General features: G+C 31.7%; 9 protein-coding genes, 1 long non-coding RNA gene and 1 pseudogene across 11 annotated transcripts; 7 read left to right on the top strand and 4 right to left on the bottom strand.

The window, feature by feature from the left end:
• Positions 1-7,583: 7,583 nt before the first annotated feature.
• Positions 7,584-12,295, top strand: LOC108821605 (transcription factor MYB39-like; annotated as a pseudogene).
• A 3,433-nt stretch (positions 12,296-15,728) lies between these two features.
• LOC108820851 (homeobox-leucine zipper protein HDG4) lies at positions 15,729-19,028 on the top strand. Its single transcript, XM_018593872.2, has 10 exons — positions 15,729-15,935; positions 16,018-16,181; positions 16,263-16,380; positions 16,484-16,645; positions 16,725-17,081; positions 17,156-17,254; positions 17,429-17,819; positions 17,898-18,142; positions 18,223-18,318; positions 18,388-19,028. Exons 1-10 carry the CDS (start codon positions 15,765-15,767, stop codon positions 18,787-18,789), a joined length of 2,205 nt encoding a protein of 734 aa, XP_018449374.1. The 5' UTR covers positions 15,729-15,764; the 3' UTR covers positions 18,790-19,028.
• A 2,342-nt stretch (positions 19,029-21,370) lies between these two features.
• Positions 21,371-25,648, top strand: LOC108819528 (probable transcription factor KAN3). 2 transcript variants are annotated; one of them, XM_018592583.2, is made up of 7 exons: positions 21,371-22,089; positions 22,242-22,318; positions 23,025-23,067; positions 23,149-23,236; positions 23,461-23,486; positions 24,982-25,013; positions 25,375-25,648. In XM_018592583.2, exons 1-7 carry the CDS (start codon positions 21,597-21,599, stop codon positions 25,504-25,506), a joined length of 891 nt encoding a protein of 296 aa, XP_018448085.1. In that variant the 5' UTR covers positions 21,371-21,596; the 3' UTR covers positions 25,507-25,648. The 2 variants fall into 2 exon arrangements, with proteins under 2 accessions (XP_018448085.1, XP_018448086.1); XM_018592584.2 differs by lacking the exons at positions 23,461-23,486; positions 24,982-25,013.
• A 2,534-nt stretch (positions 25,649-28,182) lies between these two features.
• LOC108820893 (probable serine/threonine-protein kinase PBL20) lies at positions 28,183-31,399 on the bottom strand. Its single transcript, XM_018593919.2, has 4 exons — positions 29,415-31,399; positions 29,093-29,332; positions 28,860-28,982; positions 28,183-28,752 (listed from the first exon to the last, which is right to left on the bottom strand). The coding sequence occupies exons 1-4, from the start codon at positions 29,826-29,828 to the stop codon at positions 28,339-28,341; spliced, it is 1,191 nt and encodes a 396-aa protein (XP_018449421.1). The 5' UTR covers positions 29,829-31,399; the 3' UTR covers positions 28,183-28,338.
• A 9,876-nt stretch (positions 31,400-41,275) lies between these two features.
• LOC108818849 (GATA transcription factor 26) lies at positions 41,276-44,472 on the top strand. The gene is made up of 6 exons (XM_018591796.2): positions 41,276-41,865; positions 42,258-43,075; positions 43,139-43,242; positions 43,323-43,512; positions 43,588-43,708; positions 43,781-44,472. The coding sequence occupies exons 1-6, from the start codon at positions 41,826-41,828 to the stop codon at positions 44,029-44,031; spliced, it is 1,524 nt and encodes a 507-aa protein (XP_018447298.1). The 5' UTR covers positions 41,276-41,825; the 3' UTR covers positions 44,032-44,472.
• A 473-nt stretch (positions 44,473-44,945) lies between these two features.
• On the bottom strand, positions 44,946-46,462 carry LOC108820675 (50S ribosomal protein L19-1, chloroplastic). Its single transcript, XM_018593676.2, has 5 exons — positions 46,348-46,462; positions 45,983-46,273; positions 45,803-45,889; positions 45,559-45,692; positions 44,946-45,286 (listed from the first exon to the last, which is right to left on the bottom strand). Exons 1-5 carry the CDS (start codon positions 46,378-46,380, stop codon positions 45,178-45,180), a joined length of 654 nt encoding a protein of 217 aa, XP_018449178.1. The 5' UTR covers positions 46,381-46,462; the 3' UTR covers positions 44,946-45,177.
• Positions 46,463-46,968: 506 nt separating this feature from the next.
• On the top strand, positions 46,969-49,388 carry LOC108823058 (putative glycerol-3-phosphate transporter 4). The gene is made up of 3 exons (XM_018596286.2): positions 46,969-48,427; positions 48,599-49,117; positions 49,197-49,388. Exons 1-3 carry the CDS (start codon positions 47,377-47,379, stop codon positions 49,229-49,231), a joined length of 1,605 nt encoding a protein of 534 aa, XP_018451788.2. The 5' UTR covers positions 46,969-47,376; the 3' UTR covers positions 49,232-49,388.
• A 731-nt stretch (positions 49,389-50,119) lies between these two features.
• LOC130498353 (uncharacterized) lies at positions 50,120-50,627 on the top strand. Its single transcript, XR_008937246.1, has 2 exons — positions 50,120-50,207; positions 50,481-50,627. It is a non-coding gene; the product is annotated as an uncharacterized LOC130498353 (long non-coding RNA).
• A 2,041-nt stretch (positions 50,628-52,668) lies between these two features.
• On the top strand, positions 52,669-54,669 carry LOC108822587 (ras-related protein RABD2b). The gene is made up of 8 exons (XM_018595703.2): positions 52,669-52,827; positions 53,229-53,301; positions 53,559-53,606; positions 53,687-53,734; positions 53,805-53,876; positions 53,957-54,112; positions 54,192-54,295; positions 54,390-54,669. The coding sequence occupies exons 1-8, from the start codon at positions 52,814-52,816 to the stop codon at positions 54,481-54,483; spliced, it is 609 nt and encodes a 202-aa protein (XP_018451205.1). The 5' UTR covers positions 52,669-52,813; the 3' UTR covers positions 54,484-54,669.
• A 39-nt stretch (positions 54,670-54,708) lies between these two features.
• LOC108822586 (RGG repeats nuclear RNA binding protein B) lies at positions 54,709-56,876 on the bottom strand. The gene is made up of 8 exons (XM_018595702.2): positions 56,819-56,876; positions 56,503-56,704; positions 56,016-56,316; positions 55,858-55,923; positions 55,654-55,774; positions 55,423-55,581; positions 55,293-55,343; positions 54,709-55,193 (listed from the first exon to the last, which is right to left on the bottom strand). The coding sequence occupies exons 2-8, from the start codon at positions 56,648-56,650 to the stop codon at positions 54,906-54,908; spliced, it is 1,134 nt and encodes a 377-aa protein (XP_018451204.1). The 5' UTR covers positions 56,651-56,704; positions 56,819-56,876; the 3' UTR covers positions 54,709-54,905.
• Positions 56,877-63,989: 7,113 nt separating this feature from the next.
• On the bottom strand, positions 63,990-64,966 carry LOC108821818 (ethylene-responsive transcription factor 1A). The gene has a single exon (XM_018594811.2). The coding sequence runs from the start codon at positions 64,893-64,895 to the stop codon at positions 64,122-64,124; it is 774 nt and encodes a 257-aa protein (XP_018450313.2). The 5' UTR covers positions 64,896-64,966; the 3' UTR covers positions 63,990-64,121.
• Between the last annotated feature and the right edge of the window lie 5,373 nt (positions 64,967-70,339).

Raw genomic sequence — 70,339 nt, forward strand, 5'->3', positions numbered from 1 at the left:
CAACGATTTCATGGTTAAATAATTAACTGATCCTATGAAATTAATATCAACGTGCACTTTTATAATGATTTCTACAAAATCATTGTCTTCCATATAATACATTCGTAGTTTTTGAACCCACCCAAATGTCTGTGACCTTTCATGAGTTGATTCTATGAAATAGATATCGACGTCCACTTCTCGCAAGTAGATAAAATCATTGTCTTCCATATAATTCATTCGTATAATATTTCTCATATATATAACATATATAACATACTTAGTGTAATTATATATAACATAATTAATCATATTAATCATATTAATGGTCCAACCATTACATTTATTTAATTTCTTAATATTTCTCTTATAACCAACATAATTATTATTAAATATATACTATACCTAACCAATTATTTTAATATTTTCAAAACAAGATCTTTAAAAATATATTCTTAAGTATCTTTTACTAAGATTACATCTTCATAATATCTTTTAATATATTTTATTTAAAATGTAAATACACATTTCTTTTTAATATTTACTTTTAAATCATAAAAGTCATAATTAATAACTAACTGTAGTTAAAATGATTTTTAATTCATTTCTTATTCATATACTAAGAAATAAAATTCTATAGTATGCATATATATATAATTTATATTCATAATTAAATTCCCACATCAAGTAATAATATAAAGTAACTTAATCCATCTATTAACTATTTTCTAAATTATAAAATAACATAATAAAATAAATGCATGAGTTTTACAACATATTTCAACTTATTAAAACAAATATTAAAGTACGATATATAAAATAATAAATAATTTCATAAGTTAATATATATATGTATATATTAAATATTTGTAAAATTTTAATTTATTTATCAAGTATAAGGCGGATTGAATGACAATAGTTAATTTTTTTTAATAATGCTAACCAAAAATTATAATAATAAAATAAATTTTATCAGTATAAAAGATTACAACAAAATTGCGGGTTTAATAGAATTTTTAAATAGAGTTTAACTAGATTACATATAGAGTCATCGATGTTATCGGTTTAACTGCGGGTCGAGACCGGGTTATAGAATATTGAATCTAACACTTCATATGTAACATTTAAAAAGTATGTACGCAATCAAAATTGCGGGTTTAATAGAACTTCTAAATATAGTTTAACCAGACTACATATAGAGTCATGGATGTTATCAGTTTAACTGCGGATCCGGACCGGGTTACAAAACACTTCATGTGTAACATTTAAAAGTATGTACGCAATCAAAAAAAAAATATCACTCGAAAACAATCCCGCCCTTTTAAAGGCGGGTCAAAATCATCAAATTGCAAAATTTTAAGATTGATAATAATCTTAAACATTTAACAAACGCAAAAGATCAATTCATAGGATGATGAAAAAAAAAATCTTGCCCGCCCTATAAAAGGACGGGTCAAACTCTAGTCTATACTATTAAAATAGAAGTCATGACTTTTTTCACGTGTGATTTTTTTATTTGGACCATCTCTAAAAAATTTATTAAATGTTACATAATTTAGTTATAATATCTCTTAATATCTTTATTTTATTTGAAATACTAATAAATATCTTAAATAAATTTCTAAAAAAATCTTCCAAATATCTTTTAGAATCTTTTTAAAATATATTTTCGAAAATAGTTAATTAAAATTTTAATTATCACAAAGTATAATTAGAAAATAAATTTTAGTTTAGTTTTGATTGTAAACACAAATTAATAACTACAAAAAGTATTTTTAATAATACTTTAATGATAAGAAAAATTTAAATTGATTTCATTTTCAAAATTAAATTAAGAAATATTTTATAAGATATATTTAAAAATAAATAGTCATTTATATTTCTATTTTTGGTTAAATGTTTTATTTCTAATTTAAAATAAAATATCTTATCTATTTAGCACAAAATTTATTACTTATTTCATATTGATTTTTTAAATTAGACCACTTATAAGTCATACCTTTAAATGGGTTTATCATGTAATACAATTAATTTACACCTCTAGATGAAACATTTGATTTTTATTCATATCTTTATTAACATATGTATATTTCTGGAGTTAAAAATCAATTCAATTTATTATTTAAACATATATACTAAATTGGTTTAACTAATCACTATATACCAAATTATCTATTATATAGGTTCAAGTTAATTTTTTTTCCACATATATATCAAATTAATAAAACAAAAATATTTAAATCAGTATTGTTTCACAATAATGTTTTCAAAATAAATTTTGGTACAAAAATACAAAATTAGTTAAAAACCAATTTAGTTTATTATTTAAAAATATGTAATAAATTGGTTTAATTAATAATTATATACCAAATTCTCTATTATGTAGGTTCAACTTAATTTAACTTCTAAATATATTTCAAATTTAGAAATAAAACAAAAATTTTGTAAATCAGTATTGTTATATAATAATGTTTTCAAAATAAATTTTATTACAAAAATACAAAATTTATAATTTTATAGGAATAAAATTATAAGCTACACAAATATTATTATAAAATTAAATAATATATAACACCAAATTGTATTAATTTATTGATATATTTTATTGTAACCTTAGATATTTTACAATTAAATAAATCCCGCACGGTCATGCGGGTCGAGATCTAGTACATATCTAAAACAGCAGAAAGTGAGACAACATATATATACAAAAATACGGTTCCAATTACATTTTTACGTAACCAATATTTATAAAAAAAAAACAAAAAGTTATATATTATGATTATTCCATTGGTCATCTTAACTGAAGTCAAAAGAATCAACCTTTGGTGAATGTACTTTTATTTGCGTAGATGATTAAAGTTTATAGAAATCAATTTAAATTAAAGTGCAAAATCCCAAATCATGCATAGAAGCCCGGAATGTTTCGGTTTGGAGAATTAGAAGAACAGTATTCTTTTGAATTCAAATAAAGGAGGAAAAAGAGAAAGAGTAGGCTTTGATTAACCATGAGAAATGAAGCAGGTAGAGACTTCTTTGAATGCGGTGGAAGCAATCACATATTGGTAAATACAAAATTCCAATTTTGATGAAGATTGCAATGAGAACATTATTTAGCATAAATGAATTAAATATTATTTTTTTGACATCAGCAAAAGACAGGTTCAATTTAAACTCTGCAACCAAACTGGTAACTCTACATCTATATAAATGACATGAGACGATTGTCTGATTCCACGTGCCAAATTGTCTGCCCTTGTATTATGTACTCAAGGTATATGAATAATCTTCGAGTGATTAAACTTCCTTTCAATATCCTAATATCTTCCAAGTAACTTTCAAATGCATGACATTCTTCTGGTTCCAAAACCATCTTCACCAATTGAGAACAATCTGTCGCAAACGTGACATGAAACTACCTTAAATTCCTCATACATTCCATAGCCCAAATGAATGCTTCGGTCTCTGAATGCAGTGGTTATAAACTTGCCCTTGTAAATATTACCTATATCTACTATTCAATAAAAAAATTAACAATGTAATTTATTAGTATGAATTTATGCAGAGTTTTCATTAGAGTATCTCCAAAAAACACTCTAAATGTGAGGCATCAGTTTCACATCTAGATGTGATTTATATCCAGCGCAGACAAGATGGTACTCCTAAAAGCAGTATTAGCGACAATGTCGAACTATGATATGTCATGCTTCAAATTATCTAAGCTTTTGTAAATAAATCTAGTTGGTCGTCATCCGCTTCTGGTGGGATGCGAAACATGAGCTGAAGAAGCTTTGTTGGATATCTTGGGATAAATTAATCCTCCCAAAGTCTGTGGGAGATCTTAGGTTCAGGGATAGTGGTCTTTAATAACTCCATACTAGCTAAAACCTAATAGAGACTCCTGAAAGAACTCCACTCTTTTATTGGGCAGGACTCTGCTGGATAAATATTGTAGACACATGCACATTCTTATTCGGTTGTTCTGCCCCAGAAAGTGCAATCATGGGTGGAGAGGCATTTTGGCTGGACAAGAGATCCTATGCAAACATCTTTGCCCATCATTCTATGTCAATACATGATGTAACTAATCATTAAAACAACGTTTTCATATTTTTGATTTTAAAAAAAAAAATATATGGGATACCTCTACGAAAATATTGAGTTTTTGTTAAATTTTCTATATATTGAATCTTATACTCTTACATGTTATTTAAACAATTTGTAACCTTATCCTACATTTATATTAATGAATGCTAAACTTTATTTCATGGTACAAAGGGCATCAATTCTAATCTTCTAATAATTAATTTAATAAAACTTCATATACCTCCTAAATCTTTGGACTAACAACTGAAATCTATATTCTCTTGAGAAACAAAGACAATAAAGGTTCTAAACATCTTTGACCAACATTCTATATCATTGCATGATGTAACTATGCATTAAAACAATATTGTCATATTTTTGATTTTTTTTGCAAAATCAATGAGATACTAAGAAAATATTGAGTTTTTAGGTAATTTTCATGTATATTGAAGTTTATACTCTTTAGTGTTATTTTAAAGGTTCTAATCTCATTCTACATTTTTATTAATGTATCATAAACATTCTTTCATTGTAAATATACATCATTCTAATTTTTTAACAATTTCTTTAATAAAATTTCATATACTGCCTAAATCATTGGACTAGCGACAAAGGTTTCAATCTTCTTTGACCATCATCATACGTCAATACTAGATGCAAATATTGATGTGTCTAGGATGGGTGGTGTGTGGAGTTAACCAACTCAATATATGAATGAGGCATGGCTGTCCACGATCCAACCACTTAAACATATGTGACCTTGCTCTTCCACAAAACATAACCTCTTTGTCAGTGAACTGATCGACCAAACAACTAGAGAATGTATGATGTATGCTGTGAAATTTAATTTACCTCAGTAAGAGATTCATATTTTAAAGCTGGGTTTGAGATCCAAAGAGACATATATGATGAGTTTGAATCAAGGATTTATTCCACCAAGATTGGTTATGCCCTTGCCAAGTTGAACTTTATAGACCAAACAGTGGATAAATTCAACTAGAAACAATGTATTTGGCAAGTTAAATGCTTTCCCAAATTGCAGTACTTCATGTGAAAGCAAAAAGTAAGGCACTCTGAGTTGGTGAGACTCTGCACTCATCAACACACTGTCAAAAAGTTTCTCGGATGCGGCATGGAATATCTCCACCTTCAGATGCCAAATGTGTTGGATTTTTCAGAATAATGCATGCATAATTATTAAGCAATGATCATCTCAACACCCCATTAGTAGCTTCTGCCTTGCTACGCAAGAATGGAACTTGAAAGTTGTTGTTACTTATGCACTAATCTCAAGTTTTAAAGACATGGTATGCAAGTTAGATTATGGTTACTCTTTTTTTTTTTTGTTAGAATTCAGTCAAATGCATTTTCAATGACATTCTAGATCTTTTTCCCCACAAATTGTAATGTTGTTCATGAAGCTAAGATAGCTTTGTTTGTATCTTCTTTCTCGTGTTGAGTAGATCTTTTACCTATCTCCTTCAATTTTATCTCACAAGTTGAAATTTTGTTGATGATGGTTTAGCAAAGACAGCTTTTTGTTTGTATCTTCTTTCTCTCTGAGTATGAGTAACTCTATATGCTTTTGAATTTAAAGTAATGAAAGGTTTAACAAAAAGAAAAAAAAATATATGGGAAAGATTCAAAAGTATCAGATGTATTTAATTTTGAAAATGTAAATCTAATGTCAATAAGATCAGCCGGATTAAGATTATGAAATTATACTGTAGTTTGTTGTATAGTAAATCTAGAAGTAAACATATGTAACAAATTCAGCTAGAGTTCATTTTGTTTTTTGAACTTTCAGCTAGAGTTCTTTTAACGAACTATATGCATTTTCTTTTCGAGGAACGCTAGGGAAAATATTTTATACTAGGTGGTTTTCCCGTGTTCATACATGAATATATATTTATAAAGTAAATACATTATAATAATTTATTAACTTTTTGTTTTTAATTTTTAAATGTTATGTTATTTGTACTGTAATCAATATGCATGGTTTATTTTAAATAACATTATGTTATTTTAATTAGACATATGATTTTGGATATATAATATTTCAAAATTTTGATTATTATTTGGATATATCAGATAACAATTAGTTTTTCGATTCAACTATAATATTTTTGTTCTACAGATTTATACTTTTATTAATTTTGTTATTTTCATGTAATTAGATTCTTGTCTTAGATTTGTAAATGTATTTTAGTAAGATTATGTATAGTTTAATATATGTTATTTTGAGAATCAAATAGTAAAACTAAATTAAATTTTTGATCAATTCAAAGTTACATATATAAATATAACAGTGATAGTCTTTTGATTTTTTATTACAATTTTGGATTGGTCTAGTTAATCATTTTGTGGGTATATCATGTTACATATAATCCGTCAAGTTAAAGTATAACTATTTATAATCTGATTCAACCAAATCAAATTAATTGATTTCATTGTGAAGTTTGATTCTTCATCTTAGATTTTTTTGAAATAAATTTGGTATATATTAATTTACAAAAAAAAATTGTAAAAATAAAGTTATGATAGGTATGAAATTGCATAAAACCATAACCGATAAATTTTGAAAAGAAAGATTATTTCTCTACTCTAATATCAAGACTGCTTTTCTAAACTTTCCTTTTTATGAAATCACATTATATATATAAAATATTTTCGATTTAAAATGAATAAATATTTTATTTATTATATATGTTATTTGAAAAATATAAAAAGGAACGTAAATAAAAAATTAAATTTTATTTATCAAAGATATCTTATTTTATGTTATTTAAGTTATTTTGTAAAATTTTAGAAATAGTTGATTTAAATAAATGTTTTAACAATTTTGATATACATATTAAAATGTTATTTTTTGAAAATCAAGATTAATTTTTTGAACTTTCCTTTTTATGAATCACATTATATATCAAGGATATGTTTCTTTTTAAAAATTTATAAATTTTATTTAGAAAAATAAAAAATGAAACCTCAATAAAAAAGAAACAATAATTTTTTTAATAATGATAATTATATATATTTGATTCACGAAGGTACCGTTGTAATTAATTGTTTCAAGAATTAATATGAGCGTGACACATAAGAAAATAAATATTATAGAGATATCAAATCCAATAACGAAATCCATTAACAACTATATATATATATTGTTTCTTAAACAAGGGTTAACAAGTATATAGTGTTCTTATTCTTTTATATGCAAATTCTTTCTTTAAATATCATTGCCACAATTACTCTGCGAACGCCATGACACATCATATTATCATTAGCTAATCTTGATTTTGGTACAATTAAATATATTGCTTATTTAACTTATTTGTTGAATGACTCATATATTGTAGACTAATAGACTTGTCACACACTGTGAGAAATAATATTTACATAATAATATTTACATGAATTGTGACGAATGCATAAAACTTTAGTTTTATCATGGCTCCTTTGCCCACATGTATATATACACATACAATAGACCGTAGATAGCTACGAAAGAAAGAATCAAATCTTCAATAACTGTTGATAAAAGTAGGGTTCTTAACAAAAAAAATGGGAAGATCACCGTGTTGCGATCAAGAAAAAGGCGTGAAAAAAGGACCCTGGATGCCCGAAGAAGATGATAAGCTCAGGGCTTATATAAATAAGAAGGGTTATGGGAATTGGCGGTCGCTTCCAAAGCTCGCTGGACTTAACCGCTGCGGTAAGAGCTGTCGTCTCCGGTGGATGAATTATCTCCGGCCTAATATCCGGCGTGGGGAGTTCTCTAACGAGGAAGAGAGTAATATCGTTAGACTCCATGCCATTCTTGGCAACAAGTAAGACCTTTTTGTGAATTAGTCTTTTCTTTTCTTTTATGGAACTCTTTAGCATCGACTAATGATTTACGTCTCTATTTCTTTTTCAAAAACGATGTATATCTTTTTCCATTTGCATGTTTTCATAATTTTGAAAGATAAAACATTTTCCATTTTTTTCCATAAAATATGTACGTGAAATGCATATTAGACGTTTTAACGTCGTTAAATCGTTTGCACATACAGATAATTAACAACTAAGTTAAGATCCGCGCTTTGCGCTTTGAACGGAATGAATATTATATATAAATTATTTTTACCACATTCTTTTACATACTATAGAATAATAAATATATTGAATAACTAAAAGTTCAGTAACTATTGCATATATAATTAAATTGGTGCAAACACTTTAATAAATTTTATTAATCAACACAAACCCTATTTCTATTTTATATGTTAAATAATTAAATTTAGATGATATTAACATATATATATAGTATATTTTTAATATTGATATCTATTAAATAATGTTTTTACTCATATTGTTTTCTGATCATTTTGTATTTTTTATAACAAAAATTTTAAATCACTAATAAGAAAATTTTCATTGTGGAACGTCTAATAAATTTTAGTAATTTTTTTTAAAAAATCAATGCAAAATTTAAAATTCAAATATTATGTTGTCAATATTTCTTCAAAGCTTGTATAAAAAAACAAATTAATTGTTCAAAGTTCCGAAATTAAAATATTCATGTAATTTGTATGGTATATAGTTTAATTAAATGATATATATATATATAAACTTTAATTTTATTAAATGAAACTTCCTACTTATATGATCTTGTAATCATTTGTATCTTGTTGTAACATAAAATTTAAACCATTGATCAAAAGAATTTCAGTGTGAGATTTTTAGCTATTTTAGTAATTTATAATCGTTTTCTATCATATAATTTTATATCAAATATTTATTATTCAAAATATTAATTGTCGTATATACTTTAGGCACATTAGGCAATTCCGTAATTTTATTTTAGAAAATAATGAATAACATTGATAATTAATTTATGGTTAGTTTAATAAAAAGTTTATTATATATTTATATGAAACAACATATTTCTTTAAGGAGTCTAAGAATCATAGTGGTGATGATACATGACTACCAAAAATAGTGTAATACTTCTCTTTTAATATATACTAGGTGTTTGTCCGCGATTTCGCGGGAAATAATATTATATTGAGTAATATATATTATGTTTATAATATTACAATCACTAAAAACTAACAAAAGATATTAAAATTTAAATTTTTAACTTTGAAATTGTTTGATTATCAAAATTTTCGACATATATTTTTAGAAGATCTTAGATAGTTCAACAATATAAATATAAGTCACTAAAAATCTTTCTATGAAAATCATATTATAATGGTTCTCTTACTCTGTCTTTCATAAAGGAAGAAAAGATTTTTTTTTGGTAGTTCGAAGATGATGGTCAGATGTTTCTGTAGCTCCAACATCAGAATTGATGTTTTGTTTTACTTATATCTTTTATTTGTTTGATTATCTTTAATTTTTTTAAATTTAATAATATTAATTTTTCTTTTCTATTTTTTTCCAAAATATTTGTCAAAAACAAAGTTTTAAATATGATTAAAATTAATAACATTTTAGTTTAAATATGAACAAGGTATTCAAAACTAAAAATGGCAGATAATTAATTGTATAATTACTTTTTTGGGCAAATAATTGTATAATTACTTTTTAATTTACATATATAAATGAAATAAATTTAAATTCTAAAATTCATCTATGAATGACAGACGATGAATTCTATATGATGATTTAATTAAATAAATTTAAATTCCAACAAACAATCAAATTAAGAGAATTAAAACTAAACTTCACCTATAAGTGATATATAAGCAGAATTCACTATAGGAAAACCGAGCATTGATGACATAATCTCCTAAAATACATATTTGTTAAAGTAATTTTTGTTAAGTATGATTTATTTGGCTATTGATATAAGATTATTCTTTATTTAGTTTTTTTAGAACTGAATTAAATAAATAAAAAATAAAAAACTTTCGACCAATCAAATTAAAATGATTAATTAGAGACCTCTCCTATGAGTGACACATAATAAAAATCACCAAAATGACTTTTCAATTAATATATATATATATATATCCTTTAAATTAAACTATATGCCATATATATTGATATAATTAATCATTTTACAATATTAGTTTGATCCAATCATTAAAATATATTTTGCATATAGTTGCTTTTATTAAAGCAAATTCTAAAATCACATATTTATTTATAATATTTTATAAAATTTCACTATGTGCAAGGCGTACATTATTAAAGAATATTAATATTTTAAGAACGGCTTGACACTGCGCAAGGCACGTATTTTTACCTAATATATATATTTGTATTACACTATAAATATGTTATTCATAGTTTTATAATCATATATTAAACATATGAATAAAATATATTTGTATACAAATTATATTTCAAAATTTATTCTAAACTTAGTTATAATATGTAATACTGTTTGAAATGTTTTTTTAATATAATCTTCTTATAACTTACCAAATGCTACAATGCTAATTAGATATAACTGGAAATATTACATGTAGAAACCGAGCATTGATGACAAGATTTTCTAATATATTATTTGTTAAAACCATTTTTGTTAAGTACTCCCTCCGTTTCAAATTATATGTCGTTTTGGAGCAAAATTTTCGTTTCAAAATAAGTGTCGTTTTATGATTTCAATGCAAAATTTATTGAATTTTTAATCTAATCTATTTTTCTATTGGTTGAAATCTAATTAGGTGTATTGGTAATGATGTTTTTATCTAGTAAATATACAAAATTAAATGTTTTATTAATTTGTGTGCCGAAGTCTAGAACGACAAATAAATTGAAACGGAGGGAGTATGATTTTTTTGGCTAATGATATAAGATTATTCTTGATTCAGTTCTTTAAATCAAAAATAAAAAACTTTTGACCAATCAAATTAAAATGATTAATTAGAGAGCTCTCATATGAGTGACACATAAGCAAAATTACTAAAGTGTCTTCTCAATTAATATATATGAGGATATATATATATATATATATATATATATTAAAATGCTTAATTAGAAAGTGAGCCGTTTTGTATTTCTTTTGCTATTATAGGATTTATTACAAGTCTAGTCCTCAATTTAACATCTCTTACCATAAAAAATGTTAACCTTTGGTTTTCGTTGTAATGATTGTGAAGTTTATTCTACAGATGGTCGAAGATTGCGAGTCATCTACCAGGAAGAACCGATAACGAAATAAAAAACTATTGGAACACTCATATGAGGAAGAAGATGTTGCAAATGGGGATTGATCCAACCACACACGAGCCAAGAACCAGCGATCTTAGCCCCATACTTGACGTTTCCCATAATAGCATTCAGTAACGGGCAATTTGTTAACAGCAACCTCTTCAAAGACAAAACTGCTTTGGAAGATCTTCTCAAACTCCAGTTGATCCATAAAATGATTCAAATCATAACCCCTAAAGCCATGCCAAACATCAATAGCTTCAGTACCAACTCATTTTTTCCTAAACCGGAGCCAGTAGTCAAATATTTCAATACAAATTCAGTGAATCCTAAACCGGAGCTGGGAGGTGGACAGCTGAATGCTATTAATCTGCAGGTTTTCATAAACCAAAGTGAAAATGAAGATTTCATGCCATCTTTTGGAGATGATTGGGATAGTTTTAAAGATAACCAGCTTCCCGGTTTGGTTACGGTTTCTCAGGAGAAATTGAATTCAGCTAAACCGGCTACTAGTACTACCACTGAGGTAAATTATTTAACCAAACCGGGTATGATGCCGGGTTATTATGGTAATCAATTACGTAACATCCCATCCAATGGTTCGTTATCAGTTTCTCCTGAAACATCCGGCTTGGATTATCCCGGTAAGACGCAACACTCACCCGCTTCAAATGTCCTAGAGGACTGGGAGAAGTTCCTTGATGATGAAACAAGAGACTCTTGTTGGAAAAGTTTCGTAGAGTAAGGTTTTTTTCTCCATATTATTTTAATATAGGCTATTTAGTATCTATATATGGAAACACAGTATACTTTCTTAAATTCAAATATATATTAACAGGGTATTGCTATCTAATATGCAGCTTAACATCGCCCATATCGTCACCCGGCCCGTGGTAGAAGACTAAAAGTGGATATTCGTATACTCACTCGGTCACTCCTGGTTTTAAAGAAAATTCGTCCACAAAACATCCAGTTAATATTATTAATTTTGGTAACAAAATTATTGATTTATATGTTTGTATTCCTTTTCTTTTAAAGGAATGTTTGTATTGTATTTATTCTCTTTGTTTTGTTTATTGTCTAAAGAAACAGGCTGTAATCACATTTCTATATTTAATCAAATTTCGGAGTAATATATATTGATCGGAAAACAAACCGGAGCTCCGGGAGCTTAGGCCGGGAAAAGTACAAGTCGGTAAAAAAGAAGAGTAAAAACCCTAACTCTATCCGTCAAGTGAGTGTCTCTGTCTTCCGATTCTTTTCTTGTTGCTTTCCCCTCTCCTTAAATAGTCCGAGCTCAACCCGCCTTCGGTCGCCTTGACCTAATGGGCTTTTAGTCGCCAGTCCGATAGTCGGGCCGGGAGATTGTTCTCTGAGCCGAGCAGTCGGCTCCCGATCGAGCCATCCGAGCCACGGCGCCTAGACCCCGCTGCTTGCTAGTTTCCAAACCAAGCTGTGGATCGTGGGCCAACTTACCGGGATGAATTCTAAAGTTCTCAGGCCTTATTGATGGATGTAATCCGGTCCATACAAAGAAGAGCACACAAAGCTCGATGCTATGCATCATCATATTTTTGCAAAAATATCGTGCTAGTAAAATGGATCAGGGATATATATCTTTTTGACTAGTTATCACACTGACCAGAATTTCAAATGTTTTCTGACTAATGTTAGGTAGTTGGATCGTATGTTACTAGACTACTAGGTAAATTACTCGGACCAAAACATAATCTAAGACTTCCCACATAACTATGACTTTGTTTTACGGGAGACGCGAACCCCAAAGGAATGTTGTAGCATATTACCAGATCCATCTAGCGCTTGACCACAAACATTCAGGCAACTAGAACATATTCAAATTTGATTGAATTTTGGAATTCTTTCTTGAGTGGACTTGTCTGTATATATTCTCTTCATTAGGGGATCATGATATGTCACTTTTGTAGTAGTTAGACTTTGGAAAACATATAGTTAAAAGATCAAAAATGATCTTTATCATTTTTGTGTTTAGCCAGCTTTGGCAATATAAAAATGACTATGGTCGATTATTGTTATTCTTATTTTCTTCCATATTAAAAGATCTTAGTGCTTTGTGTAAAGCCTCTTCGTTCGCCAACAAAATATTCCAACTCGTGACATATTAATTGTCCTCATTCCCTTCTTGCACTTTACGGTAAAATTGGATAATTCTTCCAAGACATCTTCATCACCATACGGTAACAATATAGCATGGCCATATAAGTTGATATTACCATGTATGCTTGATCTTGCCACACAAGCTTGATCGTCTATAAATCTCTTGCCATCTTCATCTTGAATCTGGCCTTCTTCTTTTTTTCTGAATCTGGCCTTCACCATCATGAACATCGAATATTTTATCTCTCACAATTTCTTTGTAAACGGTTACTTCAGTTCCATTAAAAATTCTTTATTATTCCAGAGTCGAGTTTTGATTAAAAAACCAAAACACTAACTCTGATATCACTTGACATAATAAAACGACCAATAATGTAAAAATAATATTGAATTCTGAGAATGCTTGTTAACTCAGCATTCTTAAAATATGTTGAATTCTCAAACAATGCTCAGAACGAAAAATTCAAAAATTGTCTTGCAAACACAATAGAAGCTCCATATATATATAGATAGCCTCACAAACGAGACATATCATTTAGCAAAAAAAACGAGACATATCCTTTTACAAATATGAAAATAACTAAAGCGAACAAAAAAGGACATTAAGTAAAATGGAACTTAACACAAAGGCCAAATAGAAGCAGGAGATCGCGTACTCAATATAAAAAACAACATGGCTCTAATACTACATGATGTGACAGAGAAATTTATAACACATAGATTTTATTTAATCTAAGAATACCTAAGAATCAATGTCTTCTTCAATTCGTTGAGATCCATAGATCTACTGGAACAAGAGTGAAAATACTCTTTTCAATAGTTTATTCATAGATCAACATTTTGCTTTTAAAAGATAAATATGATAAATATATAAATTATATATTCCATAAGAAAAATAGAAGTTATATATATATATACATATATTATTAAATGTATAAAAATGAATAAACTCATGAGTTAACTCATTTTTATTAAAGATCGTTCATATAACTCCTATTTTTTTAAGTTCGATCAATAAACTCATTTATTAAATGAGTCTAAAATATAGAGATCATACTCATAAAAAAATGAGCTGAACTGAAATAGTTCATGAGTTATATCTCATTTTGACACCCCTAATGATTAATCAATGGCCGGATTAAAACACCAAAATATTATATAAAACATCACATTTAACAAACTGACACCATCTGTAAACATATGATAACACAAATCAATTTTATGTAAAAAAATTATATTGAAATAGTATATAACACAAATGTAATCTACAAATTGGAAAACTATATAATATAAACTGAATAAGTATCGTGGTAAAAGTGAAAAAACAAGCGTGAGATCTTCTCTACTTAGTTTTTAAGAGAAAGAGAATAGAGAGTGATAGGAAGAGAAAATATGAGAAAGAATGAGATTTTGGTTATTTGTAATTTTTTTTTGAGCAAACTAAAGCAATTTTTTTGAGAGAATGAGATTTACCAAAGTAAACTTTTTTACTTTGTAAACTTTGTAAATTTTGTTTTTGTCTTAGCTACTAGGTGTAATTTCTGTACTTAATTCAGGTCTTGTTAATTAATGTAATAAAATGTACTCTACTTTTCTTCCGTTTCTTCATTCCCAACTTTTTGTTTTCACCATTTTTTACCCGTTTCCTCTATTTTATTCTAATATACTAATATCAATCACACTCAGAACATTTTTTTGGAAGAAAGTTTTAGGATAAGAGCATATATAGTTTAGTATTAATCTTTCTGACCAAGAAAGAAATATGGTTTATTAATTTTATAGTAAAATAATGTCAGATTTAAATTTTGTTTTACTGTCAGTCAAATAATTTGTTAAGCTGGTGTTTTTTGTAAAACGTTTTATATAAAGAAGATTTTTTCTTTCAAATCCTCGGCAATTTCTGTTTAGACAAAGTGAAATGATGTATCGAAACAACAACTAGCAGGTCAACAAAATTAAAGAAATACAAGATGTTATGAATTATGATGCTGAGATTTTATCACGAGGGATGTATTAACGTTTATGGAAAATGAAACGAGTATTTGGATTGTTTGTGAATAACGAGGTTGTATTACACGCAGTATAAACAAAAAGCGCAAATGGAAGAAAGTTTGACTGAGAGAAGCCAAAGTTTTGACTTTTGTGGCTACTGTCTACTGTCAAAAGATTTGATTTGACGCTCTGCTTGCTTCGAGGGAAAGTAAGAGTGGTGGACAAGCCTCTTTGGCTTCTGTATCCCGTCAAGCAGAAACAGACGCCGTTAGCTCTTCCTGGTACCGCCGTTAAGAGGAATAAAACAAACAAAAAGAATAAAATAAATAAAATAAAACCTCTTTATTCTTCTTTTTAAAACACACACACTGATTCTTCATTTTCTTTTGTTAATTCCTCCTGATTCTGAAAGGAAACAAAAAAAAATGTACGAAGATCATCAAACGACGAAATCAAGCGAAGAAGAAGGACACGTGGTTACTAATTTCTCCGACAACATGTTCGGTTCGGCGTCTTCGTCTCCGACCGGAACTGTCAAAACCCCTGATTTCAAACTTAGCACCTTCCTAAACCCTAACTTCTCCTACATTATCCCGGTTTGTTCTCACTTCCAAAACCCTAACTTCTCCAAATTTTTCTTTTTTTTTTTGCATCTTAAAAAGCTTATGGGTTTTTCAGAAAGAAGAGTATGGGATGGTGAGCATGACGGAGATGTCAGGTTGGTCAACCGGGTCGGGTAATAACCCGGTTGAGGATAGCGCAATCGAACAACAGCTTCCTCCGGCTAAGAAGAAACGGTTATATAATAGACACAGTGCTCATCAGATTCAAGAAATGGAAGCGTACGTCTTTTGCCCTTAAACAAAGTAATTGTTAAATTATATGTTGATTAATTACCGTTAATTACTTGGTGTTTATTGTAGATTCTTCGAAGTAAATCCTCATCCCAATGACAGTGACAAAACGAGATTAAGTGAAGAACTTGGTCTCACGCCTCTACAAGTCAAGTTTTGGTTTCAAAATCGACGCAACCAAATAAAGGTTACTCTTTTTTTTTTTTTTTTTTAATTTTGCTTTGGATAAGACTGTGTAACAAACCGGTTTAAATTCGGTTTTCTTTGGCTCAAACCGTTGTGATTAACAGATAGAACAAGAGAGAAGAGATAATGTGATGCTAAAAGCAGAGAACGAGAATCTCAAGACAGAGAACCGTCAGCTTCAGTTCGATCTAGGACGCCTCTCTTGCTCTTCTTGTGGCGGCTCTAGAGACAAACTCCACCTCGAAAACTCCCGCCTCCGCCAAGAGGTAACAGAATCAATAACAGCTGTTGATGTTTTGTCTAAACTAATTTAAATCACAAACGGCTAATTACATGAATATGCAGCTTGATCGATTACACAGCTTCGCCTCATTGATGAATCCTTATCTTCCTCCACCAGAAACAGCCCGTCTTTTTGCAGACGCAAACAACTTGTTGATTACTGAAGAAGATAAGGCGGTGGCAATGGATCTTGCGGTTTCTTGCGTTCAAGAGTTGGCAAAGATGTGCGCCACAGATGAGCCGTTGTGGAGCAAGAAGAGATCAGACGACGAGAGAATCTCTTTGAATGAGGAAGAGTACAAGAAGATGTTCCGTTGGCCTTCTTCAGTGGATGATAATCATTTTCGTAGAGAAGCGTCAAGAGGTAACACTGTTGTCATCATGAACAGCATAAACTTAGTCAACGCATTCCTTGACGCTGTAAGTAAAACAAGTTTAAGCTGTTTCTTTAATTATACTTACTATTAACATTAATGTGTTAATAATATTGGAAGGATAAATGGTCGGAGATGTTTTGCTCGATGGTGTCAAGAGCCAAAACGATTCAGATCGTTTCTTCAGGAGTTTCTGGAGCTAGTGGCTCTCTTCTTCTGGTGAGTAACATATAGAAGACCAGATCTGAAGTTTAGTGGGCCATAAACATTTTTAGATTAATTTTGACAAATTAGATTAAACTAATTGATTTGATTTTTTCGTCATTTTTTTATAATCAATTAATTTTCGTGTAATAATGAAAATGTTTTTTTTTTCTGTTGATTCAAAAAAAGATGTATGCAGAGTTACAAGTACTATCTCCATTAGTACCAACAAGAGAAGGTTACTTTCTACGTTATGTGAAGCAAAACGCTGAAGCCCGAAAATGGATGATTGTAGATTTTCCGGTTAACGGTTTGATCAAACCGGCTTCGTCTAATACTACTACTGATCAGTACCGGAGAATGCCTTCGGGTTGCATCATTAAGGACATGTCTAACGGATACTCACAGATCACGTGGGTTGAGCACGTGGAAGTGGAAGAGAAGCACGTGCACCACGAGATGGTTAGAGAGTATGTAAAGAGCGGTGTAGCCTTTGGTGCTGAAAGATGGCTAGCTGTGTTGCGGACACAGTGTGAGAGGATGGCTAGTCTCATGGCTACAAACATCACTGACCTTGGAGGTATTATAACTTGTTCCACAAGTAAAACCTAAAACTTACACAACTAACGTGACTTCGTTTTATGATTTCTCTTTTCAGTGATACCGTCTGTAGAAGCAAAGAGGATGCTGATGAAGCTGTCGCAGAGTATGGTGAGAACTTTCTGTCTGACGGTAAGCAATTCGTACGGACAAGCACTGTCTGAATCACCAAAAGAGACGGCGAGAATCACAACCAGGAAAGTCTGTGGTGGTGTTGTTCTGTGTGCCGTCTCCACCACGTTACTTCCTTATTCTCATCATCAAGTCTTTGATCTTCTCCGAAATGATCATCGTCGCTCTCAGGTAAAGATTTAAAACCAAAAAGAGCTTCCTCCATTGTTTCTTGCGATCCAAGATTCTGAAACTTTTGTTTCTTACTGAAGATGGAGATGCTGTTCAATGAGAATCCGTTTCAAGAAGTTGCTCATATTGCAAATGGATCACATCCAGGAAACTGCATTTCTCTTCTTCACTTCCATGTTAGTGTTTTTTTTTTCTCTAAACTAAATATTTTAATTTTAAAAATATTTTAATCATAATCATTACAGGGGCCGAGTAGTTCATCGAATAATGTAGAGTGGATGCTTCAAGAAACATGCACTGATAGCTCCGGCAGTCTCGTGGTTTACTCCACCGTCGACGCCAGCGCCGTTCACCTCGCTATGAACGGCGAGGATCCTTCTAGAATTCCTCTTTTGCCCCTAGGGTTCTCTGTTGTTCCTGTGAATCAACCCCATGTGTTTGAGGGCATTTCCGTCAATTTGGCTTCTTGTTTGCTCACCGTTGCGGTACAAGTCTTGGTGAGCGACGTCACCACCGCAAGACTCAACGTTTCCACTGCAGCCATCAAGAACCGCATTTGCTCAACTGTCAGCCGTATCTCATCCGCGCTTGGAAGTCCTCTGCTGCCGGAGATTCCGTCGAGCTTTAAACAAGAAATGAGCAACTAAAGAGAAAGATTTCGAGGTTATTTTGGTAGATAAAGCGCAGCTAAAGACTTATTAGGCTTGTTTTGTAGATCCCACGAGAAGGGTTAAACACTAATTTTTTGGGGGAAGTCAAGAACGCACCAAGGCATGATTGAATTTTTTTTCTGAACCGGGGTTTGAAACATGCTTGACTGGTTCGGAAATTGACTTCCAATTTGGATAAACCGAAAAGTTGAATATAATGGCTAATTATTTTGCAACTTTTAAGCAAATTTTGTTAAATCTGTTTATGGCGTTTCATGTTGAATCTTTTGAAAATAATTAATAAGAGGAGAAATGAAGGTAAGGAGTAAGGTCATCTCCAACCCCACTCCATAATTTATTTCAAATTGAGAAATGAAGTTGAAAATAGAGTAGAAAATGGAGTGATGACCAAAAAATAAAAGCATCACTCCATAAATAGAGTAATACTTTTATTTTTTGGTCATCACTCCATTTTCCACTCCATTTCTCAATTTGGAGTAAATTATGGAGTAGATTTTGAGTTCCAATTTTGTTACAAATTAAGTTGTCAGTTGGTTGGTCAGGTAAAATAAAACTTTGTTTATGCATTAACTAAAAAAATTCAGGATTTGATTATTCGTGGATATCTCCTGAAAAATTATTTAAACATCAGTCCATACACTCACATTTATCAGAAAAAAAACATTATCTGTCTATGTATGGGCTAGTTTCGGGGACATGAATTATTAAAGGGTATGTTGGGGATGAAATCTTACTGTCCATCGGTGGCATTGGGCCAAAACTTTTATTATTGTCGTATGATATATATCATGTTGATAAAATGGAGTTAATGCTTACAACAATAGAAAAAACTTCAATTATAACTTAATAAATTATCTAATAAACAATACATATGCATTTGTAAAAAAAAAATTGTGAATCACTTATATAATCGAAATTATAAATATTTCATTGCATATGTATATGTATTGTTTATATGGGTCTCAATTAGAACTGGACATTTTTCCGTTAAATTTGATTCGATTTATTATTTCTTTCGATTCGATTTGAATTAGTAGACACTTCAATAATATAAGCACATGATGTTACTAAACAAAAAAATATATGGGTCTTAATTAGGGCTGAGCATTTTATCCGTTAAATTTGGTTCCATTCGTTATTTGTTTCGATTTGATCCGAAAATTTGGATATCCGTAAACTTTCGAAGCAAAGCAAATACTAAAAATCAATATCCGTTAAAATCGAAGGAAATCACAAATATTAAAATTTTGGGAAGCGGATATCTGGTCATATCCGGTAATATATAAATACATGTATATCTTGATTATATTTAAAATTTTAAATGTATAAAATTATATAATTATTATTCTAACATATGATTTGACAAATTCTATTCCTATTATTACTTATATAAAATATTACATAAAAGGAAGAGAAACAATTTATGACAATTATAATTTTTTTCTTAAGTGTTGTGCTATTATAATTGTTAACTAATTTAAAAAATACAAAATATGTAGATTCACTACTTCTCTTAATTTTTATCTTATATACCATGCAAAAACAAATTTACAAAATAAATTAGTATCAAATTTTTAAGATTGTTTTAATTAATCAAAATAGATGAGATATCCGTAAATATTCATAAATATCCTCAAATATCTATTTATTTTCCGGATATCCGTTTTTCCGAATATCCGTATTTTTCTAAATCAAAGCAAAAATTAGTATCCGTAACATACAAAGCAAATCGCAAATACCATCAAAAACTCGGATATCCGATCCGTGCCCAGACATAATCTCAATGCAAAGTGTTTTTTTTTTCTTACAAAGGGCTTATCAATGTAAAGTTTTTTGCCCTTTTCTTTTGGGAAAGATAGTTTACACTGTGTCATCAGCCGTTTAGTATTGGATATTATACTTACCAAAATTTTCCTTTGAATATCAATCTTATCACGTAAACAAAATCAGCTTCACAGACAATATATAGAAAGAAACAAAAAGATTTTTCAGGTATTATATTCAATAAATTCTTAGGCAAGCAGCCACCAAGACCGTAAAGCATACAAATGTTTGGTATAGTTCCAAACTCTAACTTCAGAGAAGACAAACAATTGGAAGAAAAACAAACAAGTGACGACGAGACTTACGTTTTGATTTTTATTCATGTTATTTTCTCTCCATCTTTTAAATTCATAAGCATCGTCCGATTTATATCGTACCATACTACCATTTTATCAACAACTAAATCAAGTAGCTAGCTGCTTTTTTTTGCTATAAATATGAGCATGTTATTTTATTTTATTTTTCATTCTCATGAGTAAATTATTAAATCAAATAATAACATGCACATCTTTCAGTTTCAACCCGAGTGTCATTTTCACATATAAATCTGAAAACAAATAGTGGAATATTTCCATACATTATTGTTATTATCCTCATTAAATATTGATATATGATAGATGATATCTACTTTGTAACACAAAATGCAACTGAAATTGATATTTCCTGTATATACGAAGAAAAACGAAAAGAAAATTGAATGGAATAAATTCATGTTTCACCCAACCCCTTTATTGGACTCTTAAAATGTAACTTTCTCAAAGGAAACAGAGAAGAAAGTGACTTCTCATTCCCTTCATACCTTTTGCCATCTTTCTCTCTATCTCTTTCTCCCTCAAACTCTTTGCAACTGTTTTTTATCCTCCCAACAAGAACAAAAATTTATTAGAATAAATAAGACTATACTCCCTTTTCCTCCCCAATATAAGATTATCTCAGATTCATTCACAGTTCTCTCATTCATGGAGCTTTTCCCTTCACAACCTGACTTGAACTTGAATATCAGCAGAAGAAGGGAAGAACAAGAACAAGAACAAGTCGAAAGGAGATTAGTGTACCAGAGTAAAGCCTCAGATTCAGTCAGAAAGGATTCTGGCCATCTCATCCACACTATCAAATTCATTTCCAACTATGAACCCACCAAGATTTATCATAATCAAGAACACAATGAATGTCAAGATCAAGATTCGAGATCGATTTTGATGGTGAGCCAAAATCAAACCCTTGACCACTACTACTACTCTCCCACTCCTCCTTTCTTATTCAGTGAAGTCAACGGTCAACACTCAAACCCTAACTATAGTCATAAATTTTACCTCCGTCACCGCCGTCAAGCTCAGCCGCAGCCGCAGAGATTCACGGCGAAACGAGGAGTAAGGGCTCCGAGGATGCGGTGGACGGCGACCCTCCATGCCCATTTCGTTCGTGCTGTTCAATTATTGGGTGGTCATGAAAGTATTGTCCTTTTTCACAATTTCCTTTTGTTTTTTCTTTCTTTTTAAGCTGATAATATATCTGTCTCATCTTTAACAAATTGAATGGGATCTTTATATTATATGAACTCATTGTATTTCTTCTGTTTTTTTGTGCTTTTGATTAATATTTAGGAGCAACTCCAAAATCAGTACTTGAACTGATGGATGTGCAAGACCTCACATTGGCTCATGTTAAGTCTCATCTACAGGTAATTTCCCCGGCCCCCTTTAGTTCAGCCTGCCCAGTGTATAATAGTATACAATCAAATAGACCTTTTTAATATGTACATGTAAATAAACTTTCCTTGTATTGTATCTGAATATGCAAATAAACCGAGCTCACAGAATTAAGGAAATGACCAAATATTTGGTCACCACCATATTCAGAATATATATACCAAAGTGAAACATGAATAATAACAATAAAAAACATAGGAAAAGGAATCAAGAGTTAGATATAGCCAAAAGACCAAGAATCTTTTATATATTACTAAAAGATGCAGAAGAAGTAACAAAGTACAAAGAAGGCATCATTCGTCAATGATAATATGTTCTTTCTCAGGATTCATATATGTGTACATGTAGCATATTAATGATTCTTCAGTGACAATATATAAATTACTTTTTTGCATATTTTGACTAAGGTTAAAGCAAGACACGTAGACCCATGCACATACCCCATCTCTGTGTGTATGGTCTGCAGATTGTCATGAATCGTAAATGCGTTCTTTTTTACACTGTTCTCTTTTTTTCTTACTTTATCCATCACGTCTCTGTGTGCGTGCATATATATATAGAGAGAGACATGTATATACACACACGTGAATAGAAGAAGTTACGCACACGTATCTATATATTTATCAACATTGCATATTGTTATGAGTTATGGCTATCATTAATATGGAGTATTTTCAGATGTATCGAACCATTAAATCTACTGAGAAGCCTACATCACCAGGTTATTTGATTAATTGTTATTTGATTTCAATTAATTTATCTTTTATATTAGTAAATAATTGATAAATGTGTGTGTATATAGGGCAGTCGGATACTTGTGATGATGGAGCACAAGTAAAGAGTGAGAGACAAGCCAGAGATCTCCAAGGTCTATGGAATAACTCCTCAAGGTATAATATATTTTAATATTTGTCTTAATACTAATTATATTTGTTTTAGTTTATGGTGTTAATTTAGTTTTGTCGGACATGTCGATATGTACTTATTAGGTAGGTATATTTGCATCATTTGCATAATATGATTAACTTAACATTTCTTTAGTTTGTTAGTTTAGTCCAAAATCATTTATATTATTTCTTTTTAATGTGATAAAACTGTGATGTCTGTATAACAGTGAAGCTCGGTTCCATTTAAAGGCAAACTAGTCTTTGACCCGCGCGTCCGCGCGTGTTTATTCTTCCTAATCGTATGTTTTAAATTTTTGAAAATGAAATGAATTTAATTGTTTATACTTATTATGTATAGATTCATATGTTATTCAGGTTTGAAATTGGTATGCCTTTGTTAAATGTGATTAGTTTTCATTTATAAATTATAAGATTGTGTTATTTTTATTGTGTTTTATTTAGTTTATTTTGTAAAGTCAACAGTAAAGTATTTGATGTATAACTATATTTTTAAAGTTTACTTTTTGAGATTTTTAAAAATAAAAACATCATTTAAACAAACAACAATAACAATGACATAAAGTTTCAAAAAAAAACATTAAATCATAAAAAGAGACTTAATAAAAAAACATATTTTTAAAGTATTATTTAGCAAACCTAATTTATTAATATTATGAAAGAAAAGTGTAATGGATTTTAGCCAATGGCGTTGATATTTCTAGTCGAAGCGAAGATGAGATATATATACTTGGCATTGGAAGGGTAGATTTGGTTTTAACTTTTTTTTTGAAAGAAAGCAATATTTTTTATTTTAAAGTGCGGGCCAAACCAAATATATATTTTTATTACTTTTATACATTCCTTTAAAATTATACCATGACGAAAAAAACTTTCAACATATATATAAGAATACGTATTTTGCAAGTTCTAATAAAAAAAATATGATAACTGTGTTATTTAGTAGATTTCTTTTTTGATATGCAGATTACGCAGAAATAGGAAAATATTTGGAATGTTGTTTTGCTTTCGAATAAAAAGAATATTTAAGTTATGATTTGCGGATATTAATTGTGATTGCGTGGAAGTAGGAATCATTATTTGAATGATTTTGAGTTTTGGCAGGAAAATAGTATATTTGTTTGTGATTTTGTACACTGAAAAATTAATGATATCCTTATTATATTAACTAACATATGCAAGTATTTTAAAGAAATTATAAAATCGCTGAACCATACCTTGATTAGATCAATATGCAAAATAAATAGTCCATAAAATCAATACCAATATTTGATTTAAAAAAATCAATATCAATATAGAAAATGAAAAGTTGTTTGACGTCTATCACTATTTTGAATGAAGTAACATTTGGTTTGTAATGGGTTAGCTAGTTTATAGATCATAATCAACAATTCATCTATTTAATATATTTACTACTTATCATAGGTTTACATGAATGGGTTTTGAATAATATAAGGTAAGTGTGCTGGTTTTAACATTAGTTAATTAGATTCTCCACCGAAGTGAAGTTGTTGATACAGAACTATAGGTTAATTATATTTTCTACCGTAGGAGTGATATAGCGATTTTTCTGTTATAGGAAATTAAAGAACTAACGAAAATGTTAAATCAATGACATTAATGTGATAGCAAAATGTAAAACTACAGTGTTTTAATGAGTGGCATAAGTTGGTAAATATTGAGGAAAAATCTGGGCTAATACTAAATGTACTTCCCCTTTAATAGTTTAGATGCATCAGGTCTAGACATTTCATACAATAAGGTATCAACTTTTCAAAAACTTAATTAACCAAGGGGCATTGGAATTAAATGGGACTGAGAAATTCAAGGGTGAAAAGGAAAAAGGAAAAAGAAAAAGTTAGTATAAAGGATTTATATTTACTTTTGTCTATTCCATTTGGGTAATTAAAAAGTTTTCTTTTATGTCTTAAAAGCAGAGAAAACTAAGACCTTGGGGAGATGAGATATTTATTATTTCTATCAAACGATTTCAAATATAGTTTACTTTGACCTCTTCAACTAGAAATCAAACGGGAAATTCGTACATATGCGTTCTATACAAGATTTTATTGACATGAAATGAACTCTTCATTCATATATTTTTTAATCAAAACTGTTATCAGAATGTGGATCAAAGATGTGCAAGCTATGAACTATTGTCGTCGGATTCGTCAAGCCTCGCATGGACAAGACCAGAGACTGAAACTCCCAATCTCGATTTCACTTTAGCTACACCAAACCTGCTTCCTCCCTGATTTACTCTATCTATAAGATAGTAAACATAAGAACTGTTACAAATATCTCAAACTTCTTAAGTTATATGCTTTTTTTGTCTCAAAGACAAAGTTATGCTGGCTTTATGAAAAATATGAAATGAAGTTTATTTGTTCGAGTAAATATATTTGTTTTTTGTCCCTTAAACTTGAGATGATTTCTTCACGGGTCGTCAATTTTTTATATGCAGACCTCTTTTTTGTCTGCATTCGCGAAAAAATCGAATAATAAAAAGAATATTGGAATAAAATTATTTGGTCATCATTACAGCGATGAAAAGCTCACGTGTCTAGGTTGATCTGCTTTATTACTGAACACATGGTAGTCTGTCAGACCCACTCGACGTTGACCCGCTATAGACTTTTTTTTCCTTCTCAAATAGTATTCGATATTAGGTGAAGACAAAAAAAGAGAATAAAATCCATCCACAATTCTAATGATCAGCGGATTTTTTTTTTTGGCAATCAGAAAAATCATACGTTAATAAATAATACACACATTAATTCATATACTTAGTAATGCAAAATCCTATTTTGACTAACTAACGATTAGAGTCAATCATTAATTTTGTGTAAAGCTTAATCGACCATACCTGAGGAGTGAACCATAGTTTCACTCAAGAAACAAAGAAAACAAAAATCACTATGCTACTGCAACTATATTAACAGATTATTAATAACTTTAACACATTTATAATCTTTTGAACTATATTAATAACTAATAACTCATATTATCATCTCATCATTGCTTGAAAGGTGTAGCGGAAGAGAAAAGTCTTTGTGGGGTTAAGTGTTGGGTTAGAGATCAACTCAATGAGTTCATTCCAATCAGTAGAGAAATTCCCCTGCAAGAGCCTTCAAGATCAGTTTAGTGACGAGTCTCATCAGCTTCTTTACATAGCACACACGTCTGATTAACTGCACTGTTCCACATTTGCATCCTATCACAAGTTTGCAGTAGATTTCGTAAGGCAACCCAGAGCAAGAAGGAGTACTTTGATTGAGAAAACCATATTCCTATTACTTGGCCTGAGCGCTTCTATCACATCCTCAATCTCATTAAGAACGGTTACTCTATGTCTTCTCCTTCTGTGACTGTGTAAAACATCTGAAACAGAGTCATTTCAGGATATATATATACCTAAATCAATAAGGTCTCTATCACCCAACACTTCCTTGAGACATCCAAGGCGCGACCAGCTATCATGCCAAAAGATGTATCTTTCCCATTATGAACTTCCATTTTTTAAAAAATTGTCTTTGCAAGATCTCTCAGATCAGATTTAACAGCTTCCTCCAAATCCAAGAACTAGTGCTTGTGTTACCATTGACTTGAACCCTTTCTAATCAGATAACAGTGGATCCATTTAACCCAAAGAGAGTCCTTTGCAGATTCGATTCTCCATATCAGTTTCAGACACAGGACTGTGTTTGTTTCCTTAAACGGTCGCACTCCTAGACACCCCTTCTCTTGCTTTGGTAAACAAACATCCTTCCAACTCACTTTTGCTTTACTTGTTTTCAAGTCTGGCTCCGACCAGAGAAATTCAGAACATATCCTCTTCTTGATTCTGTGTGGTTCCAGCAATATACACAGTAGACTTCTCGAAACTTATCTTCTGCCCCGATATTACTGCAAACTCTTTAAAAAATTTAAGCACCCCTTCAATTTACTGCAAACTCTTTAATTGATCGATGGTTCAGCCTATGAAGAAACACGTTGGTCATTGTCCAGGACATATCTGTAACTCACTGACAAAGGATATAGAAGCGAGGTCCCTTTCCCGGTAAAGGAGAACTCCGGCCAGTAAGGAAAATAAGCTCTGGGGCATATGAGATCTCTCTGTCAAAGCATATCAGAGAAGAGGCGAGAAGAAAACAGAGGTGGAGAAGAGAAGAAGAAGACAGTTTCTGGATGGGTTTTGACAGGAGCTGTTTTGGTATTTATAAAGCCACATAGATCATACTGTAGGTGTATATTAATAGAGTACATGTCAGGAAAACCATAGGAAATGTAGTTGGTATTAACACAATTGAAACGAATCCATAATCATTATTACTTCCTGGACAAGCAATCTTCTGTAAAACCTGAAATATAAATCCAGCAAAAAATCAGTTGCGTGTATGCAACTTTAGAAAAAGGATTTCGTCTATACCAATGAAAAAAAAGATGATGATCAAGTTATTTATGGAAAAATAACAATGCATATAATCCATATCAGTTGAAGTTTTATCATTACAAGGCAAACTCCATCCTGAATATGATCTGCAAATTTAAGAGAAAGTCCTTGTTTCTGCACTTATAAACTTGAGTTTTACAGTTTCATGGAAGGGTTTCTAGAGTCGTGCTCAAGGCAAACCAGAGATAAAAATATGGTTATTAAGTTGTATATGGAATGGTGTTACTGCAAGGAAGCCCCAGAAAGTGAAAGCTCATTAATCTGAGTTAAACTCAACCCATAAAATGTTTTGTAAGTTGCTCCAAAATCATTTGAAAGTATGCAAAAATCCAGAAAACTTGCATATTGCAGCAACTTCAATACAATTGTTTTTGAGATATTTTTAAAAATGATATCATGCAGATTTTGAAAAAAAAATCTATATTTTAAATTCATTTTTCACTCTAGTATAGAATGAAAAATAATTTAAGAGTAAAAATTAATGGAACTCTATTGTTTGTGGGCTTAGCATTACTACTTTGACTTCTCTGACTCTCACACTTCATATTTATGCACATTAAAAACATCATTTTGTTTTGAAAATAAGGCAAAGAAACCATAATTATTCTCCACTACTCTAAAGAAAGACAATCCACTAGGCTCTCGTAACCCCTCTGGTAGATTCTCCAACAGAACTCATCATATCTCCGGTATTTGATTCTTCAATGATCTTACTGAGACTTTCAACGACAAAGGCCATGGTGGGCCTCTCTGTATCGTTCTTCTTCAGACAATGATCAGCCAGTTTAGCTACTCTCCTGACCATAGCAACTGGATACTTGCTTTGTAGCTTCGAGTCAACGATCATCATAAAGCTTTTGCTATTAACAGGATATAGTTTGACCCATTCTAGAAGTTTTTTTTCTGCCGAAGGTTTCATTCGCTCGACTGTGCGGCGACCAGTTATGATCTCGTACAGAACAACTCCAAAGCTATATATATCGCTTTGTTTCCTGAGATGGCCGGTTTCTACGTACTCAGGAGCTGCATAGCCCTCGGTTCCTACTCTCTTTTGAAAGAATCATGAGAAAATGAAGAAGATGAAGTTGTTACTTGTTGAGGAAGAAACTAATAATATATCGAATTTGTAAGCTAGATATGAGAAATGTTACTTACTGCGGTTGTAACATGAGTATTGTCTCCTTCGGGACCTTCTCTAGCCAGACCAAAATCCGATAATTTTTGATTAAAATCATCATCCAAAAGCACGTTTGATGATTTGAAGTCTCTGTATATTACCTGCCATAAAAACATGTATCTAATTAAATACCTAATTTCACATTTTATATAAATAAAAAAATCAAAAGGGTCTGTTTTAAACCACTTTTTTTTTGTTAATTTAAAATCACCTGGATTTCATGCAAATAAGCCAATCCTTGAGCTGCACCGAGCATGATCTCAAGCCTTTGTTTCCAAGGCAAAGTTAGGGTTCTTCGAGTGAAGAGATGATCCTCTAAGCTTAGATTAGACATCAACTCATAAACCAAAAGCCTCTCTGTGTCCTCTGAGCAATATCCTAAGAGCTTCACTACGTTTGGGTGATTAACAACGCCTAATAACTGAACCTCGGCAAGCCATTGCTTGTGCCCCTTTCATTACAAACAGAGGATCAATACTAATCAAAGATCGAACTCTTTTATCTTTTTTTTTTTGTATAAATGAAGTTGTTACCTGTTGACTTTGTTTTTTGAGTCTCTTAACGGCGACGGTAAGTGGAACAGAATCAGAATCTCCTCCAGCGAGGTTGTTAATGGTAGCCTTATAAACATTACCAAACCCACCTTCCCCTATCTGAAGCTTTCTGTCAAACCCACACGTGGCTTCACTGAGTTCCATGTAAGAGAAAACCCTCAGGTTTTGATTTTGCTCTCTTTCTGTGTACAAGTCTCTTACACTTGTTGGAGACGGCAGAGATCTCGGTGTTGGGAGATTGAACGAAGTAGACGTCGTCTGGTTCTTTCCTGTGGTCGATAATTCTGGAGCTGACTTTTGTAATAAGTGTCTTCCTCTTATGTCCTTGCTCTCTTTCTTGAGATGTCTTCTTGATTTAGGTTTCTTCGACTTGAACATGAACAGACAATTCATGTTCTCCTTTTTATTCTGGATTTGGGTGTATATTTATTGTGTAAACCTAAGTAAACCTCTTATATACAAATACAAAGCAAAGCAAGGTACTTTGTAACTTGTAAGAAAACTCAAGGGGGAGACGAGAAAAGTCAGATGCTATGAATGAAATAGTGAGATTACTTATATGAGGAAACCCTAAAATGGGGTTTGGAAGAGTAGATGTGTATGAACACAAGAGAGGAGAAAGAAATGTGAAAACGAGGGGAAGAAAAGAGTTAAGTAACAGACTGAAACTTTTCTATCTATGGTAACACAAGTAGATGGACAGAAAATGCAAATTTCTGCTATATGAAGATTACAGAGTTCTTTTATTTACGAGAAAATGAAAGAGCGAAATAAATAAGTCAATAAATCCGCTACGTAGAAAAGTAAAAGAGATAAATAGCAAACAGAGAGGACCAGAGTTATATCATAGTTGACTTAAGGTGAGACCGAAACAAATTATATTTCTAGACGCTTAGACAGAGACCAAACCAAATTCATACTTTTCTTTGCATATGTTTCTTCATTGTTTTACTAAAAAAAATACTTATTGCGTTTATACATTAAAATGTAGTTCGCTTCCTTTATTATTTTGTATGAAACGTTGTTTAGGGAATGTAAATATTAATTATCATATCCCAATTAAAAAATTAGAAAGGTATTATAGGTTTAACAAGTTCATGAAACTATATAGAAGCGTGTGATAATAGTCAAGTCAATGCTATCAAGTATTTATTGGATTGGGTCATAGACTCATAGAGCATTTATTAAGACCATAGTTGCAAACTCAAATTTTACTCATTTTTGGACTTTGTAACTTCGAATTTTTTAGGTACACAGTATATGTTATAATGCTAGAGTTTTATATTAAATTTATTATCTATACTAAGAGACCTCAATAACATTAACACACCACTCCTTAGTTCGTATAACAGATTTAAATTGGAAAAGTAGGAGAAATTCCAACAAAGTTTGACTTTAAAACCATGTGATTTTTTGATCATTTGGGTAAATCATGAAGAAACTTTTTATAAAAGAAAAACGCATGTCCACTTTCGTTTCTTATTTAAAGCACCCTCATTCTTTGACATGTAGAGGGGTTCTTAAAACCCATAAAACTAATTAAAAATAGCAATTATAAATATTAATAAGATTCTAAACCATAAGATATATACAATAGTTTCTCATATTTGCAAGGAGGACATATTAGTAAGATTCTAAACCATAAGATATCTTTGGAATTGATTCTATAATAAACAAACTATTCTCCATCACCTAATTGTTTTACATAGCTTAAGAAAATGTACATTTCACTAATACAAACATATCGTTTATATTTTCAAGTAATAACTCTATATACTGACAAAAGTGAGAAAGAAGGAAATCTCTATTACATTCTTTCCTCATTAGGTTAAACTAATAGATATATAAACTTAATTTAGAATATTGCATTGAGAATACATTTCTTTTAGACAATGTTTTGAAAAACAGGACACGATACCAATTCGATGTAGCTATTTATTGAACCAAAATTTCTATTTTTCTAAAATTAGAAAATAGATATAAATTGCATTGAGAATATTGCATTGAGAATACATTTCTTTTAGTATTCTATTTTTTCTTAATTATATATATGTTGCTCAAAAAAAAATTATATATGTATTTATAATATATGGCCTTTACTTTTACATATAATTTGTTCTTCATTTTTTTATTATCTAGAAAATAAACAGTAAACATAAATCTAACTATATACTTCCTCTGTTTCATAATAAATGTTATTCTAACATTTTTTTTGTTACATAAAAGTGTCAATTTATAATTCCAATACAAATTATATTTATTTCCAGCTGAAAAATAATTGGAAACTGAATTGATTTTATAAATAATTTTATTTATTAAAATACTATTTGTCAGAAATATGTAATTAATAACAACTTACATATATTTCCGTCATTTTTTAATATGTGTGAAAAATATCAAAGTGACACTTATATAGAAATGGAGGGAGTATATAGTAAATAAGTGAATAGTATGTAAATTGAAATTGATAAAACCAAATAATTTACAATTTAAAATTACCATATTTATTTTTACAACTAAAAAATCTTAAATTTTTGAATATGACAAAATAAGAATATTATATGAAAGTCAAAAATATATTTTTCATATTTTAAAAAAAAATAGAATTAAATAGACCGGTTTGACCGGTCGTCCAGTTTTCAAAACCAAAACACTTCTTTTAGATTAAAAAAAAAAATTTAGAATGAAATGGGTAGTATTAATTGGACGAAGTATGATTTTTTATTTTTTTTAGTAACCTACGATGTATTTAAACCACATACAGAGGAGTACATCCATAAAATCGAATATGACATTTGGTTCAAGGCAAAGAGTCAAAGACTAAACACCGGACTAAGAAAACATATTTATTTGAATTCAATCGTTAATGCACTTTTGACAAGATTTTGACTGGACTTGAGCATATTCAAGACTATACTCCTTTTGTTTTAAGAAGATACATGTTTCAGGAAAAAATATTTATTTCAAAAGATGTATTTTCTATATTTTCAATGTATTTTTTATTAATTAATAATGAAAAATTATGTATTTCAAAAATATTAATTGTATTTCTTGAAATTTTACTGGTTTAAAAATGTAGAAAATATAAATCTACAAAAAATTATACATTAAAACTAAATTTTAATGTATTTTCTTAATAAACGTGAAAATCCTATACATGGATTTACAACAGTATTTTTTTTTTTTGCTGCTAAGACTTCTGCTGCTAATTGAGTTCCCCACTATTTTTCTTTTTGGCTTTTAAAAGCTTAATCCAACAAGCTATCTCATCACATATGTCAGCATGTGTGGCGTCACCATCACTATCTACACTTAAAAAATACTGTTGTTTGAATGAAGAGAAAAGAGACTCCTAAAAGAAGAGAAATATGGGTGGTATTTATTTCCAGCTTTTACATTAAACAAACATCTGATGTGTTTGATCTTCTTAAGCAAAAGCATTCATCTATGAAAAGAAAATGAACAAGCTATAGCTTAATCGCTCTCTACCAAACAAGATGTAAACTAACCTCATGTTGATACTTCTATTATATAAATGGTGTCTCACATTCTCATTGCTCATATATATGCGTCTGGACCATACATTAATCGGCATCAGTCACTAGATGCCCCCCATGAGTCTTGTTGCTACCTCCTTTAAGAACATCGAGGCCACCTTCAAAAAACAAAAAAAAAACAAAAAAGACATTCTTTCAAACTACTTCCATGGTTTACTATAATGAACACCTTCTTATAGTAACACAGAAAAGACATGATCATTTTATCTTGTAGATATCTTGTAGAGAGGATTGAATAGAATCAAGTATAAAGACCCTAACTTTGGGATGAAAGTTACCCCAAGACACGTCGCTCTTGGTAGATCTTGGATAACTGAGAAACCACAACCACCACCTTCTTCTCCATCTCCGCAACCGAGAAAATGCCGTCTCTGAAGTACGCTCCCAGCCCTGAAAGAGACTCTTCTAGACATCAACCCATAAGAAGAGCAATATCTCTCGATTAGATGTGTAACTTCTCCCGTCACGAGTAATCTGGAGTCCTGATTGCGCTTCGACGTGAAATTAAGGCAAACAAAGCTCTCGAGCCCGACGTAACCGGTGGCATTATCCCAAACCGCGATTGGATAACGCCCGGATGAAAACTGGTATATATAGGGATTAGGGTTGCGTTGCAACACACATAACCTACGGAAGACTAAATAAATTCGATAACCATATTGTCCTTACCTTACAGTAATGGAGAGGTGTCCCTGGTTCTAATAGTCCAGAGATATCTTGATTCAAGTTAATGGTTTCTTTCTTCAAATCTTTTGCTTTTAATAGAATTATATATAGATGAGTTTTCTATTAATCTGTTTCTGTTATTGGATAAAGTTATATGGAGCTCGAGGGGATAGTGAACTTTTCAGCACCAGTGACTCTAAATCAAAGGATGTTACATCTAATAACAACTATGTGACGCTGTGAATGAAAACGATGATATCAAGTGAGAAGCAGCAATTCTCAACCAAAATGAAAGTGTCAATTCTTAACCATGTTTGAGTACTACTAGTAGTACTGGAAACTGTTCCTGAAAATTCACTGTTTTGTCTTATAATACGTAGCTTACTTAAGCACTACGAATGGAGCTAGTTATCTGATTCCATCTGCAAGAAAGAGAGCTCAAGTGTTGTCTGCAATTTAGGAGACTTCAGGGATGGGTCTTGCGAATCTTGCAGAGAGAAAGCCGTTACTCAAATAGCAATGAAGTTACGCAACTTTGGGGTAAGCTCAAATATTTACTTGCATTAGTACTTCATATAATCAAAATCCGCATCATATGTGGTTCTCTCGCAGTAAGTAAAAAGAAACCTTTTGCTTCAAATTGAAGTCTTACTTTTTTTTTTCTTTTGCAGGCAAGTGATCATATGATCATTTGGTGTGCTGAAGTCGACAAGACACTGACACTTAAGTTTAGAGAAATACAGTGAGAGACATAGTGGGGATGATTACAAAAATTTCCACGATGAAACTTGTATTTGATTTGAGGCGACTGTTCTAATAACAGTGGGTCTGAGAATAGTCTGATGGGCCTGCAGTCGAGGCCCACACGAGCTCAGTTCAGACTAAAGCCCTGTTTCAAGCTAAGGAAGAAGACAAAGCTCAACGGCTAGTGAAGTCACGCAAGTGTGTGCCCCGTACAACGGTTGCGCCAGCTCTAAAGAATAGGTTTAGCTGTCTAGGTTCACAGGCTGTCATGTGCTGACGTTTGACTGAAAGGATAAGATTGTAAAAGTGCTATATATGCATCTCAATGATTGTAATGAACGTTAAGGAAATAAAGATTGAAAGTTTAGAAAGCTTCTTCTTCTCTCTGTTTTACAGTGATTGTCTTTATGGTATCAGAGCCAGGTTCCAACTTATCAGCTGTCTGTCTTACTGCGAATCCCATGTTCCACAAGAGAATGAAGCATTTTGAGATTGACTTTCACTATGTTCGTGAGAGAGTTGCTATGAAGAAGCTTAAGGTTAAGCACATTCCAGCCTATCTTCAGCTAGCCGATGTTTTCACCAAGTCGTTGGGTCAAGAACCATACTTCAGGTTGCGCGGCAAACTCAGTGTCTCTCTGCCTCCGACACAGAGTTTGAGGGGGTGTAATAACAGTGGATCTGAGAATCAGTCTGATGGGCCTGCAGTCGAGGCCCACACGAGCTCAGTTCAGACTAAAGCCCTGTTTCAAGCTAAGGAAGAAGACAAAGCTCAACGGCTAGTGAAGTCACGCAAGTGTGTGCCCCGTACGACGGTTGCGCCAGCTTTAAAGAATAGGTTTAGCTGTCTAGGTTCACAGGCTGTCATGTGCTGACGTTTGACTGAAAGAATAAGGTTGTAAGAGTGCTATATATGCATCTCAATGATTGTAATGAACGTTAAGAAAATAAAGATTGAAAGTTTAGAAAGCTTCTTCTTCTCTCTGTTTTACAGTGATTGTCTTTATGTTCTCGCTGTTCTTGATTCTACGTTCGTTGTGGAAAATTTTGCATTGATGATTTTGATTCGCGTGTAATGAAAAAGAATATTTACTAAAATGGGAGTGTGGTTTGCTACTAGATGAAAGTTTCTTTCTAAAGTAGTTTTACAATTTTAATCCTTTCAAACAAAGACATCTATTGTACAAAAGTGTTTTTTTGTCTTGAATAAGTTTAACTTTCATTAAAAAAAAGAATATTTTTTTTGGTAAAAAAAAAGAATATTTACTAAAATGTCTACGGAGAAACTTGTATTTTATTTCTTCAGTTTATATGAAACTGGTGTTTATGAGGCGATTGTGCTATTCTTGAGTCTACCTTTGGACCTTATCTTCCTGTAGAATATTCGTAAAATTCTCACTAGTTTTGGATTGGTCGGATGCATGTTCTGATTGCGTTTCACTCCTCTATACGAACAATTATTTGGGTTTTATTCATCACTTATACTTCTTGTTTTGTTTGAAGAGTATTTGTCCCTAACACTTGTGCCATGCTGGGTTTAATTACCTTTAATAGCTTTAATAAACACATCAAATTTTCCAACTTTGTATGCGTAGTTGAAGAACTTAGGACATAAGAAAGAGAAAAATAAGAAGAAAAGAAGAATCTGAAACCACTAAAACAAATACACAGAGCGCATAGTGGCTCTCCTTCCACTGCTTTTTTTTTTGCTTTTTATTAGTCTCTACACTATGGTAAATAGTTAAAACCTCATATATTTTGACTAAGTACTTCAAGCTTCATATTGTAAAATGAATTTGTCTAGTTCTCTTTAGTGTCTAGTTAGTAGTAAAAGTTTGAGAAGTGTGTGATTATTTACTAACATATGTTCAAGAAAATGTTTTTTTTTGAGAAAGATGTTCAAGAAAATGTTACTAGGTGTTGTTTGATCTTCTATATTTTCTATCTTATGGGTGCTCGCACTCGGTGTAATCAAATTCTATGTTCTTGGTAGATGGCTTGAAAATGGTGCTAATGTGGAAATTTTAGCCAACCTACGTTTTTTAGTTTTGTGTGAGGATTAGAAATTCGATACGCATTTGACTGTAGAGAAAATGCTTAAAATTTAAGAACATTATTAGCGGTGCGTATTTTACTAAATATCTTATTAGTATAAAAATGAAAAGTGAAAAGGAAAAAAAAAAAGAAAATAATTGAGAAAAAGGAGAAGAATAAGTGTTGGTCTAATTTGAGAAAATTTTAGAAAATCTTAGAACTGAAATTATTAATATTTGGTTAGTGGTCTAAATTTATTTTTATTTAAAATTTAAATGTACAATTAATTACATTATAATAACTATATAGATTATATATTTTGGTCAACTTTTCGAATAAGAATGTTGTAAGATGCAACCTATTATTAAAGTATTATACACAAAACGAAAATGAAATTGGGGGTTGAAACTTGAAAGCACGACTGAGGCATGACCTTTTTGTCTTTCACCTTTTGTTGGTTCTCTTACACATGTTTTGTTTTAATATTCGTAACTAATCTTTGAGTCCTATAAAAGATCATCATTCTCATTATTATTTCTTGCATTACAGTAATCAACACGATTCTGTTATTTTTTCTTTTCCTTTCTAAAATCTGATTTGTAAATAATCTTCAACTAGGTAATAATCCACGCCGTACTCAGAATAAAATAACTAATTATATTATTTATTTTAAGTTGTAATAAGAAAATGTTGTATAACTTTTCAAAGAGCATTCAAATATCTGTTCGGATTTAGTTGATATATTCGGATTTCAGATTTTTATTTTTAGAGTTAAAATTTTAAATATGATTCGGATATTTATAATTTTTGATTTAAATGTGGTTTAGATTTGGTTCGAAGCATTGCATGTTTAGTTCATGTTTGAGTTTAAGTACTTTTTTAATTATGTATTTTCTAAAAAAATTAAAATATACTTAATCCTCAAAATCCAAAAATAATAATATAAAATATAAAAATTTAAATAATATGAGACTAAATACTTAAATTTACATAAAAATAGTTTAATTTAAATATTTAAATGGAGAAAATATTATATTTTCAGTATTTTAAACATATTTTATTATTTTAGGTATTTTCATATAAATTAATATCTAATAGATATAAAATTTAAAAGAACTAATATATTTAAGTATATAATTATGTTTTAGATATTTTCGGTATCCAAAATATTTTAGTTTGGATTAGAGTCGGATCTGGTTATGTGTATATTAAACTTTAGATCCATTTGAGTAATTTATATGTTTTAATTTGTGTTTAGTATTACTTCCAAATCAAGTTTGGTTCGGCTCTTCGGATCCAAATATTTTATGCAGACTTATTTTTCTATTAATATAAAGAAAAATAAATAAATGTAAAACTAATATGTTGGACTTATTTTACATAAATAATTATTGGACCACACTTTAAAAATACCAATAACTAGTTGTGCGTGGTGTCAATTGTGTTGGGTAAGGTGTATTCTATAACCAATAACATGTACTTTTATTAAAATATTTGGTAAATATAATAAAAACACAATATAATCGAGTGAAATGAGTTAGATTTGCCTCGGAAATAATGTGATCTCTTCGCTCGATACATGAATTATGTTTTTCAATCGATTTCGCAAATTTTCTATTTTAAAGCTTTTCTGATTTTTGATTTTTTCTACAATATGATTATGTTTCTAATTTTTGGTTTGATATGAAAATTCTGTAAAGAAAAACAATATTTTGCTAAACTAAGATCTAAATTTGTATGGTGTTTTTCACCTAATTTTTTTTAATTCATAATTAATCATAATTAATCATAATTTTTTGTTTCTTTTGTTTGCATAAACCTCAACTATGGCCAAGTTCGGCAAAATACGAAAATTTCAATTTTTAAAAACATTTCATTCTAACATTTTAGTTGATGTGAATCTTAGTGATTTTGTAGTTTATTTTTTTTAACAATGATATTATTTAGTAATTGTGTAGAGAGAACTTGAATTCACTAATACGAAAACTAAAAAAAATCAATTAAAAAAATTAGTTTGTGAACACATTAAATTATCTGTGATAGAATTAAAAATTTAGTGTGTGAATACATTAATTTCTAAATGAATGTGAGACTGACACATAAATATTTTTGTGTCCATATGTGTGAATATATTTTGCAAAATGCTTCTCCTTTAATATATAAGAGATTTCTGTAACTTCATCATTTTTTTTAATGAAAACTAATTTTATCCAACCTATTAAAACAGAAATTCCGACCCAGTTATTATTCTCATCCAATCCGTTCGGCAACTTCGTCATTCTTATTCAATGAGTAATTTTAAATCAATTATTAATATTTTGTAATCCATCAAGATTTGAGAATTTAAGATAGTTTAAATTGATAAATTCTAAAAAATTTGCAGTATGTATTGAATTTTGAATTCATTCATTTGTTTCATAAGCATCCATAGGAAATAATTTAAAATCAATTCAAAACACAAAGAATTTTAAAATGTTTGAAAATTGAATAACACTAGATTTTAAAAAACTAAATTTAAATCACATTGAACAACATTGAATTTAAAAACAGAATTTAAAATCACCATTTGAATAAAAATAGATTATGTTTAGATTTAAATTCTATTAAAGTACATGATTGAATAACACCATCTTATTATTATTTTGGGCTGATTTGTGATTATTTTATTGGTATACAAGTAAATATGAAATTAGGGGAAAAACAAAAAAAAAAAGAAATCTGAGATTCAATACATGCCATATCATAAAAAGTTAACGAAAACACGTATGACATAGAGTGTTCTTCCCGCATTAGGACATCTTCATCTCACTTCATATTTTACTTCATATATAGAGTAAATTGAATGGAAAATGGAGTAGTAAACAGAAAATAAAACATTACTCGAATAATAGTTTTATTTTTTATTCATTACTTTATTTTTAACTCCATTTACTCTATAAATGAAGTAGACTATGGGTGGAAATAGAGATGCTCTTAGTTCCCTAATCACATTCACAAGCACCAAAGCAAAGCAAAATAGAAAGTGGGACCCATGTTTGAATTTCTTTATCTAGATCAAATGGTGGAGAGAGGAGTTGTGTCCATGATGGACGGTGACTTTACATGCCATTTCTTTCTTCTTCTTTCGCTTTGTTTTTTTTTACGAGGGAAATATATTTATCAATGAGTTTGGTCTTCTGTTGTTGTTTGGAAAATATTTGTTTCTACGTATGTGCCACCATACACATGAATAAGAATAGGACTACGCAATACGGAAACTTTTTTTTTTGCCCGAACTTTTTTAAAAGGAAAGCAATACGAAAACTTATCTCTTCATTCTTTAACAAAATGAAAATTATTAAGTTTACTCTTTATTTTTTAGTTTTTAAATTTTTATTTTATTTATTACCTTGTTATTTTGATATAACTTACACTCAGAACCCACGAAGTCCGTATGTAAAATCAGATGATACACATGTAATCAAACTCTAAGTAGAAGTTTTAAATATTTAATGAAAAAGTAAAAAAGAAACTAGTTTTTCATATTAAATTACATTTTTACGAAATTGAGTATATATGGTATATTCCATGTAATTTCACATATTCGAGCAAAAACACATTTGCATCGATTTCAAAAAAAAAAAAATTCGCAGACACATATACAGCTGCTGTACTTTTTTGAAAGGAGAAAAAAAAGAGAGCTAAATATTTATATTTACAAATACAAATTAATAATCGAAATAAAATGTATTTATCTTGTACTTCATAATAAGTAGTTAAGTACTTTAGGAACCGAATCAATAATTTTAAGAGAAAAATCCTCATTTTATCTTTATCATGGTCAGTAAAATATAATTGTCCTTATTATACTTATTGTATACGTTGGAAATATCAAACAAAAAACAAACAAGAAAGAAAAGTCTAAAAGTCAACAATAAGAAGGAACCATTAAACAGAAGCAATAATTTTTTTTTTTTAGAAGCAATAATAATTGCTCAAACTTCCTTTGGTCATTTTTAGGCATGGCCGTTCGGGTACCCATTCGGGTTCGGTTCGGGTTTTTTGGATTTCTGTTCTATTTTGTAACACCTTCTAGGTCCCATTCTAGTAAATCTACAAGTTCGGTTCGGGTTCGGATATAACACATCGGTTTCGGTTCGGTTCGGTTAATACCCGAAGTAACCATATATCATTCGGATTCGGGTTATATCAGATCGGTTCGGATATACCCTAAAAGTAAAATCTAAAATTCAATAGAAAAACATAAACATATATACTTATTTATATATAATGGAGTATTTAAGATATTTTTTTTAAAAATTAGATACTTATTGTTAGATATCATGTTGAAATAAACATGAAATTGAATATTTGAAGTACATATTCATGTTTTAAATATTTATATTATATATTAATTCGGACATTCGGATCGGTTTGTTCGGATATTTTTCGGGTTTTTCGGGTTTTCGGGTTTTTCGGATTATCCATTCGGGTTCGGTTAATAACACTTCGGGTTCGGATATGTTTTGTAACACCCTACAAGATCCATTCTGATATTTTTTAGAATTCGGATTCGGTTCGGATCGGGTTTTTCGATTCGGGTTCGGTTCGGATTTCGGGTTACGGGTTTTATGCCCAGCCCTAGTCATTTTAATGACCATTAGAGTTATAGACACAAAATGCTACAACAATATTACATTCTGATATACTCCATCTTTTTGCTTACAAGTTAAAAGCTTGTATCAATATTTAAATTACGGAACCCTTAATTTTGGAATCTGAAAATTCACTTTATTGTAAAAGAAAAAACAAAATAAGATGAAAGAGGCCATTTCAATTTATGTTGACATAAAAAAAACATTTAACAAACACTTTCTCGCTCTAAAACCCTCATAGTTCCTCTCTCTTTCCCTATTTCACATCCATTTATTAGATTCCTCCTCTCAATAGCCTCTCCTTCTCTTTTCTATTGGATTGTATTAGACTGATAGCTCAAGGAACCAACAAAAGAAAAGAGAAAGAAAAAGAAAATAAAATAATTTATCTCTTGGAAAACTTCTCTTCTTTTGGTTTGAGTTCTAATTATCAGGAAACTGTCTTCCTAGTTTTTTTTTTCAGATTTGAATTTCCTCAAAAGAACTTTCTGGGTCTTTTTTCTTGGCTTCAATTTCTTCTTCTGCAAAAAAAAGAAAAGAAAAACCTTTACTGGATTTTTTTCATTGGCTAGAGAGAAGCCTCTTAGTAGTTTATACCCCTGTTTTTGTATATACCATTTATAGCTGAATATTAAACAAAATCTGTAAACTTTAAATTTCCTTCCAAGAAAAGTCTCATTGTTAAGTCTATAAAAATTGGAACTTTTCTCTGAAATCATTTTTTTTAGAGAAAAGCAAAAACAAAGAAAGAGACAATGGGAAAGCAAGGACCTTGCTATCACTGTGGAGTTACAAGTGAGTAGTTCTTGTATTGTATCTCCAATTTTGATTTGGAATTAGAAAATTTGTATCAATAATTCAATATATACACTTTTTCTTTTGTTTGCTGGTTGGTTGAGATTGCCTTTTTTCTGGGGAAATAATTTGATTACAGGTTGGTTTAAAATATGCTTTTGTTAACAATTATTGAAAAGATACAGCAAAGACCTCAAGAACATTAATGATCATTTGGGAATTAAAATAAGTTTTGCTTTTGTTTAATGATCAAACACTTGGTTTCTGTTTGTGAATCCTTACTTGTGTTGTTTGTTCTCAGTTTGTGATGGATTTGGAGTTTTATTTGATTATGCTAACTCTTAATCTCAAATATGCAAATTTGTGACATTTTGTTCTTTTATTGGAAACAGGCACACCTCTGTGGAGAAATGGGCCACCAGAGAAGCCAGTTTTGTGCAATGCGTGTGGATCGCGTTGGAGAACAAAGGGAACACTTGTGAACTACGCTCCACTTCACGCACGTGCTGATGGTGAAGAGAACCAAGATCTTCAGAGGTATCAAAGAATAAAGAGCATCTCTTTAAGTAACAACAAGAACACAGAAACCAAAATGCTCAAGAGGAAAGCAATTCAAGAAAGCAGACAGGTCTTAGAATTCAATTATGGTTTGAAGAAGGCTAAAATAGAGGAGGATGCTAGTAACAGATCGAGCTCTGGTTCGGCTATATCAAACACCGAGAGCTGTGCACAGTATGGGAGTGAGTTAACAGGTTCAGGTCCATCACAATCCAACGCTTGGGACACGACTGTTCCTTGCAAGAGGAGGACGTGTGTTGGACGTCCAAAGTCATCATCTTCTGTTGAGAAGCTCACAAAGGACCTTTACAATATTCTACAAGAGCAGCAATCGTCAGTTTCATCAGATGAAGATCTTCTTTTTGAGTCCATGTTCACTGCTGAGATTGGACATGGGAGTGTTCTAATGAGGGATCCACACTCGTTTGCTCGGGAAGAGGAGTCTGAAGAAGCCAGCTCACTCTCTTCTTCGGTTGAGAACAAGTCATCCATCAGTGATGCATACTCACATTCGGTTGGAGCAGTGGGAGGTGGTTCAGAGTTTGTTGAACAAGCAATAAAGCTAGAGCAGCTCAAGAGGACCAAGTCTCAAACTGGAAGAGTGCATGTCCTTGGAAGCCATAGTTCACCACTCTGTAGTATAGACTTGAAGGTAACTTTAAAATGACTCTTCAACTGTTGACTTTGTGACAATGACAATTATAATTCATTACAGGATGTTTTCAACTTTGAGGAGTTCATAGAACAATTCACAGAGGAAGAACAGAAGAAACTGATGAAACTACTTCCTCAGATTGACTCTGTTAACATTCCTGATAGGTTTGAACTGCATTCCTTTTGAAGAAATAATGAAACTAGACCTAAGAAAGTTTCTAATCATTTAACTTTTACATTTGCAGCCTCAGAATAATGTTTGAAAGTGCTCAGTTCAAAGAGAACTTCTCTTTGTTTCAGAAACTTATTGCAGATGGTGTCTTTGAGATGCCTTCTTCCTCTGGGGCAAAACTGGAAGACATAAGGGCTTTCAAGAAGCTTGCTTTGTCTGATTTTAACAAATCTCGTTTGGTGGAAAGCTATAACATCCTAAAGGTCCGGCTTATTCTTATTGTCACACTCACATTGTACTTAACCTTTGGCCATAAGTTCATGGATGTTTTGATGCAGGAGCGTGAAAAAGGGTCTGGAGATTCTGTTACTACAGCTTCAAGAAGCTTAAACCCAAATGTACCTAAAAATATTGTAACCATTAAGAGACGATGTGCAAACCAAACTCAAGTCAAGTCAGGTCAGTTGTTAAGGATGTTTGATTGTGCCATCGATCTTTGTGTTTTTGTTGATGTTCTTGTTTTGGTACCAGAGTCAAGGGGGCTTATGAGGAGTCCCAAAAGTGTGACGAAGATGAAAGCAATCCATGAAAGCAAGGTTCTGACAGAAAACAACGGCTCATGTTTCAGCCCAAGAAGTTTGGCTTCTGTGTTTGGTCAAGAGAGTGGTGGTACTACAGTGTTTGGCAATGAGAATGACTGCAGTTCTGATCAAGATCTTCTTCTTATGGACTTGCCATCAAATGGGTCGTTTCCTCAAGCAGAGCTGCTTCACCAACTATGAGGGTACATAGCTTCAAACTTCATGGTGCTCCTCAGTGTTAACGGAAGGATCAGAGAGACTCTTATGCATTTGGTTGAGATTGATAAAAGGGACTCTTTAGGCTTTCTGAGAAAAGGACCAAAGTGAAGTTTCTGCTTTAGAAACTGGAATATGCAGACATGAAAAGAACTTTTTATTTGAGTCTTGGGCTTCTCTTTGGTGGTTTAGTTTCTAAGGTGGATCATATATACACATATATCATATGGTGGGTCTTATTATGAATACATATATACATAATGCCTCCTCTCTTTCAATGAACCCTTTTTTGTGAGCTTCATCAGCTTCTGCTTTTTTTTTGTATAGGTTGAGATTATAAGGTGGGTCTTATCTATACAATACATATATATACATAATGTCTCCTCTTACAGTGAACCTTTTTTATTAAACTTTGAAGTTTCTATTTTTTTTTTTTTTGTGGCTTCTTTTCTTGAAATTTTAGTTTCTGTTTTTTGTACAGGTTGAGATGATACTGTAATATCATGTAACGTTTCCCAAATTCAGATAGTGGAGTAAAGGAGTGTATTATACTATACATACAAATAAGAGTTGTCCAAATTCCTTTAAGAAAGTGATACTTGATCATTTCATATATATGTCTAATGTCAAACAACCATGCGTACAGACTCAAGATGTGGGTAACCATGATGTCAATTGCCAAAGATAGAGAGACATTTTCACATCTTTTTTATGAAGGAATGAATTAATAAATAACCAAAAATTATGAATATACAATTCACACGGTTTAGCTGGAAAAATTATTGATTCATGAGACAAAATTAGGATAATATAAATAACACGAAGTTGCTTTCCACCTCCATAACATCAAAAAATCAAGATTCATCATGACTAAGTCCAAATAGAATAAAACAAGAACAAGTCCTAAAAGGGTCGTATATCATTTCATTATCAAACAAGGACCAGGTCTACATTCAGCCAAACGGAATCTCGACTAATCTTGATTTTACTTTCTCAGAAGAATGTGCATGCCATGACTTACAAGCTTAAACAAAAGAAAAACAGGAAAGAACAATTCTTACAAGAACAGAGAACACAAGGGAAGATTACTACCTTGGTTGGTAGGTCAAACACAGCACAGTGGGGTGGTGTTCACTTGAAAGTGGAGAGACGGGGAAGCTTGTCCCTCAGGTAGTAAAGCCTTGCTCTTCTCACTTTTCTGTGACTCACCACTTTTATCTCTTTGATGTTGGGAGAGTATCTGTCCAATCAAAACATATTAAACACCATTCTTAAATCCCACATTCGATATATTATTACACAAAGCTCCTCAACATTCAGTATGTTATAATATACATAATGAAACATGAGAAGACATGTTTTAGGCTGCCATAACTTAGAAGGTAGCTATTGATTTACCTATGCACAGATTCTAATCACTTTAAGGAGAGCTTAACTCAGTATATATATATACATAAGGTCGGATTCATTGAAAAGGCATTGAGTTGAAAACGTAAAAGCTCAGCGACTTACAAGGGAAACACGATTTCAACACCGATACCAGCAATAATCCTGCGAATACGAATGGTAGTGTGTATGCCTGCGTTCTGTCTAGACATCACAATGCCTTTGTAGATAGACAACCTACGTCTGTTCTCAGGAACTTCCTGTAAATTGTAAAAAAAAACACCATATCATGACAAAGATCAAAACTTTATTTGATTCCAAAGCATCAAATAAAGAGGCTTCCAAGAATCAATCAAGAACTAGTACTGACCAGTTTGATCTCAACGATATCTCCAGTCCTGATTTCAGGAACAGGTCTCACTTTCTCTGATACCTCAATTGCTTTCTGGTTCAGTATCTACACACACACAAGAAAACACAACACTTAATGAATGGCATTGGAATCACACTACTAATCAAGAAAAGCAAGTCCCTTTAAAGCTTAACTTACCCCCATAACATCTCCGAGCTTGACTCTCGGCTTTCTTGGAGCTTTGGCTTCATCAGCTTCTACTACATTATCCTCCGTAGCAGTGTTAGCATCAACAGCTTCAGGGTTATCTTCTGCTCTAACTAGAACCTCTCGTCTCGCCTTAGTATCGAGCGAGAAGCTAGATTTCGAGACGGAGTGACTGAGAGAAAGCCTTGAGATCGATAGAATGGGATTCATCGAAGGTGCGCATGATAGAAACGGCGAAAACCCTAGTTTCTTCGATGGCTGGGACCGTATCATATGCAATGCCTGGAATCATAAAGGAGTAATCAACACCTGGTATATACACAATTGGTGTATGTGTGAGAGATAGAGAAGAAAACCTGAGGAGGAAGAAGATGAGAGCTCGTCGCCATGGTTATCACTCTCTCTCAGTTGCTCGGAGGAGTTGGAGATGATTTTGGAGGAGGGAAGGTAGTGAGCAACCTTATCTTCTAATTTACTCACGCGTGTGATATTCACACGTGTGGATTGCTAAAGTTAATGGGCTTTCATATAGTTTCTTATGGGTCTTTACATTTTTTAAAACACTTATGGGCCTTTAGTATTATAAATACTTTTTTTTGAGATATAAAATGATTATCAAATAATTGACTACTGGGGGTATTGGTTTATGAATGTGTGTACTTAGAAATACAAACTAAATCCAGTACTAAATATGCGTTATTAATTTATGATTTATAAGCGTCAATTCCATTCAGTTACATGAATTTACTGATATATTAGATTTTACTATGGATCTCAGTAGATTTAAAAAATATTTTTTCTTTAAAAATACAATCAAATCTAAAACTTCTAAAGTTGTAAATACTAACTAATTTTTATGTTACAGTTAGACATCAATAAATTTTAACTGGATTTTCTAATCTTATATAAAATCCTAAATAATAGTAACACCTCTATTTATTGAAAGGCTCGAGGGGCTGCTGCTGCTTTATTCTATGAATCGGCTGCTGAGTGCTGACCCAGCAATTTAATTATACGACGCTTACATGAACCTGTAATTCTGGCCCCCACCATTGCATGACGTCGGTCACGCGCCGTCGCTTCATGCGAACCAAAGTGGTCAACGTGGCGTGACAACTGTATTCTGTCTTTTGGCTCTACCTTAACCAGGAGGACACGTGTCATATCTTTAACGCATTACGTCGTCTTCCTCTCTCTCCCACCCCCGCCAACTTCTCTCTCCCTCTAGTCTCTCTCTCCTCTAATCCTCTCTAATCTCTTTCTCTCTCAATTAAATTAAAACTCGTGATTCTGATTTCTCAAACATTTAGATTTGGGTTTTTTGATTTTGATCCTTAAAGGTTGGATTCTTTTATCTCGATTTTTAATTGAGAAGAGAAAAAAAAATGGCGATGGGTACGAAGAGGAAGACACCACCAGGGATTCTACTTCTGAGGAGAGTCAGAGGAAGAAACTGGAGCCCGAAGACGTTCCGTTACGCAATCCTATTCATCACTTTCATCGCCTACGCTTGTTACCACGCTTCTCGCAAACCCAGCAGCATAGTGAAGAGCGTTTTACACCCGGAGCCGAGCACCAAGCCACCACGACATCAAGAACAACACATCAACATGTACCCTTGGCCTTTGGGAGACGTGTTCGTGAAGGAAGAAGATCAACGTAACTCTGGTAAAGAAGGGTGGGAGCCGTTTAACGGGAAAGGTGGCACGTCGAGGCTGGGAGAGATCGACGTGGCGTTTCTGGCTTGTTACTCGGTAGGAATGTACGTCGCTGGGCATCTGGGGGACAGTTTGGATCTGAGGTTGTTCCTGACTTGGGGGATGATCGGGAGCGGGTTCTTTGTCGGGCTGTTTGGGATGGGTTACTTCTGGGACATTCACGCGTTTTGGTTCTTTCTCGTGATGCAAATGGCGGCTGGGTTGTTTCAGGCGACGGGGTGGCCGTCCGTTGTGGCTGTTGTCGGGAACTGGTTCGGGAAGAGGAAGAGAGGGCTTATCATGGGGATTTGGAACGCTCATACTTCGGTCGGGAACATTTGTGGTTCGTTGATAGCTGCTGGTGTTCTTCAGTACGGTTGGGGTTGGTCGTTTATAGCTCCTGGTTTGGTTATGTCTTTGGGAGGTGTTGTTGTTTACTTGTTCTTGGCTGCTTATCCTGAGGATGTTGGGTTTCCTGATATTAATTCTAATTCTGGTAAGTTCATTAAGAGGCACCGAGGCATTGATGAAGAAGAAGAGGAAGAACAAGCAGATGTGGAAGGCCAAGGGGAGAGTTCAGAGTCAGGGTCAGGACAAGGGTACGAGAATAAAAGAAGTGTTGGTCTTTTGCAAGCTTGTATGATTCCTGGTGTGATACCGTTTGCGATGTGTCTCTTTTTCTCGAAGCTGGTTGCGTACACGTTCTTGTACTGGTTACCGTTTTATCTGAGCCAAACAAGTAAGTTTTGATAATCAATTTTATAGAGCTTGGTGTTTTTTTTTCTGAAAAAAGGTTAAATCCGAATTTATGAAAACCACAAGAACTAACTTCCGGGTGGAGGTACAGCCCACTGATAGACCCTAGAGAGCTTGTTGTGGATAATGTTTTTACTTGGTTTTATTTGTGCAGCTATTGGTGGAGAGTATATGTCTGTGAAGACAGCAGGAAACCTCTCGACGCTTTTCGACGTTGGAGGCATTGTGGGAGGGATTCTCGCTGGTTACATTTCAGACAAGTTCAAAGCCAGAGCTACGACTGCAGCGACGTTCATGTACGCTGCGATACCTGCAATGCTCGTGTACCATTCCTACGGAGGTGTCTCCCAGACAGTCAACGTCGTTCTCATGATGGTTGCTGGTTTGTTTGTCAACGGACCTTACGCACTCATCACAACCGCGGTATCTGCTGATCTAGGAACGCACAAGTCTTTACAAGGAGATTCGAGGGCGCTTGCGACTGTGACTGCGATTATTGATGGTACTGGGTCTGCTGGTGCGGCTTTGGGACCTCTTCTGACAGGGTTTCTTTCGACGTTGGGTTGGGAAGCTGTGTTCTATATGTTGGTCGTTGGGGCTCTTTGTGCTGGGTTGCTTTTGACCCGTCTGGTTATTGCTGAGATTAGAGAGAAACTTGGATATGTTGACGAAGGTAAGTAAATGCATCAAATCTTTTACTGTGTTGTGCAGAAACGTTGATCTGACTTTATATCTTCTGCTTGTTTTTGCAGTTCCTGCGTCTGAACCACTCCTAAACGACAGATGATGATGGAGAAGAGAGAAGCTACTGGTGAGTATGAGCTATTGTTTGGGAAAAGAGTTTTGTTCTGTTATGTAATAAGTAAAGGTTTGCAGAGGAACTTTTGTATTATGTGTTTTGTCTGAATATTATTTTTTTAAGAAAGAATTGGTTTGCATATTTATTTGAGAAAATGGCTTAGATAGTATCAATCAAGTTTTTGTTCCTAAACTAGTACTCAAAGTCCAAAATCACAAAAATAAGTTTTATTAAAGGGTGTCATCTACCCTTATGCATTCTCCTTTGATTGAGTAATTAAAAAAAAGAATTGAGATTCGAAATCTCTGTCGTCGTCTCCTTCTCTGCATCGCCGGTCCGTCGTCTCTTTTTCGTCGTATGTCGTCTCCTCTTCGTTGTCGTCGTCTTTTTTTCTCGTCATCCATCATTGTCTTTTCTTTTTCTTTGTCGTCCGTCGTTTTTCTTTCATCGTCGTTTTTGTATCGATGTTCATCGTCTATTACCTCTTGTTCATTGATAGTACTTGCTGGTGTTTCGAATTTGATTTATCTGATTCCGTTTGTTGATTTGATGTTTATTCTACTTCGTGGTGTTTAGATCTGTTGACGAGAAACTACAACACCGATCAGAAATTCAGCATTTTCATCTATAGTGTCCTCTGGCGTATCCCATTGATATTGCATCCATACTATTCTCAGATTCTCGATTTCGATGCCAGTTGGATCTATTGATTATCAATAAGTGATGTATCATTTTATAGCTGTGATATCGTTCTGTGTCGTTTGCATTTAGCTGCATTGAAAGGCATATGATGCCGTTTTTTCAACTAAATTATTCAGGATGCCTATTCTAATCACGTATTAAGCTTTCCAGATTGCCTTGACTATTGCAGGTTAATACTGATTCAGCTAGTTCCATGTTCTAAAAATTGGGCGCCTAGGCGTGGTTCTTCCGCCCCGATTTATGCCAAATCGGTTTAAAAATCGTATGTCCGATTTTTTATTCCTCCTAGACCGCCTAAATGACCGCATAGCCGCCTAGACGACCGCCTAATTTATTTTTTAATTTTTTAATAATATTTTAATGTTTTTATTTGATCTAAAATTTGATAAATATCATTTATATTCATGATTTTGATGAAAATTGCACTATATTAAGTTTATATATTCTATTTGTGTGTGTTTATACAGTCCTAAACATGAAAATGTATTAATGTTATACATAATTAAAGATTAACAATCCTCGATTTTTTCTCTAGGCGCTAGGTCCAACCCCACCGCCTGACTAGCGCCTCGCGCGTTCCCGAACATTGGCTGTAACAATCAAGCTTCTGATACATTTGCTTCGCATGTTCCTTTGAATACCAATCCAATGCTTCGTTCCACTGTGCAGAGAGGAAAACAGGTACATCGTTTCTATTTTGTTTTTGATTTGTGTTGTGTTTGTATGATTTCTTTAGACTGTTTAAGATAGGCTTTCTAATCAAATACTTATTTGTTGTTCTATTTTGATTGAAGTTGTTTTGTAACACTATGGAAGTTCTCTGCATCTGTGGACAATAGATTTCAAAAAAATCTGTCAAGTGGGAGTCTCAAATTGATTTGAACAGGAATGCTTCTTTCATTTCTATAGGAGAAGATCTTCACTATGAAAATTTGATGAAGACTGTCTCAGAAGATTTTTGTGTTAAAGAGGGAGAAAGCGGTTTGACTTATGGTATTTCTTTGGACATGAAAAATGTTGCTGAAAGTTTTCCCCCAATCTCTATAGTTAATTCTCGTCGGCTCAACAATTTCCCCCAATCAACTTATTGTTTAGAAATGTCTAGTAGCAATACAAGTTTGTCCACAAATATGTTACTAAGTATTGTTCACCACATGATTTACATAACTATATTGGCTGGAGGAGCACTTTCATCTCTCTGCTTATATGATACATCTTTATGATACATCTTTTGATAAAGCTAGTGATCTAGACCGTGACAATAACACATTCACATTTTTATCTGATGTATTTGTTCAATTTAATTTGTTTATGTAAGATATATGTAATTATTGGTTGATTCAATTGCCGTAATGACAATATATTTCTTCTTTTTTTGTGGAGGCGAATATTCTTGTAAGTAAAAATGATGATGAGGAAAAAAAAATGAATGATTTGCTCATGGTAAAAGCTTAAAGCTTTAAACGAGTTGCAATAGTATCTATAAATCAATAATTTCATCCTTAAAACAAATATATTTCTGTAATGTACAAATAACGTTCATACAAACTAAAAAGTACCATACGGACAAAGAAAAAAGCAAAATAGCTGCTGAAACCGAAATATTGAAACAAACCATTAACTAATTATTATTATTCACATATAAGATCTACATAATTACAATACTCGGAAGATCACTCTTATTACCATGTTTATATGCCACAACAAGAGCTAAAATGAGAAATTTGAACTATCTAATGTGCATACCCGTTTATGAGATATCTATTTCCATTTGGCTTGAGTTTGCTCCATTGATTGTTGGAGGATATTCCTTGTTCAGATTCATTAATTCAAGTGGTGGAGACTAGGTCATCTCCTATCAAGGATCTCGTCATGATCACAACGATCTAATTTTCTTAGTCCCAGTTCTGGAGATTTCCTACGGTACACATGCATATGGTCTTCTATTTTTTCTAAAACATTTTTATAAAATTTATGTTCATAACTTTTTAATAATATATAGATTGTGGTTTTATTCTGTAATACTTAAAAGGTATAACTAGCTCTTAGGAGAAAAAATATGTGAACACATGGCCCATAATTTATTTAAGACGGGTTTGATCATAATTCACAAGATAGATCAAACATATAAAAAAGTTACTGAAAACTCAATGTCAGTTCTATTTTGGGTTTGGAATAATTTTCATATTGTTGTATCAAAATAATTAACGTCTTCAATTATTTCAAAGAGTAAAAATAATTTTAATCGTGTAGAATAACAAAAGTGACTGAAGCGGAAAAACACTTTTCTATTGAAAAACATGAAATAAAATTATCTTAATATCAATGTATTGTTATTATCCAACTAAATTCGATATGAGCTTCATCACTAATATTTTTTGATAGTGTATTTATCGTATCGATTTAGATTATTTTTCTTTTTTTAAACGCTGATTTATTATGACATTGCAACTATGAAAAATATTTATATAAACAATTCGACAACCGACGATCCTATCTAACTTATGATTTAGATTGTTTTTCAAAAGTTTGTTTTGGCTAATTGGCTTCCTTGATCATATAAAACTTTTATGTTAGGGTCTATGATAGACAATAATGAATAGAAGAATCTTTAGACTAGAAAGAAAGAAAAAAAATGAAACTTTCTCTCTTCCACGCATCTTTCTGGTTGGTTGAATAAAAAGATGTATTTTAAAATGACCAAAACGATCTATGTGGGCCTTTCTTATATATCTTAACCACGTCGTCGTTGGCGTCGACACAAAGCCCAACGTTTACGTCTCTCTCTCTGAGTCGCGCTCCTCCTCACCGACGAAGATCGCGGCCGTATTCTCTATTCACAACTAGCGGTAGTTTCCGAGATCAACCATGAATCCTGAATAGTAAGAAGTTTCCTTTTCCTTCTCTCCTATCCTTCAGATCGATCGAATTATATTTATATAACATCTTCTCTGGTTTAGTTTCTATTTTGGATCAATTTCATTGATGACCGCTTTGTTATTCTCTCTGATCGATTTCTGGATTTGGTGGATCGTATTTTCATTACATGTTTATTTGAGATCTCTTGAATTCACAGATCATTGGAGATTTTTAGATGTGAGCGATTTGAATTATGGAGCTTGAGATTGCGTTTTTTTTTTTTGATATCTGTATTACTGACTCCGCTCGTGTCCTGTGATAATATATTAATGAGCTTCTTCTCAAATGTTCCACATCGAACTGGTTTTCTTCTTTTTTTTTTTTCTTTTGTTGTGTGTCTTACCTTTCTTCCTAACTCTTGCAGTGACTATCTGTTCAAGCTTTTGCTCATTGGTGATTCTGGTGTTGGCAAGTCATGCTTGCTTCTTAGGTTTGCTGTAAGTTATCCCGCATCACCTCTTTCTCTATATTTCCCACAACTTTTCTGAGGATTAGAAATCATAAGATACTGGACAGTTGACACCATTACATGTTTCGCGTAAGTCATTGCAAGTATCCAGATCACCTAGTTAGTTTTATTAAAACTCTAGCCCAGTTTATTTGCCTCTATGGTATTGAATACAGTAAATAGGCTTTATCTATTCACTCCCATTGTTTCTCTTCTTTTTTTTAAGTTAGTGTGTGTATTGTGCAGGATGATTCCTACCTGGATAGCTACATCAGCACCATTGGTGTTGACTTTGTAAGCCTACTCTTTCACTTAATATCTCTTTCTTATGGGATAAAATCATCATCAAAAGTTGTAATATGATTATTTTGCAGAAAATCCGCACAGTTGAACAAGATGGAAAGACCATCAAACTCCAGATTGTAAGTTCCGTGTCACCTTTACAGTTTCTTTTCGCGTAAATCTTATTATTGTTATCACCAATTTGTGCAGTGGGATACGGCAGGTCAAGAACGTTTCAGAACCATCACTAGCAGTTACTACAGAGGAGCTCACGGCATCATTGTATATGCCTCATTATCAAACTTAACATTATGTCTCCCATGCTATCATTGGATTCTGAACCGTTATGTTTTTTTCTTCAGGTGACTTATGATGTAACAGACCAAGAAAGTTTCAACAATGTCAAGCAATGGCTAAATGAAATCGACCGCTACGCCAGTGAGAATGTGAACAAGCTGCTGGTTGGCAACAAAAACGATCTCACTTCACAGAAAGTTGTCTCCACTGAAACTGCCAAGGTAATAATAATATGCTTCACAGTTTAAGGTTCTTTATTTGAGAATTTACTGGAACGTCTTTGTTCTGCCAAAACACCAGGCTTTCGCTGATGAACTTGGGATCCCATTCCTGGAAACAAGTGCCAAGAATGCTACCAATGTAGAAGAAGCTTTCATGGCCATGACTGCTGCAATCAAGACAAGGTAAACTCACACAGTTCATTATCATCCATCGACTAATCGTGTCATAGTTACTCTAAAAGAGTAGACTTAATCCTATTTGTTCTTTCTCTTGCAGAATGGCGAGTCAACCTGCAGGAGGGGCCAAGCCAGCAACGGTCCAGATCCGAGGACAACCAGTAAACCAACAATCAGGCTGCTGCTCTTCTTAATTCGCTCTGTGAAAAACTTATTAACCATATGTTATCTCCTTCGTATGCATATGTAAGACATCTGAACATCGGTCTTCTTTCATCTGGTCTTCTTTGGTTTTTCAGTTTATGTCCAAAATTTTATAAATTCTTTGTAATCTACTTGCAATAATAAACTTCTCAGTAAAAGTTTTCATTCATATCAAAGCTAAGCTGTGATTTTTTATAAAATTATAAAGCTAAGTGGAAAACGAAAATTTTGTTTTCTGCCTCATTAAAAAGCGCTCCCAAACTTGGGTTCGTAGAGAACAAAAAGCTTTCAGTGTATAACAATAGAATCAGAAGCACAAAATCCAAACCGGGCGAGAGAGATTACAAAAAAAAAAAAAAAAACTAAAAGAGTCCGGACACAGGCTGAAGGGACCAACAAACCGGAGAGAGCCTTACTTTCCTAGAGTAGGGAACTGTGCGGCGTCTTCAATCTTTGGTGCAGGAGCCACAAATTTGGGTGCAGCAGCCTTCTGGTCTCCTCCTCCGTTGTCTCTTCTTGGTCCCCGACCACCTCTGTCGGCTCCTCTGGGTCCACGACCACCTCTGTCAGCTCCTTCTCTTGGTCCACGACCTCCTCTGTCAGCTCCCTCTCTTGGTCCACGGCTTGTCCTTCCACCACGGTAACCACCTCTGTAACTCTCGCCATTGGCAGGTTTCAGAAACTCGTTTATGCTCAACGACTACAAAAAAAAACACAGACATCCCACAGGAAGGCATAAGGAAGAGAAAACAATATGAACAAAAATGCTTTGGACCAAACATTATTACACTAATTATACCTTCTTGGTCTTCTCTTCTTTCTCAACTGGGCGCTTGTCCTTCTCTGTTCCCTGATAACAACACCAAGGTTCAATAAGCATGTACGCTCTAATAAAATAGAAGGTTACAGTGAGTAGATAGATAACTCACCAGTTTGATGAAGACCTCATCGGTGTTGCTCTTTTTGCTAGAGAGCTGTTGCATGGCCTCAAACGCTTTTGTGTCAACCTTCCTCTCCTCAACCTTGGTGGCCTGCAGAGCTTTCCTCTTCTCCTCCAAAACTTTCTCATACTCCTCCAGAGTCATCTCCTACCACCAGTAAAATTACAATTAGATAACATGACGAGAATTGAAAAATGAGTATAAAAAGATGTAATGCACCTTGTCCTCAGGCTCTTTCTCTTCTGCTTGAGCTTCAACATGTGTCTCTTTGTTTGCATCAGTTGCTTCACCTTCAACAGCTACATCCTTCTCCACCACTGCTGTGGATTCTTCAGTCACCCTAGTGATTGCCACAAACAAATGTTTATTTTCAAGACACAAATCAAACCGAAACCAAATGTCTACACAATACAAAAAACTTACGGAGGGATCTCATCCTCAGTGGTTCCCCAGTTGCCACGGCCAGCTCCATCACGTTTAAACTCGTTTCTACTCACACCAACAAGTTAACAATTACAAACCAAACACGAGATCAAACTGTTACAAGAGAGTTTATCATCAGTTTCAAGAAGCATGCTTACCCGTGACCTGTTCCACTCTGGCGGTCAAAGTTCCTACGTGGGCGTTCAAAGTCACCAGACTCTCCATTGTTGTATCCTCCACGTCGACCACCACCACCACCACCACGACCACCACGGTATCCACCAACAGACCCACCACGTCTCCCTCCATCTCCTTCTTCTGAGCGTCTGTAGCCTCCACCGTATCCGTTTTCATTAGCAGGAGCATCACCGTTCCTGTTGAATCCACCACTCTTACCACGGCCACCACCACGGCCTCCACCACCGCGACCTCCACCAGGACCGTTCTTGCCTTCCCTCACTACCCAAATCAAAATAAAATATCACATTAAATCAAACGAAATACAACGACCAAACGAGGTCAAGCTCAAGGGTAACTACTACATCAAGTGAACTGATTCCGACAAGATTTTAATGTCTTTCAGACATAAGAACCAAACAAGTTTGACTTTCTAAACTCAATCAAGTACAAAGAGGGAAACCTCACCGGCTTGAGAAGGAGGAAGAGGCTTAGTAGGCAACTTAGCAGGCTGAGCTGGAGCAGCTTTCTCTACCTTCAATGGCTTAGCCGCAGCGAGCTGGCTTGGATCCTCTGTGTCATCGTCCAACAGATCGAAAGGGTTCAAAGTCGCCATTACTCACTCCGGTCCCGAGATTATTTTTTTGAGGATGAAGAAAACAATTAGTGCCTATACGAATTCATGAAGAAGAAGAAAAGAATCAGAATCGAAGATATGATTCGGACAGCGTTGTTTCGACGCCCAACAAAAGTGTGTGTGTGAGAGAGAGAGAGAAGTACTAACCAAACCCTAGCTGATCTTCAGTGATGTCTGAAGACTTTTGCTCTAAAACCTAATCTTTTAAAAGCCCCTTCAAACTAACACTCCCTTGTGTGTATGGAACTTCATTGGGCCAGGCCCGTTAGCATTACCGCTTCATATTTGTGGGTCGGATCTTCAGTTTCATATTTGAATAGTTGAGTATTTTTAGAAGGAAACAAAAATTATTCCAATTCTCCTAATAAATATCATTTACTTTTCATACATTAAAATTGTTTTTAACACATAACCTCTCTTGTTGGGAAAAAAAAACACATGACCTCTCCAAGTAACTAAGCACACTTGGTCTTTAAGATTCTTAATCTCACCATCTCATAAGCACATGTTTGATGGGTCTATACTTAGGACCATGTCTGAATCAAGGACTACGTTTGCTATTGGTTCTGATTTGTTTAGATCACTAAATTAACTTACATTTAAAAAACTGAGATTATATTCTAAAAAAATCTAAGGGGATTTTTTTAACCAATAAAGAAGCCCTAAAGTCATAAATCATCTTATTTTACCTTTTAAAAGGTTTCTTTCTTTCTTTTGTCAACAACCTTTTAAAAGTCTTCTTAAAACATTGTTTAGAACGGCCACGGAACAAAACTCAAGTCATTTGTCATGTTTGTTTGGCAGACGCAGTTTCTAGTGGCTGTGTGCGTCTACGTACTGCGTTTACAGTTGCGTCATATTTGTTTGTTTGTTGTTCGTTTTGCAGTCGTAGTAGCAGATTGTTATTTGTTTTGAAAATCTTGAATGTTAATGTCGACGCTAGACGCTGATGCTAGAAGCATAATTAATATTTAACTAGATTTTAAGGGCGGGTTTATTTTTTGTTTTAAATTTATTTTTGATATTTATTTTTTCTTTCTGATTATATTTTTTTTGTAATCATACATGTGTATAAATTTTAATCAAAATATATTTTATTAAGTTAAGTAATAGTAATTTAAAAGTTGATCCGGTATACACACGGTTAAGGCAGGGTTGCGAATCGAACTCATTCCACTGACCCTCCAATCCGCAGATTTCAATTTTGTTTTGGTTAAAAAATATGATCCACACAACCTGCAAACAAATAATTTTGTACTCGCACCCGCTCCGCTTAATTTTGTTGTTATCCGCAGGTTATATATATATATTTTAAAAAAATCATTCTTTAATTTAATTATTATAAAAAGTTATCTATAATAAAAAAGTTTATACATTATTTAAATTTTAAATTATTATTTTTATATTCCTGTATTTGTAAAAAATATTTATTTTTTTAATTTTTATATATTAAATATTTTGCGGGTCGACGGGTAGCCGAAATCTAAAATTGGGATTATCCTCTAACAAATATATTAAACAATTAAGAAAATAATGTAATAGGAAACATGTATATATGAGTTCATAATAGAAAATATAAAACACTAAACGGTTAGAGAAAAAAAATAGGAATACAGTTTCAATAAAAATAGCATTTTTTTTGTTTTGCACTCAGAAAAGAAAAATATATCAATTTACGATTTAGTTATATATGTATTATTATATAGGATAGACAGATTGGGCAATAGAAAATGAACTTACGCAGAAAATATGATGTAATCATAGTATCAAGTAATATATTATATGCTTTATCGTTGTGTCAAAAGCAATAAAAACATTATGTAGATGATTATATATAAAGACATATTGTTTTGCATGTGTACTTATAAAAGAAACAAAAGTCATTTTAAAACATAGAGAGAAGTTGGTCCCGGATATTTTGGAAGGATAATTGAAAATCTGGTATAATCGGGTCAAGAATAATTGAAAACGGTTGAAAATCGTGGAATAACAGAAAGAGAATGCATCATTTAGGATTTCTGGTTCGACAGGCGAAAGGAAGAAGACGGGGACATTTTCGTAATTTGTGTTCATTAAAGAAAAAGGTTAAAAACAGAAAAACAACAGTTCAGGCACTCGAACCCGGGTTATGTCTTTGACATACTTGCACACAAACCGCTAGACCACGATAAAACTTCATTTATTTTTTACATATAATTATATATATTATAAAACACACACAATACTAATCTCCGATTAATTCACGATTAATCTCCAATTTTTTCACAACTCGCTAGGCCCAACCCGAGCGTAGGCACAGCGCCTAACGAGTTTTCGAACATGGCATATAGCAAGAACATTCATTGTAGGTCTTTTCTTTCTGTCATTGTATGCTTCTGCATCTTGACTTGGAGGGCGAACTGGGACATGAATTCTATCAAGTACTCTAATACAATCTTTGAATTAAGACCAATATCAAACATCATTCCTCAAAACAGGATTTCTCTTGCAAACTCGCCCTCTTGTAGTCTTAGTGTATCCTTTGCAAACTTGAGAAAAGCACTCAAGACATCATCAAGCTTCCTTTTCACTATATCCAATGATCTTGATACCTTGCACCAATATCCTGTACAGTCTTATCCTGACCAACAACCTCAAGAAACATCGCAACAGATTCTTCAATGTAGACATTTTAAGATTATTTTAATCCATATTGTTCAATTAGCATCTTACACAAAGCTTCAAAAGTTCTTTGATTCATTCGAAGAATGTCATAACATTTATGATCAGATTAATACATAAGTTGTTGAATATGACGCAATCCTGCTCCTATATATATTCTATGACTCAATCTCTCAGTAGTAGCCACATCAAACAAACCAAGTTCATCATCATAATCACCATCCTCATCTTCCAATATCCATCTTTCAAGCATGTGTAAAACATTAAATAAAATCATCATCAAAAACATGTGCATGCTATAACAGGCGACCATAGTAGCAGTCTTAGTGAACAGCACACACAACATGTATATATTCAACACACACAACACATGTAAAGAAAACATATTATAAAGCAATAACAAAAGGCAAATCACATAACTGGTTAAAAAACGATTCAAGGATCAAGCCACAAAAGGCAGAGTTTCATACAAAATCCATACCAAAATCAAAAAACTATAAAGCAATAACAAATGTTCCATACTAATTCTAACAAGTTCCATACTAGTTCCAACAAAATAAAAAAAAAAGTTTAGACTCCAGCTAACTCAAACTCACAAACTAGTCAATCATCACGTTTTATCTTGGTCCTAAGCTCCATAAACTTAATCTTAACTTCATCTATCTTCAACATCTCCACCCACTCTATAAGTTGAAGCAAACAAACAAAGTCGCATTTCAATACAATCAACACTTAACCAATGATATCATGAATCCTTTTTTAAAACAAAATTTTATTTAAACGATTTATTTATGGTCCGCAATCGTTAATAAACTTGTTTTTGGTCCATTATCTCTAAGCTAAAATTTATAATTTAAGTTAGTAAAAAATTGCTAAATATTGCTTTCTCAGCAACATCATCTTAATCATCACTACAATAATTTAGTTTATTTTACCAAAACAGAAGTAATGTATGAATATGTGAAATGCATAAATGCAACTATTTTTCTAAAGTGCAACTAAATATGAAACAAGTCATTTTCTCTGTGATAGATTGAACTAGTGGTTATATTTTTAATTACTAAAAAGAGACAACTAACAGTAACAAAAAACAATTGTGGAATTGAAGAACCAATGAATCCATAAGTTCTGGACCAGAACTGTGAAATGTTTGTGCAGTCTTCAAGCTTCAAATTGACACATGTTTCAGACCTGTGTCGAAACTGCTGGGAGCAAGAAAAAACCTGGTCTTGTTTTGGATGTTGCAACTAGGTGGAATTTAACCTTTCGGATGTTGGATAGAGCTATTCCGCATAGAGAAGCATTACGTAATCTTTACAATTACTTTCCATCAGATTTGGAATGGTCTAGAGGAGCACTCGTCAAAGAATTGTTGCCTCCATTTGCTGAGATGAAAAATCTGGTATCTGGCTCATCATATCCGACTGTAAATTTATACTTTATGCAAGTCTCAGAAATAGAATGCTGGCTCAGAGCGAATGAGACTTCAGATGATGAGACAATTTTTCAAATGGTGGAAATAATGAAGCTGAAGTTTGACAAATTCTGGGAAGAATACAGTGACATACTTTCTATTGCTGCGGTGTTAGATCCACTAATTTAATTCGTTGCATCCAAGATCCATTAAAATCTCATTTTTTAATTTTATTAATAGGTGTAAAGCCATTTTATGATTCTAAGCAAGAAAAAATAAATTATATACATTAAAACTATAATAGTATTGATCATTACAAACCTTGAAATTAAAACGCATAACATAAATACAATGCGTTTACTTAATATGACAAATCAAATAGTTTATTTAGTTTTATGTAGTATTATAAAGTATATGAGAAGTTTAAAAAGTATTATAAAAACCTTATGGGTTTTATCTGGTTACCCGGAGTCGGTGCACAGACTAATGACAGATTTTTGGATTTTATTAGATTTTTAATCAATAGATTTTCATTAAATTCGAATTTTATGAAAACATATGAGCTGGTAGACCATCTGACAGAATTATATATAAAGAACATAAGTCAATCCGGATTATATATATCAGCTCGGTTTACCGATTCGACCACGAATCTAGATCGAATATAAAAAGAGTACATGTATCTTAATTTATTTATAAATCACAAATGTTACCCCCATGTTAAAAAAATTTGAAAGAATATAATAGTTTCTTCTCATTATTTAAATGTAGATGCACTATTAGTCGTTAGAATTCGATTTCGTTTCAGGTTTTTAAGTTTTGGTGTTTTGGTTCTAGAGATTTAAAAACTATGTATTTATTTAAAAAGTTTGGATTGATGTAAGTTGAGTCATTCGGTTTTTAGTTCGATTCAGTAGAAAAGTTGAGAACCAGCTAAAAATGTGGGTTCAATTTGGTAATTACGAATATATAGATAAAATATTAGATAATTTTGAGTTTTCATATTAAATATCAGATAACTTGGATTGTTCAGATAAAAATATTGGATAATCCGAGGAATTTTAAATATTTTGGATAAAAATATTCGGATAATTATGTTTTTGGCTGATTCGATTGATAAATAGTATTTTAGGATATTTGATTATTTATAAATTAATTATAATTAATATATTTAAGTATAAAATTTGTATTTAAAAATTCAGATATCTATTTAGTTTTTGACTTGGTTTCGACGGTTCTAGAGATATATGATCTGTTCGTTTATTTATGAAATTAGTTTACTTTTGGTTTTATTTTTTTCTGTTTGGTACGGTTGGTTCACGGTTTTAGATAAATGTACATAAACATATATACTATTATATATATATATAAACCCGAGTTTTCCAAACGCATACCAAAATCTAGTATTACGTCAAATATGGCCGTAACCAATAACAAATTAAACAAACTATTATTTACATAACTATGTACCATATCACGTAATCAGGCCTCATGGTCTGGTGTTAAAGGAACCTCGACTGAGGTACCCTCCATCACGAGTTCGAGCCCCGTCCACAGCGGATTTAACATGGTTTCTGTTTGGCATCCAGGACCTTCCTCGCCAGTTCTGGTTGGACGTGGTGGGATAGTTAGACTAAGTGAGAGGTCTGGATACCTGGATTATCAAAAAAAGAAAAATGTACCGTATCACGTAAGAAACTGTACAAAGATTAACATATAATTCACATGGTAGCGAAAATGAAGTTTTCATGCATTCTCAATTGTGAACATTAATCTTAAGTTGAAGCTTGTGCTATTATGTTGTATATGCACCATTATGTATTACCAAAAAATATTGTCAAATATTATTTCATGCTAAAATTATCTGATAAAATAGCTTCTTAAATATAAAAATGTAACTTTTTATTCTTTAATTGCATTTTCATAAAATCCTGCAACTTAAAAATTACTAACAGACTTTTTCAAACCTTTAGAATATGAATATACTCCTCAAAATGTATTTTCAAATTTTTTTAATTTCTATTTTTTATAAAATGATTTCTTGAATATAAAAAAATTGGATGCAGTTTAGTTTTCAAATTTGTATTTTAATAGAAGTATTGCAAAGATACATAACAACATTTTAACAATAAAATCAAAAGCACATTATATTCTTCAAATAAATTAATATTAGATGTTTAATAAATCTTAAATTTCCTAAATAAACACAAACTTTAGAATAACACAAATTGATGGTATCATATATATGAGGATTTTGTATATATAAAATTTAAAATATTATAAATAGGTTATAAGGGTCAGACATCTCAAAATATTTTTAGGTAATATAAAATAATTTAATTAAACAGGTTTCTCTATTTTTTTAAATAAATGTTAGATTGTATTTATTAAAATAAAATCTCATTTGAACTAGATTACTTTAAAGAATATTTTATAAAATCAATTAGTTGTCGCAATTTAAGCTATAAAGTTATATTTTACATAGTTATTAAGATAAAACTATACACATTAATAAAAATTATCTCAGTATTATGAATTAAAATACTACACTTTCTCAAAATATGTACAATAAAAATTTAAAATAATTCATAACAAGATTTTACAGAACTGTTGTAATTTAAAAATTAAACTTAAAAATGAATTAATTTTCAAATCTACTATAGTTATAAAAATATTACAAAGGATAAAATTCAAATCAATTAACAAATATAAACAAACTCAAGGAACAGATATCATTGTTTTGATTAAATTAAAGTTTGTCAAATGTATTCTCACGCTTTAAAATTGCGGGTAGTTGAAAAAAAAAATTATGGGTCAAAATCTAGTTTTTCTATTTAAAATTTAACAAAATAATTAGTTTATATTAAAATATAAATATTTTTTTTGTTTAAGAACTTTTCAAGGGTTGTTTGTAACCCTTGGAGATGCTCTACCTAGTTTTTTTTTTTGACAAAAGAGATGCTCTGACAAGTTACGAGACTGTTTCTTCTTCTCCAATAATTGGGTTCTATTCCTATAGGTCTATAACAAATCTAAAATGATAACATCAATAATACGCCAAAGACGAACTTAGAATTTGGATAAAACACTAATATTTTCTTTTGGCGAACAAACTTATTAAAATTGTGGTGACGTTTTTTGTTTAAATAGCATAAAACCATTTTAATTCAAAAAAAAATCAATTCATTGTATTGTTTTCTACAAATGTTATTTTCTCCTAATTTTTTTTATCGCACTAGTAACTGGAATGATTGGAAGGTTTAAAATTAATAAATGAATATTATTTTCTTAACACTTTCCTTTCTCACTCTGCGTTTCGTCCAGAGTCCAGACCTTTTTGGGGAAAAAATTATCGAACAAAGGAAACTCCAAAAACTATATAATAAATAAATGATCGTCATCATGTCTCACTTCAACAACCTCACACTTGACCTTCATCAATCCCGTATCTGTTTCTTGACCCACAACGTTAGCAGAAGCCACCGTTCTTCTCCTCTTCAAAGCTCCGTTTTCAGAAGAAGAAGAAGAACCTCTCTTTGACTTAACCCGAACCGGGTCGGGCTCTCCCGAGTTAACCCTCAACGGAAAATTCAAAAGAGCGCGGGAACCACGCATCCTGAAAGCAGCTCTGTCGTAAGCAAACGCTGCGTCTTCCGCCGTCTCAAACGTCCCCAACCAAACCCTAGCTCCATTCTTCGCCGGATCCCTTATCTCCGCCGCGAACTTCCCCCACGGCCTCTGCCTCACTCCTCTGTAATGCTTCCCCTTCTCCGTAGCCGCCTTAACCGGACTCGTCTTCTTCTTCGCCGGGACATAATCCACCTTCTCAACTTTAACCACCGGACAAGAGCTTCGTTCTTCGTCGGAGGAGGAAGACGACGGTTCCCATCCGCCGTGAAACGCGTCGTTGAGGATGCCGTAGACTAACATGTCCTCCGAGTCGTTTTCTTTCAGCGGCAAGTCTCCCCAGCTCTCAGTGAAACAAGGGTACAACTTGCTGAAGCTAGGGTTTCTTGCGTACACCGGTTTAACGGCTGTACCGGATTGGATCACCGAACTCGCCGTCGACTCACTGAGCCACGAATCCGATTCTCCTAGTAAGTGTCGTCTTATCGACTCAAGCAAAATGTAGTCGGATTCTGCCGCCATTATTATTATTATTATTTTTGAAAATGTTTTTCTTGATTTTGTTTTTTTTTTTAGTTCTGTAGGAAATATTGAAAATTGCAATGGGAATGAAGGTAAAGAGGTTTTGTTATATTTATATAGAGTAGACTGAGATAATGGTTCATGAACCTGAAAAGGTTTGAATTGACAAAGACATTTACTATTCTTGTAAATATTAAATTTAGTGTATAGTGGGGTGATAAAAAGTTGAAAATATGAGAGTGGTGGATTTTTCTCATTGCTATGAAGGTTCGTGAATTAAAACACGTGCGGATTATCCACGTAAAGACACAGGTGAAGTAGCCGTCAAGGAATGTTGTCACGCAATCTTATGGAGGAAAGCAATATTGTGATTGGTCTCTCCCTCGTGTCTCCCAACTTGTCTTCGTCTTTTCTCGTACTGATTTTGGCTCTTTTACAACTTGAACCGCCGGTTCACTGAATCGCACATCTATGCCAATTAAGGGTCCGATTGTTGTTTTAACTGTAGAGACTTTAGAGGCTTTAAATTAGTTGTAAAGCCAAATTTATTCCAATCAAACTTTAAACTTTCTAAAGTTTTACAAGCCTTCCTAAAAAATCTCAAAGCCAAAATAACTAATTTTGCGCTTTTTTTAAGGCTAGATAATTACGTTATTACTAACTACGAGAATGTTACAAACGATTTTGTAGCCGACAATTTTACATGTCCTATATGATCCACGCCTGACTACATCACCTGAGTAATTTCCTATCGGATCCAAGCCTGACAATACTCCTTGCGCCATGTTGTAGAATCTTTTGTAAGCTTTCTCTCCACTAATTCGCATAATTTTGCCTTCATTGAAACTCGAAACTCAGACCTCCTGGTGTAGAAACATTAGTGAACCCTTAGTCAAACCACTAGACCAATGGAACTTCCACAGCTAACTAACTTTGCTCTTCAATGTTATTTATTTTTCCAAAGCCACAATTTCAGGCTTTTAAATATTTTTAAAGCCAATTCTGATTTTCAAAATTAAAAGTTTCAACAGCCAAACTAAAATTAAAAGCCCTAACAATAACAGTCTTTAAAGTCATAAACAATCGGACCCTAAGGCTTTAAATGGTAAAAACGGTTCAAGCAGTGCAGATCAAGCGGTTCAAGAGATCAAGTATAAGAAATGCAGATCAAGCATATCAAATAATTTATTATAGTTATTAACAAATAGAGTTAAAAATGCAGATCAAATATTTAAATATAAAAATGACATCAAAATATCAAAACACATCATATATAAACAATACATAAACAAAAGTAAAAAAATTTAATGATGTATTTTGATTTACCCATAAATATATGTAAAATTAATAATAACTACATTCATAATTATATATATATATATACAATTTTTTTAGAAAAAAATAGTGTCAATATTTAGTTGATTAATACAAAATCATAATAATTTTCAAAATATAATTATTTTTAATAATTCTTATAGTATATTGTTTTCTTAAATAAAAATGCTCATATATATTTATATACATTTAATTTTAGGTTTATTTTACACTAATAATATAAATATTTTTAGATGTTTTGAAATTATTAATAAATACTCTTTTTCATACTATGTATGTATTAAAATATTACACATTTTCTATTTTTAGTAAATAGTTAAATATGTATATGTACTTTACACATTTTCTATTTACATGCATGTATTATACTTAAACCAATAAAATATTCAAAGAGAAAAAGTTCTTACTTAAATCTGCTATATTTCAAAATCATTTTTAAATATTATATAAATATACTAAATTTTAGTACAATAAACGAAGCATATAACACAACATTTTTTGTTGGAGTATAGAAATAATAAGTATTTATATTCATAGATAATAATTTAATATTTTCAGAAAATTTATTTTAGAAAGAATATATATTGGTTAAAAAGAAAAATGGAATAACTGAACAACATTAGAGGTGGATTAAACTGCATGCTGGAGTTCTTGTGCTTCTTTATTTTGTAACTTCAAAAATATGAATGAGTAAAAATATGAGAGAAAATATATGCAGGACATATGCTATTGTACTGCCTCCCCATTCATACACTTAGGTTATGAATGGGAGTGGCATGACAAAGGCAGATCATATGTATTGGAGGAGAACTTTTTTAAATCTCCTTTCCCAATTTTTATGTTCTAAAGTTTATTTTGAGGAAATCTGCATGTAGTCCAATTTTTTTTGTTTTTCTTTCCGAAAAAGTCAGATTTCCTACATACAGTTTTGTCCACTATAAATTTGGTGATAATTCACCAATTTTTTTCTATATACCAATAAATGATTTTATTACAATTTAATAACATATTATGTATTTTATATAAATAACATTTTCATTTTATTTTACTTACAACTTTTACAAAACAAAAAATCATCATTGTTTACTTATCTTTCTTTTTAATTTTTTGTTTTACAAATTTAACATTTATCTAAATTATTTATATGATGTGTGTGTGTTTTTAATTATGTAAATGTATAATATTTTGTATATTAATGGAAGATATACATATTTTTAATTACTAATATTTTCATATTTTAATTTTAAAAATACAGTAACGTAAATTTAGCGTATTTATTGTTATTTATGTATTTTATTCATATATGATATATTTATTTTAATTTTATTATTTATATATATACTCTGTTTTAAATTACTTTTCTCATTATGTGCTGTAATCAGACATTAAAATCATGACTTGGTTCGAATTAAAATCTAGTTTTTTTAATTCAAGTTAAAAATTGTAGATTTTTAAAAATCATAAAAAAAATTCATATCTTTCTAATATCTCTCCAAATAAATTAGTTTTCGCCATATTTATATCATTTTAATTTTTTATTTATTTTCATTTTAAATTCTAACAAAGATATAAAATCATATCAACATAATTTTATATTTATATAGTTACTTAATTTAAAATTAATTTAAAATTAATTTAAAATTAAATTAAAATTTAAACCCTGATTGGATCGGCTCGACCAGTAACCCATTTCTAATGACTTTAATAAGTTGTTTGAACTGCATGATCTACCTTTCTTTCATATGATCTGCTTGTTATGCACTTGATCCGCTTGATATGCATAATATGCTTGATCTATTCCACTTGAACTGCTTTTCCCCATTTGAAACCTTAGACTGAGAACGGGAGATAGATAATTTGGTGGATGAAACACACTTGTGTAGCATTTATCATTTTCTCCATTCATAAATTTTTTGAAATGGATTGTAAAAAGTGGAAGAACCACAAGTGGTCTAATTTATTTGTCATTTTCTAAAAAAAATAGGAAAACCACTTAATTTCAAAACACTTGACAGAAATAGTATTTCATCCACTTTTATTTGCAAAACAGTTTTTCACATGTAATTTTTTTTTCATATTTTTATGATAAAACATTTTGTAACATATGTAAACATAATATTATAATTTTTAATCTTGTAAATCTTATTTCATTTAAAACAACATTTAATTTTGTATTGATACCATATTTATCATGTGTATATCTAATTTAAAATCATATTTTTGTAAAAATATGTTATTTTTACATATAATGTTTGAAAGCTTGTCTAATAAAATCCAAACCGAAAAAACTCAATATTCTGGGCCTCCCTTTTTCTCACTTTGGGCTTTCAAATTATTTCTTAATGGCCTTTTTAATATGTTTACTTGATAAAGTCACTTGGCTGACTATGCTTAAGTCATTTAACATTTTCTCTTCTCATGTTTTCATATAGAAAATCTTTTAGCAAAAAAAAAAACCCAATATTCATGTCACATATATGGTTTTATATCTTGATAATATTCATATAAAATTGCGGCGATCATCTGAAAATGTGGTTTATAATATTTTTACTCATATATGAGAAGTGATTTTTCTTTAATTTTACTTATGTGTCATTGTCACCATTCATTTTTCATTAAAATTGACATATCTTAGAGAAAATAATGATATACTTTATATTATGGCATATCAAATTACATTTATGAAACTTTACATTTTTGGTAAGATGTTTAAATATAACATGTAAATATATCACTATAATTTATTAATCTAATAACATTATGATAAATATATTATTAAAAAAAGAAATAATTTAGAATTGAAAATAAAATTATGTAAATATTTATTTTCTACATTAATTGTATATATATATATATATATATATTTAGTAAGTGTTCAAATTATACTTTAATTCATTGATTTGGTATGAAAAAGCTTCAAATTACTAAATTAGTAAACTTATTCATATATGATCACTATAAAATATGTTTTTGAATGACTATTAGTCGATTTATTAAGTTGGTTAATAAGTTATTTTATATCACTTCAACGGAAATATAATTTATATTTTATTGAGTTAATTAATAAATTAACAAAAATAAAACTAAACTTATACATTCAAATATATATACATACATAATCGTAAATATGATATAAAATTATAGTTTAAATTTCACGAAATATGGAAAAAGAATGATAAGTCAAGGAAATATATCTATGAAAATTTATTTACATTTATATTGAAAACACAAAAACAAAATTTAAAACATTAAATTTTGAATTTTTAAATTTTAATAAATAAGATTTTTTGAAAATTTTATTAACACTTGTTGCAGAAACCTACTAGTATATACTCATTATTTGAGTCTTGTTTTCAGCCGTTTGGAGAAGCTCATGACTAGGCCTGGGAACGGATCGGATATCCGAATTTTTGAAAGTATTTGTGATTTGCTTCGAAAGTTACGGATATCTAATTTTCTGATTTGATTTGCTTTGGAAAAATACGGATATTCGAAAAAATAGATATCCGGAAAATAAATAGATATTTGTGGATATTTCCGAATACTTACGGATATCTCATTTGTTTTGATTAATATAAATGATCTTAAAATTTGACACAATTTTTTTTGTAAAATATTTTTTTTGCATGATATAAAAGATAAGAATTAAAAGAAGTAGTGAATCTACATATTTTTGTAAATTCTTAAACTTAATTAAAAATTATAATAACACAAAACTTAAGAAAAAATTATAATTGTCATAAATATTTTTTCTTTCTTTTATATAATACTTTTATATAAGTAATAATATGAATAGAATCTGTCAAATCATATGTTAGAATAATAATTATATAATATTATACTTTTAAAACTTTAAATATAATTAAAATATACATGTATTTATATATTGACGGATCAGATCGGATATTCGCTTCCCAAAATTTTAATATTTGTTATTTGCTTCGATTTTAACGGATATTGAATTTTAATATTTTCTTTGCTTCGAAAGCTTACCGATATCTGGAATTTTCGGATCGAATAGCAACAAATAATGAATCGAATCAAATTTAATGAATAAAATACCCAACCCTGCTCGTGACACGTCAGTTTCTAAATTAACCAAATTCGGT

The sequence above is a fragment of the Raphanus sativus genome, chromosome 8, assembly GCF_000801105.2.
Source record: "Raphanus sativus cultivar WK10039 chromosome 8, ASM80110v3, whole genome shotgun sequence".
Lineage (NCBI taxonomy): Eukaryota > Viridiplantae > Streptophyta > Magnoliopsida > Brassicales > Brassicaceae > Raphanus > Raphanus sativus.

Coding starts and splice junctions, on each gene's coding strand:
- LOC108818849 (XM_018591796.2), top strand. CDS start 41,826: ATGGGAAAGCAAGGACCTTGCTATCACTGTGGAGTTACAA. Junction 43,076..43,138: donor TCTGTAGTATAGACTTGAAG/GTAACTTTAAAA, acceptor AATTCATTACAG/GATGTTTTCAACTTTGAGGA. Junction 43,709..43,780: donor CCAAACTCAAGTCAAGTCAG/GTCAGTTGTTAA, acceptor TTTTGGTACCAG/AGTCAAGGGGGCTTATGAGG.
- LOC108823058 (XM_018596286.2), top strand. CDS start 47,377: ATGGCGATGGGTACGAAGAGGAAGACACCACCAGGGATTCTACTTCTG. Junction 48,428..48,598: donor GTTTTATCTGAGCCAAACAA/GTAAGTTTTGAT, acceptor TTATTTGTGCAG/CTATTGGTGGAGAGTATATG. Junction 49,118..49,196: donor ACTTGGATATGTTGACGAAG/GTAAGTAAATGC, acceptor TTGTTTTTGCAG/TTCCTGCGTCTGAACCACTC.
- LOC108820851 (XM_018593872.2), top strand. CDS start 15,765: ATGTACGAAGATCATCAAACGACGAAATCAAGCGAAGAAGAAGGACAC. Junction 16,646..16,724: donor ACTCCCGCCTCCGCCAAGAG/GTAACAGAATCA, acceptor ATGAATATGCAG/CTTGATCGATTACACAGCTT. Junction 17,082..17,155: donor TCAACGCATTCCTTGACGCT/GTAAGTAAAACA, acceptor TAATATTGGAAG/GATAAATGGTCGGAGATGTT.
- LOC108820893 (XM_018593919.2), bottom strand. CDS start 29,828: ATGAATTGTCTGTTCATGTTCAAGTCGAAGAAACCTAAATCAAGAAGA. Junction 28,983..29,092: donor CTTATTTGCATGAAATCCAG/GTGATTTTAAAT, acceptor TTTTTATGGCAG/GTAATATACAGAGACTTCAA. Junction 28,753..28,859: donor ATACTCATGTTACAACCGCA/GTAAGTAACATT, acceptor TTCTTTCAAAAG/AGAGTAGGAACCGAGGGCTA.
- LOC108822586 (XM_018595702.2), bottom strand. CDS start 56,650: ATGGCGACTTTGAACCCTTTCGATCTGTTGGACGATGACACAGAGGAT. Junction 56,317..56,502: donor TCTTCCTCCTTCTCAAGCCG/GTGAGGTTTCCC, acceptor TGATTTGGGTAG/TGAGGGAAGGCAAGAACGGT. Junction 55,344..55,422: donor ATGAGGTCTTCATCAAACTG/GTGAGTTATCTA, acceptor TGTTGTTATCAG/GGAACAGAGAAGGACAAGCG.
- LOC108819528 (XM_018592583.2), top strand. CDS start 21,597: ATGGAGCTTTTCCCTTCACAACCTGACTTGAACTTGAATATCAGCAGA. Junction 22,090..22,241: donor ATTATTGGGTGGTCATGAAA/GTATTGTCCTTT, acceptor ATTAATATTTAG/GAGCAACTCCAAAATCAGTA. Junction 23,068..23,148: donor TGAGAAGCCTACATCACCAG/GTTATTTGATTA, acceptor GTGTGTATATAG/GGCAGTCGGATACTTGTGAT.
- LOC108820675 (XM_018593676.2), bottom strand. CDS start 46,380: ATGGCGACGAGCTCTCATCTTCTTCCTCCTCAG. Junction 45,890..45,982: donor AGCTCGGAGATGTTATGGGG/GTAAGTTAAGCT, acceptor GTGTGTGTGTAG/ATACTGAACCAGAAAGCAAT. Junction 45,287..45,558: donor GTTGAAATCGTGTTTCCCTT/GTAAGTCGCTGA, acceptor TTGATTGGACAG/ATACTCTCCCAACATCAAAG.
- LOC108822587 (XM_018595703.2), top strand. Junction 53,302..53,558: donor GCTTGCTTCTTAGGTTTGCT/GTAAGTTATCCC, acceptor TGTATTGTGCAG/GATGATTCCTACCTGGATAG. Junction 53,607..53,686: donor GCACCATTGGTGTTGACTTT/GTAAGCCTACTC, acceptor ATTATTTTGCAG/AAAATCCGCACAGTTGAACA.
- LOC108821818 (XM_018594811.2), bottom strand. CDS start 64,895: ATGGCGGCAGAATCCGACTACATTTTGCTTGAGTCGATAAGACGACAC.